General features: G+C 36.3%; 1 long non-coding RNA gene across 1 annotated transcript; it reads right to left on the bottom strand.

The window, feature by feature from the left end:
* Positions 1-32,829: 32,829 nt before the first annotated feature.
* LOC108707902 lies at positions 32,830-68,333 on the bottom strand. The gene is made up of 3 exons (XR_001934347.2): positions 67,993-68,333; positions 59,641-59,710; positions 32,830-41,793 (listed from the first exon to the last, which is right to left on the bottom strand). It is a non-coding gene; the product is annotated as an uncharacterized LOC108707902 (long non-coding RNA).
* Positions 68,334-72,089: the final 3,756 nt, after the last annotated feature.

Here is a 72,089-nt window from a genome sequence, read left to right as displayed (position 1 = left end):
GCTTAAGTAATTAGTTTACCATAAAACGTTTACCTTAAAATAAAACTTTAATATGAAGATCAAATTTACAGTATTAGTAATGTATTTGACTTTGGAACTCTAATTACTGGCTTTAAGTGCAGTTAGCAATGCCAGCCAATTACCGTATATATTCGAGTATAAGCCATCCCGAGTATGAGCCGAGGTACCTAATTTTACCTCCAAAAACTGGGAAAGCTTATTGACTCGAGTATAAGCCTAGGGTGAGAAATGCAGCAGCTTCTGGTAAATTTCAATCAAAAAATTGAGGGTTTCTGCTCCCATTGGAGGTGCCGACGTCTCGTTTTTGGATGCCGGCGACCATTCTTGGACGCCAGTGAATATTCTTGGAGACTATTCTTGGGCGCCGGCGACCGTTTTTGCGATTGACCCGAGTATAAGCCGAGGTAGAGTTTTTCAGCATATGTTGGGGGCTGAAAAACTCGGCTTATACTCGAGTATATACGGTAGCATTTCGTTTTGATCAGCCTACTTCCATAAAATTTAAAATAAAGGTCTGCAATATAGCAATTTAGCACCTATGTTAGTAATCTAGCCCCTTATTCTCAACAGATGCGTGTCTCTTAAGAGTGCTTATATCATACAATAATGAGTGTAAGAACTAGATAACTAAACGGAGATATACCCCATGGGTGGACTAGAGTTCCATGGGTAAAGTCTAAATGGTATAAGTATGTCTCCCCTCAGGGAGAATGGTAGATGTATGTGCAGAGCTTGAGTTAGCGAGAAGAAACCAGTAAAGTGAACACTAAGGTACAGAAGGCCACAAAGTTTGTTGGGGAAGACTGAAGGTCTTGAAAGAGGATTAGCTACAGATGGCAAGATACTATGATAGTCACTCTAGGTCCTTTAGTCTAGGAGCAAGAAAATTAGGACTATTTAGACTGTAGGTCCTAGAATCAAGGAACAATAAAATGAGAACTATTTAGTATGCAGTCTAGAAGTCCACAAGGGGATGTTGGGGATTATTTCCTGTGGTGTGTGTTCACCAGGATAAGAGTATCTTTAGAGTGCATCCCTAATGCTATACTAAAAAGCTTTTTGAAAAACTGTTGAAACTGAAGTGTACGTATACTTAATAAAATTGTGTCCAAAACAATTTCTGGAATTCCCCTTTTTTGGAACCGACCCACAGGTGAAGCTCGTTCTCCTCGAGCGTAGTATTCAAGCGAAAAGTAAGTTGATGAGGGTCAGCGCTAAAAATAGCTAGGAGAAAAAAGAATATGGCAAATAGAGACCTTATAGTGTAGTAATTCGTTTTGAGTGTTGTAGTTCAACACCTCCACCTCAGAGACACTAATCTTCAATGTGCACCTATTTTACTTTTTACACACCATGTGTTCAATAATAGGTGGGTACTCACAAACGTTTAGAAATATAGTCAGCATATAGCTCAAAAATCACGAGGTGTAGCTTCCAAATAAAATTATTTGCTGTAAAAAGATGTGGGGCAGCAATAGTGTAAAATCGTTTTATTACTGATAAAAATACTTAAAATTGTGCACTCACAGATTAGTAGATAAATACAGGCATATCGGGTCATCAAAATTTCCTTGCCATATTGTAACAAGTACCCCAATGTTCGTGGTTAAACTCCGACCAGCGTTGTTGCCACGTACGTGTATGGGTTCCCTGGCGCTTAGAGATGACGTCCACAGCCTTCACCTGATGCGTTTCGTCGAAATACGACTTCCTCAGAGGCGTAGCAGTAATAAAAAGATTTTACACTATTGCTGCCCCACATCTTTTTACAGCAAAGAATTTTATTTGGAAGCTACACCTCGTGTGTAAAAAGTAAAATAGCTACACATCGAAGATGAGTGTCTCTGAGGTGGAGGTGTTGAACTACAACACTCACAACGAATTACTACACTATAAGGTCTCTATTTGCCATATTCTTTTTTCTCCTAGCTATTTTTAGCGCTGACCCTCATCAACTTACTTTTCGCTTGAAGTGTACGTATATACTGTAGTAACTGAACAACGAGAAGATGTTAAAATATGTTCATATAAAATGAATATATTAATTCTACTCTGAAACTAATGGGGTTATTTATTAAAGTCTGAATGCCAAAAACTCGAAAAATTCTAGGTTTTTTTTACATTAAAATCTAAATTTTTAGTGAAAAAAAAACTAGACTTTTTCGGGATGTATTATACCCCAAGCATGCAAAAAGTCTGAATCCAAAAATCTGGCATCTCAGACCTGCCGAGGTTGTATATGTCAATGGGACAAGTCCCGAAGATATCCTGAGCAGATTTTTTCATTTGGCTAAGAACATATGTCTCTCATTATTGTGGACATGAAGCAATATACTAATTAGACTTGGAGTGTAATCAGCACCTAACCCATGTTACACTAAAATGAGGCATGTGGGCCTAACAATAGCACTAAACTGGCAATACATAGACCAATATCAAATTCCAACTTGACAGCTAAAGCTAGAGACAACAGTTTATTCAACTATTTATTGGGTCAATCAATCACCTCTCTTACTAAATAATTGCAATATTGCTAAAAATATTTTCTCTAAAGCTAACCTCCACTTCAATATATAGCGCTGGGGTCCTTGAATTGTGGCTCTGCCTCCAGAATTATAAATCCACTGCCAACCGCTCAAGTACCAAACCTGTTACCTAATTAGCCGATGCTCCTGGATGAAGTGAACATAACAGTTCTCATTTTAGTTCTCCTCTGTTTAATCCTCACTTAGGGGGTTCCCCACCCCAGATTAGAATTTTCCAAGGGCAATTGTGTTGACGCACATTAGCCCTCCAAGAAACTGCTGTATAAATTATATTCATATTACTAGGGGTAGGAGCTTACATGTTACATGAGACAGATTTTTTTTACCAACAATATCTTATGTTTCATATATTTCTTATATTCTTAAATTTATTTTATTTCTGTTGCATGATCCATATGTTGAAAGTGATATTCATGATGATCACACTCTGCAATATGAAGAAGGAATACGGGGTTGCCTTTTCCTCAGAACTGTGTTCTGCAGATTATCAAGTCATGTTGTGCTTGTTCTCTGTCCTCCTTGTGCTCGTGCTTGCTTATAACTTTGTTGCTTTATAGCTTGCTTGACCTTCAACTGTCCTTGACTCTGTTCATGCTACTTATTTGTTCATGCATCTCTTGATGCAGATATTTGCTTCCAGCAAACACTTCTTAGCATCAGCTATGGACCTAGAATTCCATCTGCTATGCCCTCTGTGTATACAAGGGCACAGTTACATCCCTATATAAGCAGGCAGAAAAACACCTTTATTATTTCACAGTGTATTTATAAATGTATTGACATTAAGGAAAGTTTCCTTCAGAAAATCCATTTGGTATTTAGGAAACTATTCAATGAAATGGATCAAAGTAGGTCAATTGGAAATGAATCATCAAGCTAATATTATTAAATAGTATTTTCAGATTTGTATCCAAATCGATGAAATCAACAGGAACAAATGAAAACAATTTAGATGGTGGATCTCTACTACAGGACTCAGTATCTCAGAATTCATACCATATTCTGAAAAATGAAGTAATGATTTTGAGTAATAATTAATTGAAATGGCTTACTGATTAGATTATATTCTGTATTTAGACAAATGTGATCAATTTAATCAGAATTCCAAGATAGGTTGTTTTGAATCCTGAAGGAAACATGGAAAATTCTCCATCCAATCCTAACCCCCTAACAACAAATAATTCTGATAACTGAATTATAAAACAGTGTAGAAATGTTTTCCAATACCCAATGGCCAGCCCCACATGTATAGTAAAGTTGCCCAACAGATGAAGTGCAATTCAAAGAGTAGGATATTAGAAATAAACAACATAAACGTATATGTCACTTAACATGTCGATTAAACAACAAATTTAGATTTTAGGTTCTAATAAGCAGGGTCCTCCTTACCTCTTGTGGGGCTCATTTATAAACTTTGCATAGAACAGAATGATTTGCACAATAACATAATTGCCCTGCATATGTTTACATTTATAAAGCTGGGTAAGATTGATGTATTTAATGTGCAAGAATAATTGCAACTTGTTATTTGCACTACGATTGAAGAGCTTTTGTGGAAAAATTATATTTTTTAATAAATATTTTTATATATATATATATATATATATATATATATATATATATATATATATATATATATATATATATATATATATATTCCTCCAGGAAGCCAGCACTCTCGATAAATAGTTACAAATGCCTGGGTGCAGTATCAATAGTTTCGATCAATAGTTTCTGTATAAAACATTCTAATAACCGTCATATAATCCATCTCTCTACCGCTCAGTGTCGTTATAGCCCAGGTGCTCGCCCACCATCAGTAATGTATTGCCAGGACATGGAAGAATGTGCTTATCATAAATATACTCATTATTAATTAGTATGCACTAATGGGTCAGTACCTTACCAAATACGAGGACATGTATTTATTCAAACCTGACCTGTGTCTATATAACCTGATATTCAGGCATGTACTAACAATGTATGTGTATCCGACTATATCCATCTTTAACACCGACGATGCCCCGTGTTAATGAAGATTGATTAATTTATCATGATCGGGAGTATGGATTTTGGACACTATGGGCATATTAAATGCATTTTTTACTTTTATTTTTTAATGTTTACTCTTTACTTGTATTTATTTTTTCATTTTTTCTTTTTTATATGTTTAGTTATACACTGAGGAGTATTATTGACTATATCATTATATTAGGGGTATTCACATTTATGAAAATATGTTTTACTGCACAATAACACTTTATCTATTTTTCTATCCCAGTAGGGGTTTACACGGGGCATCGTCGGTGTTAAAGATGGATATAGTCGGATACACATACATTGTTAGTACATGCCTGAATATCAGGTTATATAGACACAGGTCAGGTTTGAATAAATACATGTCCTCGTATTTGGTAAAGTACTGACCCATTAGTGCATACTAATTAATAATGAGTATATTTATGATAAGCACAGTCTTCCATGTCCTGGCAATACATTACTGATGGTGGGCGAGCACCTGGGCTATAACGACACTGAGCGGTAGAGAGATGGATTATATGACGGTTATTAGAATGTTTTATACAGAACCATTGTGTTGTTATCTGGTTTAAGATACTAGTATAGTGACATCAAATTGCAAATGTAGAGGGAACCCCTGAACAGTCCTTCCACTCTTTTGAAGCTTATATATTTCTCGTAACAAGTGACAACATTGTAACCATTATGGCAACAAATTGGGAAGTGATATTTAATGTTACTGAATATTTGGTTTTAATTGTTTTTAACATCTTATTAGTGGGTGGGTTTAACTATACTGTAATTTACTTTTGTGTAATGATTTTATAATTATTATGTTGTCTGGGATATGTATATTTGTCGTGCTTTAATGATGAGGTGGACACGTCATCTTTAATTGGCCAAGAACCTGTTTTTCCCGCCAATCTAGGTATTTAAAGCATTTGTGTGTTAATATTTGTTACTTTGAAAAAGACCTCGGATGAGGTCGAAGCGTTAGACTCTTGCAATAAATTTTCTATAATTTTCATAAGTCCTGTGAGTGCGGATCTTATTTGTTCATGTATATATATATATAAATATTCTCTAAACAGATTTCACAAATTTATATTTACAAAATTAACTCCAATATTTGCATGCTCAATGGCTGTGCTCACACAAACACCAATATTATTTGTGAATAATTCTGTGCAATGCAAATTTAACTGCTATTTGCAAAAATAGGAAAGATGGGCACAGCAGTGCAAAATGGGAAACCATGCGCAAAATAACTATGGGACTCATTTATAAACTGTGCAGCACAGAATGATTCTCACAGTGAACATATTTGCCTTGCGCGTGTTTATATGTATAATGTTGGATCTGATTGGTCTATTTAATGTGCAAGCATTGCACATTTTTATTTGTGATGTGATTGTCCTTAAGAGTTTTTTAAAGAGGTCATAATCACAAATTGCAAAAATGTATGCGCACACTCAGGGGGTTATTTATTAAGGCACAATTTTTTGTGGCATCCATTTTGATAAAAAGTTGCAGTGAAAAAAGACGAGATTTTGGAATTTATTATGCCCCAAAACTGCTCCAAGTCCTAATGTGAAAATCTAAAAACTCAATCTAAAACCTGCAAATTCAAGTAAAAGTCAATGGTAGATGTCCCCTTAAACATTTGAAGATGTTATAACACTCACAAAATGTTTTCGGGGGGTTTTCTAGTTTTCAAGATTTTTAATTGATAAATAAGGGCAAATCGTGGATTTTAGTTTGGTCTGACTTTTTTTACTTAAAAAATCAAAAAAAAAATGTGATTTTAATAAATAATCCCCTGCGTGTTCAAGTTACACTACAACTTTGGTGGCAGAAAAAATATTCTATAAAAAGATATTTAGATTTTATATTGCAAAATATAATAATGATTATGTATAGTGGTCTAACTCATGCTGCACCCATTCCAGTTTTAAATATATTCTGTGCAATCTGAATTTCACGGCAGTTCACAAAAAAGTAAAGATGATGCAGTGCAAAATTTAGGCATTTAGGGGAAACCATGCGCAAAACAACTATATACAAATAAAAAAAAAAATTCACTGGAGAAGAATCTGTGTGTCAAAAAAATTTGTGTGCACGTCAGAATAGTCGCGCACATAAAAATTTGGAGAGTCAAAATTTTTCGAACGCTCATTGACTTTAATGAATTTGGACAAAATACACGTGCATATAAAATTTGTAGACGTGCATATAAAAATTGTCGCAGGCGTTGAAGTTGACGCGCGTCAAAATCATTTTGACGCCCATTGACAAATGCATTTCGCCAGTTTTTCACTTTTTTTTTCACCGCCAAACGAGCGGATCTCTCCCCAATATGCCCACCTTGAGGCATTTTTTTGACTTTTTTTACTTAAAAAATCAAAAAAAAAATGTGATTTTAATAAATAATCCCCTGCGTGTTCAAGTTACACTACAACTTTGGTGGCAGAAAAAATATTCTATAAAAAGATATTTAGATTTTATATTGCAAAATATAATAATGATTATGTATAGTGGTCTAACTCATGCTGCACCCATTCCAGTTTTAAATATATTTTAAAACTGGTTTGCATGACCGCATCAACGAATAGATGCGGCCGCGATCCGACGGGATTTTTCGTCCCATCCAATCGAGATATGGCCTACACAGGCCAATAAACACGGTCTGTCGGCAGCTATTATAAGCCCGTGTATGGCCACCTTAAGGCTTAAACCCTACTGGTAGTGGCGGAACCAACATTTTGTACCAGTCAGTGAACAGCATACATCCAGAAGTAGGTTGCACCAACTATTTAAGGGAGGAAGAATGAAGACAATGATGTCCCTTGTGCCATTTTCACTACAAACAAAAGAGCAGGAGCCCTGTATGTTGTAATAATAACTGCTCAAAGCAAGCGTTGTGTACATCGAGGGGCAGATTTACATATGGTCGAATATCGAGGGTTAATTATCCCTCGATATTCGACTGCCAAATGTAAATCCTTTGACTTTGAATATCGAAGTCGAAGGATTTATCGCAAATAGTTCGAAAAACGAAAAATGATTTTAATCCATCGACCGAACGATTTTTCTTCAACCAAAAAATTGTTACAAAGCCTATGGGGACCTTCCCCATAGGCTAACATTGCACCTCGGTAGGTTTTAGGTGGCAAAGTAGGGGGTCAAAGTTTTTTTTATAGAGACAGTACTTCGACTATCGAGTGGTCGAATATTCGAACGATTTTTAGTTCAAATCGTTCGATTCGAAGTCAAAGTCATAGTCAAAGGTCGAAGTAGCCAATTCGATGGTCTAAGTAGCCAAAAAAAAACATTAGAAATTCGAAGTTTTTTTTATTCTATTCCTTCACTCGAGCTAAGTAAATGGGCCTCCTAATGTATCAAGGTTTGGTCTCTGCTGAACCTTCTACTTACAAATGAACAGTTTTATCTTTCCATTAGTACAAATTTAGAAAATATCCACTTGTACCCTTCTGAAAGAACAGAAAAGGTACTAGATAGATAGATAAATGGATAGAGAGATATTCATCAAAAGATAAATGACAGATCTTGCCATATGTAAAATGATATTTAAATGGCTAATGTAGAAAAATGACTTTCTGCAAAATTAAGTCAGATTTTAATTAAAGAATGATCTGTCCCTTGCACATTAACAGAAGGTGAATATGTAATTCACAGACATTGCACATAATTTCAGAACATAATTTATCTGAACATAAGAGACCAACAGAACCAACCACTTGTTTGCAATTATCTGCCACTGATAGTTTAATTGATATGAAACAATTTATAGATCTGCATTGTTAGAAGATTATGCCGAAATGAATTTTGACTAAAAAGAAGATTAGGTTTGAGGGTAATAGCTCTGTTTTGTTCCATGTTTATTAATCCAAGGACACGCTGAAACATAATCGCTAGACAAGATTACATTGCTGGTGATATGAAATGCCAATGTTGTGGTGCTAGTCACAAAGAAAATTTTAATGAATCCTTGTCACTATCGTGAACATATTCTGTTTATTCCCTTATAAAGCATCTCTGTGACATAAAATAACAGAATGTAGAATAATTAACAATCTATTTTACAGTAAAATAAGTTTCAGTTTCAGAGGAATGTTTTTGTTTCACTTCTTCCATATTCTTTACTTTGTATAGATCAAAAACCTAATGCTATTTTTAAAAATGTATACAGTATATATGACAAAAGTGTCAATACCTTTTCCAAAGGAAGAGACAGAGACACCCAATGTCATTTTCCAGCAGGTTTTCAAATGTCAACGGGGAAAATAAGAAAAGTTAATTCTTCAGCCACAAAAAAAGCCTGGTCCACAAGCAACCTGTATACCTCAGAAACCAACTCCTTAGCTATTACTAGTACAACCACAGGTGCTCCTGCCATGTGGCTAGGTGAGATCCATGCCTTAACGGCAGCAAAAAGTCATTCCTGGTAACTTTAGAAGCAATAAGTAGAGTAGAAGAATGACTATGCCCTGGTGAACAGGAAACCACAAATCTGGCGTTGTCCTCACATTCTGTCCCCTTCAGTCCTGCTCTAACATCATCTGGGAAACAAGATGACTCTCTGTTGCATCCAGTGGTGCTTTAGTATCTCCTGCCTGATTGTGAGCCAGGCAGAGCTATAAGAGCAACCAATGATGGCCAAAAGAAACATTGCCCTCTGCATCTACTCCCCCGCACACTCTTGTTTTAACTCACCCACCACAGGACAGGACTGAATACCCACCACTGCTCCTGCCACTCCCCCTACAATGCTGCAGAGTGCTTTTTGCAAAGAGTAGGAAGCAGTAGACTTTGCACATTTCTTCCCCCAAATTGTGCCCCACTCGAGTTGCACCCTAGGCATCTGCCTACCACTAGTATCCCTGGTACCTAGGTACTGTATATCTCGCACACTCGTTTTACAATGATTTGCTGTTACCTTTACACAGAAACATTTGGGGATGGGGTGGTTCTTGCAAACATAGCACACACAGACACAACACACAATTTAAAAGGAGTATATATATATATACACACAAAAACATATATACACACTTTGTTTTACTTTGTTATGAGTCTCATCAGACATTACAGAAGCATAAAATCATCCCCCACAATTCAGTGCACAGTGGGCCATTTACCTACAGAAAGGGCATCCAGTTACAGGTTAAACAAGTCATATAAACTCAAGCTGGTTCTGATACAACTATTTTAAGTCTGATATCCTGATCTTTTGGTCACACAGGTTAATACATTCTAAGACATGATGGATTTTACTGACATGAACAAAATGGAAACCAGCAGCACTACCAGATGCCAACTGTGATACACCATGCCAGGGCACAAATCAATTATAGGGAGTCTTCTATCTAATCTTATAGACATTGAAAGCATCCTGTTTTTTTCGTTTTCTAGTTTTAATGAAAAATAGCCATATACGCTTTGCTGTTACTTACACAGGAACTTTATTCGGTTATGTTCATGTTTTTCTTTTTTAAATTTGTTTGTTTATTTTCATGTACACTGTGTGGTTCATTTCAGCTTTAATGAGGCTCTTTATAATAGTTTGTGGAGCCAAGTGTCCTTTGTAATCATTTGATTGGGACTTAAAGTTTAAGGAATGTTGCCAAAGAAGAAGAAGCACAGCACTTCATAGAGCACTTGAAAGCCATGTTAATCACATTGATCCAACTAATTCTCTGAAGTCCGTGTTCCTGTATAAAACATTTGCTTTCAAACTCACAGTTGACATCAGTGACCCTCCCTGTTGTGGAGGCATATTTATCAAAAGTCGGATTTTAGTGGGTTTAGAGGTTTTTGAAACTACAATTAAACTCGCAAACTCTAAAACTATGAATGTCATGACATGTAGTAAAAGATCCAAATAAAAAATGTACAAACAGAAAATAATGCACTAAAAAATCTGAATACCTCTAAAAGTCTGAAATGATTTAAAACGGTCCAATAGGATTCATTGAGGTCTGGCATAGTGCACAGAGACTGACGAATTGCTAATGTGGTGCTACTATTCAAAAAGGGATCCCGTTCTCAGCCTCAAAACTATAGGCCAGTTAGTCTGACGACAGTGGTAGGAAAGCTTTTCGAAGGCTTAATAAAGGATAATATACTGGACTTCATAGCAAATCATAATACAGGTATGGAATCTGTTATCCGATATCCAGAAAGCTCCGAATTAGGCCGTCTACCATAGACTCCATTTTATCCAAATTATCCACATTTTTAAAAATGATTTCCTTTTCCTTTGTAATAATAAAACAGTAGCTTGTACTTGACCCAAACTAAGATATAATTAATCCTTATTAGAAGCAGAACCAGTCTATTGGGGTTATTTAATGTTTACATGATGGATGAAGATCCAAATTACAGAAAGATCCAGTATCTGGAAAACCCTAGGTCCTGAGCATTCTGGATAACAGGTCCCATACCTGTACTATGAGTTTGTGCCAGCATGGTTTTATGTGTAATAGATCTTGCCAGACTAACTTAATTTATTTTTATGAGAAGGTAAGCAGGGAACTCGATTCTGGGATGGCAGTGGAATGGATGTGATCTACTTAGACTTTGCTAAAGCATTTGATACAGTGCCACACAGAAGGTTACTGGTTAAGGGGCAGATTAATCAAAGGTAGAGGTTAATTTTCAAATTCCAAAAAATCTAATTTCAAGCTATTTTTTGTGTACTTTGACTAGGGAATAGTCCAAATTTGATTTGAATTTGAAAAAAATTTGAAAATTTGAAAATCAAAATTTATCATCTACTGTCTCTTTAAAAATTCGACTTTGACCATTCACCCTCTAAAACCTGCCGAATTGCTGTTTTAGCCCATGGGGGACTACCTAGAACCTGTTTGAAGTCAATTGGTAGTCTTTGAAAAATCAAAGTTTTTATTTTGCGGAAAAAACGTTGATTCAGATTCGTTCAAATGCGTTATTACTTTGATTCGTATGATTCGAATACGGTTGAATACGGACCTATTCAAACTAAAACGGACCTATTCGGCCAAAAAAAACTTCAACTTAATTTCGGTTGGTCTTTTTAATTTCCAATTTCGACGTTTTTCAAATTCGACCATTGATAAACATGCCCCTAAATGGCAGTGTGTTGGGAGTTTCATTAAATGAAAAGGATCTTGTTTTTTTTTTATTTAGATAACAAGTTATCTTATTCTGGGAAGTGTGATTCTGTGGCTACTAAAGCAAATAAAGTTCTGTCTTGCATAAAAAAGGACATTAACTCAAGGGATGAAAACATAATTATGCCTCTTTATAGGTCCCTGGTAAGGCCTCATCTGGAGTATGCAGTGCAGTTTTGGACTCCAGTCCTTAAGAGGGATATAAATGAGCTGGAGAGAGTGCAGAGACATGCAACTAAACTGGTTAGAGGCATGGAAGTTGTTTTATCTGGAAAAAAGGGGCTTGCGAGGGAACATGATTACACTTTACAAGTACATTAGAGGACATTATAGACAAATATCTTCTTACCCATAAAGAGGAAAGTATGGAAAGTTCAGTATGTGTGTATGGATATTGGGTTTTCATTTGGAGGGGTTGAACTTGATGGACTTTGTCTTTTTTCAACCAGATTTAACTATGTAAATAGGATCAGTGCAGCTCCCATTGACTTCTTTTTTTACACCTAATACTGTAAATGTTTTTTAAATTATTTTTTAGAGTTTTCGTTTTTTTGTTAAAAAAAGGGAAAAAAAATCACAAATTTTTTGATATTCGTTGAAGATGGGCCCCTTAAGATTGTGGTTAGCATCTGCACACGAGGAGTTGTAGTAGTAGTAGGCAGAGAAGCTCATTTGAATTAGGGGAACTAGCTACTAATATAAATTCCAATGAACTCTATGCCACAAAACTTAAGGTTAAGTGGCAGCCAAGCAGATTATAGCAGGAGCAAGAGTTTTTAATGTAAATTTTTTGGTTGGTCTGGCATTTGCTTTTCATAAGAAGTCCAATAAATCCAACAATCATTTAATCATGGTTTCAAATAGCTTTAATACCACTACAATTCAGACTTTAATGAATGGGCCTCCACATCAGGCAAACGCTAAGAACATAAACAGGCTGGTGATAGAACGGTAACTGAATAGAAACAATTCTAGATCACTGGACCCAGGTATAACCATGGAAAGAGAAACATCCCTATTTTATTTATTGTTTTCATTTTCACCCTAGATATTTGTAGGGATCCATGAATAACTTTTGAACTCTGTTTATCTGAACTTAAGTACTGCAACCATTGTATTTGAAATAGATAACCTGTCATCTATATTGCTATTGCCCAACTAATATTTTAATGGCAGCCCCCACTGCTATATAGTGGCTTATTTATATACACATTGTTTTGCCAATGAAGAAAATCTGCACCTTTCATTTTAATGTATGGGAAACCTCTTCAGGTTTCAGTGTTATTGGTCTTTTAATTATGTAACCATTTGTTTATGGTACTAATTTTGTATCCAGATATTCTATGGACATAAATCATAAAATGTTTTGTTGATTAAATTACTCTACATATATTAAACCATCATTCCTACTCCCCTGACAGATTTTCTTTGATTGAAGTTTTATTTATATTAGTAATGATAGAATAATGTGACAGAATAGGGATTTTTATGATGTTTATAGTATTGATGATGGTGGCTCAGCAAAGGGAAGTTCATAACATAAGTCATACTTTTTTTTATAGTCATAGCAGTTCTGACACTGCCCTCAATAGCACCCAGATGAATCATTTATATGAAAATGAGAGAACAAATATAAGGAAGGATAAGACTATGATAATTTTCTGTGCATATTCTCTTGTCAGCCATGCTCCTTAGTCAATATTTTGCACTCTTGGGAAGAATTGTCATCAATTGTTATGCTCCTTTGGAAAATTGTATTGCACCGTAGAAATGAATCTATTTGCATTGATTTGAAACATTATTTAATTTTAGGGATACCGTGGGCCCAACAAGATGCAGATAAAAGAGATGTGTGAAATATAATACGGAATGTGAAGAAATAAAAATATCGTAGCTAGGATATTGCATGTTGTAGCTAAATAAAAGTTCCTTGAAATAAACCTATTCTGCACAAAAAGAAAATAATGGTCATTTATACAGGTATGGGACCTGTTATCAATGAATTCTTGGAACTTGGGGTCTTCCGGATAATGGATCTTTCTATAATTTGGATCTTCATAAGTCTACTAAAAAATCACTTAAACCCAATAGGCTGGTTTTGCTTCCAATAAGGAATAATTTGATCTTAGTTTGAATCAATTTCATGCTACTGTTTTATTATTACAGAGTAAAAGGAAATCATTTTTAAAAATGTGGATTATTTAGATAAAATGGAGTCTATGCGAAACAGACAATTCTGTAATTCGTAGCTCTCTGGATAACGAGTTTATGAATGACGGATCCCATACCTGTTTATGCAGATTTCCAAATATTTCAATTTCTGATGGAATCAATCTGAGTGGTTCATCAATTAAATTATATTTAGCATTGACCATATACTGTATGTAGGAATAATTACAGAAGACAACCCAGACGAATGACCCAGATAAGGTAATCAGCAGTGATTGCTTTTTTTTACTAATATTGATTGAATTCACTTTCCTGCAAGTGCCAAAGCAATTTCCAGGGTGACTAAAGTAATTCTATACACCATCTGTAGGTCAATAGACATTGTCCATAGTGGCTTGGTAGAGTTGTGCCTGTGGCAGAGATCATGTTAAACTAAGCCTCTGTGGATTAGACATATTACTCATGTTTCTATTTTTTTATAGTCCCTTTTTTACTTGATGCCCACTATCATATGGAGGACAAAAATACACCCCTACCTATCTTTTGTCAAATACAGATTTTCTAATATGTTCTTATATGTTATCTAAAATGCTCTGGACCTGGGTAAGGGATCTACTTGTAATGTGGATCACCTTAAGACTACTAAGGAATCATTTAAGCATTCATTAAAACCATTAGGATTGTTTTGTATCCAATAAGGACTCATTATTTATTAGTTGGGCTCCAGTATTAGGTACTGTTCTAATATTACATAGAAAAAGCTTATCAGTTTAAAAATTATTTGATTAAAAAATGAGTCTATGGGAGATGGCCTTCTTTGAATTCAGAGCTTTCTGGAAAATGGGTTTCAGCATAACAGATCCCATACCTGTACCTTAAAAGTAACTTAACCAGTACAGGTAAATAATCCATTATCTGGAAACCCATTATCCAGAAAGTTTCAAATTATGGAAAGGTTGTCATAGACATAGATATTTTATCTAAATAATCCAAATTTTTAAAAATTATTTCTCTGTTATAATAAAATAGTACCTTGTACTTGATTCTTATTGGAAGCAAAACAAGACTTTTGTGTTTATTGGGGGGGTTATTTATTAAAATCCAAATGTCAAAAACTAGAACAATTCAAGTTTTTTTAACTATAAAATCTGACTTTTTAGTGGAAAAAAAACCTTACATTTTTGAGATTTATTATACCCAGAGGATGGATAAAAATCTGGCATCTCAGACCTACTGAGGTTGCATATAAGTCAATGGGAGAGGTCAATATCCTATATGGAATTTGTGGTTTTGTGAGGACTTTTAGAGCAAAAATCCGAAAAATACAGGATTTTGGGGAAATAGCCCAAAAAATTATGTGATTCAGGAAAAAACTCAGAAACAATAGCAAGATTCGGATTTTCACTTGATTTTCTCAGGTTTGTCCCCGATCCTATTAAATCAGGCTCTTTTAATTAGAAATAAGCTCCAATCGCGAATGCTAGTTTGGTCCAACTTATTTCATTAAAAAAGTCAGATAAATTCGGAGTTTGATAAATAAGGCCCTTAATGTTGAAATGATTTTCAAGTACACATAGGGGCAGATTTATCAAGGGTCGAAGTGAATTAGAGGGAATTTTCGAAGTAAAAAAATTAGAAGTCATTTTTTGGATACTTCGACCATCGAATACGATACTACGACTTTGAATTTACTTCGACTTCGATTCGAAGTAAAAATCGTTCAAATATTCAACCATTCGATAATCGAAGTACTGTCTCTTCAAAAAAACTTCGACTTTAATACTTTGCCAAATTATAACTGCAGAAGTGCTATGTTAGCCTATGGGGACCTTCTACAACCATTTTCTAAGTCTTCACACATCGAAGTAAAATCGTTCGATTGAATGATTTTACTTTGATCGTTCAATGGCCATATTCGGTGAAAAATGTGAATTCAAAGTATTTCAATTCGATGGTCGAATTTGAAGTATTTTTTACTTTGAAATTTGACCCTTGATAAATCTGCGCCTTAAGGTATGAAAATCCAAATTATCGAAAGATATCCAGAAAACCCCAGGTATGAAAATCCAAATTATAGAAAGATATCCGGAAAACCCCAGGTCCTCCCATTAGGAGGAATCCCCATTGCTGCTAGAATTCTGGTAAAAGATAATTGTGATTTGAGATAAAAAAAACATGGTATAGTGGACCAGCCTTGGGTTCATCTAAAGTTGAGAAGATTATGTTTTAATTAAGTTGTCTAATATTATTTAAACTTGCCAGTAAATGGTTTTGCTGCCTTTTCACCCAAAATTTGGGTGTCAGTTTTAGTTATTGAGGTTAAGGGAAAGTGGTAGCCTGAACCATGACTCTAGTCAATTCATACAGGTAGCTTTTGTGAATTTTATATACATAACATACATAGTAATACACTCTTTAAATGGGATTGCTGGGAACACTTTTCATATTTTTAATCAGTGATGTAGTCTTGCAAGTCAGCAAATCAATATGGTTTTGAGTATTGCAATTCCAGAGAACAAAAAGTCTGGCCAAATAAATTAAAATAATCCACTCTTATGCTGTTTTTACAGACTTCTGATCCAAACTGCTACTAAATCTATTTCATGAACAATCGGGCTGAGCTGTGGAGAAGAAAAAGAAAGGAAAATAACAGCTCATACAAAAAACAAAAGGAGCAATAATTTTAGTTCTGCGACAGTTTAAATGAAATTAGAAGACTTTAAGACTTTTCAAGTTCTTCATAACATGAAAATGGCAATAATGTAATTTTTATGAATATGTGCCATGCTTAACTGAACAAAAATAATCATCTTTGCTGTACTTCATATAAAATAGATGGGGAGAAAACCTCCATAAAGTTAGCAGTATAAAATAAAATTGTATTCCATTGTCTTGTGTTTTATAGCTTTGCAAGAAGCAATTTTACATTTCTCTTGAGACGAATTTTAAAACAAAAGTAAGTGCGCAGAACTGGAGAAGGCACTGTAGTTAAGGCTTGCTTCTTTACAACAATAATAAAAGGATTACAGGTGAAATATATGTCACAATAAAAAATGGATGCTGTTTTAGTGGAAACAGGAAAATAATGAAAGTTATTAGCTCCTATGTCAAACAAAAGCTTTAGCTTGCTCTTCTGTAAGATATCAGTGCAGAGAGGATTTCAATTCTAAGCACTTCTTTGAACAAAATAAATTTTATAACTAAATTATGTGCTTACCGCTCTTGTTGGCCACACACTGTTGGAATCATTTTCTGTCTCAGAACCTGCAGGTTGTTCAAGCAGAATTGCTCCCTATTGATGTAAGAGTCCTCCGAGAGATGCAGACCTTGCTGGAGAGTAAGGAAAGGTCTTAACACATTCTTGGTAGTTTATTTCAGTTGTTTATATATGAATCCTGAATCTGTGTATTTTACATAGGTGGACACCCTTGGGTATTTTGAAAAAATGGGAAATCATCCAAAAAGTGACTTCAGGAGTAAAATATGTCAGGAAAAATTACTGTAAACAGTTCTACAGCTCCGGGCCAGACCAGCAAGGCACCTTAGGCAACCTGGCCAGTTGCGCCGCCACTTAGGCTAATAGGCACATGCGCACGTGAGCGAATAGGTGTTAGCACCCGACCAGTCCCACACAGCTGGCAGAGTGAGAGAGGGGGCCAGACTATGGGTAGGAGGCAGAGAAAGTAAGTGCCTGCCCCCCCCAGCTTTGCGCCCGAGGCACGAGTGTACTCTGTTTAACTCTAGTTTCGGCCCTGTAATTCTGGTTGTTTCTGGATTTAACATATGCCCCTTAGATATCAGAGCTGTCAAACTTTTTAATGGGTTGTTCTAATAGACAAAATGCCTTTTCTGTGCACTATTTATACATGATGATGTCTTACAAAGAAGTAAATGAAACATACTGGCAGACTGATAGCCATTAAAATAGTGTTGGGTGCTGCTTTGCGATGAGCAAACTGCCCCATTGCGTTTTGCTGAAAATGCTGAAATTTCACCAGATGCATTGGAATCAATGGATATTTTTTTGCATTCTTTCTGATGCCAAATGCATTTGAGACAATGAGCATCTGTCGTGACTTTTTCGGGATTTATTATGTGACAAAACTGTGACAATCCTGAACACAAAAATACTCCAGCTAAAACCTGTTGAAACCATGTTAAAGTCAATGGCAGATGTCCCTTCTCAACTAGATCTTTCTTTGATTCCTGGTTTTATAGTTTTTGGGTACTTTTAACTCTGGCTTTTGTTCAACAATACAATAAATTCACAGTTTTTTGCGACTTTTCCCATTCATACTTTTTCAGTTTTAAATACATATCATGACATTCATGGTTTTAGAGAAAGTGAGTAATTAATATTCCTCAACAGGTATGGAGATCTAAATGACAGAAAAATCTCCAGGTCCCAAGTACTCAGCAGAACTGAGACTGTCCATTTACCAATTCAGCCAATGGAGGCTCTCACAGCTGCTCCTGACCAGTCCTCCTACGTATGTATTTATTGTGTTCTCTGTCTGCTCTCTTGTCTCCACCCACCTCATTAGTCCTATGTGTTCTTCATCCTGTAATCTGGACCCTTTATAAACCTGTCCCTGGGCATTGCTCCTTGCTTGGTCATTGTGCTTCATAAGCAGATCTTGCTATTCTGATTTGTGTTCCTGATTGGAACATGGGTTTATTAAGTAGTCAAGAGTGTCTTCATCCCAGTTAGAATAGGGTCTTTCTCTATTGTCTTCCCAACTTAACATGGAGTAGGGGGTAGAGCCTCAAAGTCATGACAATCAACTTGATTGTGGCTAGGTTATGGCAGGATTAAGTACTTTTTATTTCTAGTTAGTTGTTTTGAAGAAAAAGATCAATATTTATAATCCAATGTGCTTAATTATTTTAGGTAAAAACAATAACGTAAAATATATTACAAATACACCTTACCATCTTACTGTAAGTTTGGTGTGGTCAAAGTTTTGTATCTCTTAAAGATAATTGTCGGAATATAATATAGGTCACTAACAGAAACATTTTTGCAATGCAAATAAATATTCACATTTGAACAAACATTTTTTGAACCCTTTGCCCTCACATGACAGTAGGATAGATTTTATAGTTTGCATGCAATAAAAGTCTAATAAAGATTATTATATTGCTATACACTCATTTTTATTCTTATTTGTGTGCAAATTTGTTCTCTGTGCAAAATGTGATATATTTTCCCCCATGTATCTAATAAATGATGCAAATAGTTCATAGAAAATGTATTAAATTCTTTATATGAAGATATTTTTTTTATTCTATAGGTTTTAGATCAAATTTTGCACAATTTTATATTATTTCTATTATAATTCCATTTTAGCCCTTTGTGCTCTAAGTATTGAATATAATTTGAAGCTGAAATGAACAGTAAAATGATGAGACCATTTGTAAAGACCCCAAGGACTTCTTTTTCATTTTGGACAATGACATGGTTGAGAAAACAATCTGTATGGAAAGATCAAAGAGGCAATTATATTTAAAGCTCTTTCTTTTATTGGTTATAGTGGACGATGCACCCTCTATCATATATCTATAGAATTGTGAGGGTTTATGGGTGCCTGAATGTCACGTCTGAGATGTCTTCACTTCTTCTTTATAGAGACTAAATTTGAAAAGAAGGGATCTGAGCAAAAGTAATTGGCCCATTTAAAAAACTTTGATTTTTGATGGTTGAGGATTTTAGGGGGGAAACCAAAATTTTTTGTGAAAAAATAAATACTCTAATTTTTACAGAATTATTATACCCCAAAGCTGCTAAAAATCCAAATCCGAAAATACACCATCTTAAACCTGTTGAGGTCATGTAGAAGTCAATGGCAGATGTCCCTGAAGTTATTTCTTGACATCGTGATCTGTGCTGTATAATCTGATCAGTTGGGGTTTTGGGGCAGCAACCTGTTCAATTCAGGCGACAATTGGTAAGAAAATATTAATGCTGAAATTTTTTGTGACATTTTGTCGCTAGGATTTTTATGAGAAAAATTATTGATAAATCAGTTCAAATCATGGAAGGGAGTTTGGTCGGATTTGTCTCCATTAAAAAATGAGATTCATTTGAGTTTTAGTAAATCTGCTCCTAAGAGTCGGTACTAGATTACTGATGGTCATTTTTTTACAGGCATGCATTTTAAGGAACTCTCTTTTTTAATGAACTTTCTCATTGTTTGATATTTTTAAATAAATTTAAATAAAAATTATTTTATTTTTAAAGAAACATGACTAACTAACTGCTAAAAAGATAATGTTTAATTATGCGATAAAGGAAGTAATAATAAAAAATAATTGAATTATTTGCTTAAAATATACCTTATGGCAGGTGTTCTTCAAGTAATTTGGAGCTTTCTGGATATTATCAACAAATATGTGTCCATCTGTGTTCGCATGTCTATCTGTGGACTGTGGAAGTGACTATGAAGATTTTCATTCATCCAGGTCATAGTATATCTAGTATAGGTCAATCTAAAAACAACTATACTTGATAAAACAAAAATTATGTTGATCTCAATTTGTCATGTTGTTGCAGGAATATACATCCTAATCCTCCAGTTAGACTGAAATACCTTGGCTATGCTTGTGAACTGAAACATAAATAATTCCTGACTACATTTTTTTAAATGTCTTCTGTTTTCTTGAAAGGGATAATTGTGAAAAAAACACAATTTTTATTTAGATATAAAGTTTCAACATTCTGAGGGCAGGCCGTAATCAACAGATTGTGTTGTTATTATAGTATATAGCAATTAGAGATTTGGCATGCCACATTCCTATAGGAAACAAGCTCAGGATTTCGCATATAAGAACTACTTTTACTTATTAAATCCCCAAAATAGAATTTTACTTAGTAGCTAAATGAGCACTTATAAAACCTGAAATAAATATCTAATGGGTTTTAGATTTTTTTTTTATGGAATTACCGATAAGTGTATCCAATATTCAGAAAATTAATACTTTTTTAATTAGTGCCAGTAACAGTATTTTTAATTTTAAAGAAGCTATATTATAGCTACAATATGTACTGGCACTAACATGGCAGGTGTAGTCTAAATCCATGTAGCCAATAGTGATGGGCGAATTTGCGCTGTTCCGCTTCGCCGGAAAATTTGCGAATTTTGTGTGAAATTCGTTAAATGGTGAAAAATTCGCGAACGGTTTTTGACGGCGAATTTCACAAATTTATTCGCTGGCGGCGAAATTCTCAAATTTATTCGCTGGCGACGAATCGCGCAAATTCGCAGCGAATTCGCGCCTGGCGAATAAATTCGCCCATCACTAGTAGCCACTCTCTAAAGAGGTCAAACTTGCAGGGAATGCAGAAAACACATATATTAACTGGAGCGTGCCTGTGTTTTGGTCATATACCACAGTCCTTCTTAAGGCTTAAGGCTTTTAACTTAACTGACTGCACCACGGTCTCTTACAGCATATACTATATTGTTCAAGACAAGGGATTAAATAACATTTGTTTTGTTTTGCTTTCATACATATGTCTCATAAATTATTTTCTCCACTGGAAAAAGGGATGAAGGTGGATGATGAGCAATTTTCATAAAGGGATGCATGATATGTTTGCTCTACATATAGAAAAATAATCGCACCCACAGTGGTAAGTTATACCATAACCAAACCAGATACATTTAAATTACATGGAAATGCTTCTTTTTGTGTGACACAAGTTGCTCTGATCTTGTGTATATCTAAAGTTCCTGTCATAGTTGACAAGAAGTAAACATATTCATGAGTATCAGGAAGCAGACCTTCCCATGCAAGAAAATATTTTCAACAACAAAATAGCATGGGGCAAAAAAAGCTAAATCTAAATTTGTTTTTACATTTTTTTCCCCACAACAACCCAATTGAGTTTTCATGTTGTTTTCATAAATATGCTTATCATAACTATGAATAAATTATCTTATATATTTATCATATAATAACTAATGCCATACTGTAGTGTGTGGCTGTGTGTTTATAATAAAGCCATTTTTGCAGACTACATTTCAAGAGTAAAATGTTGTAATAAATGTCACTGTTCTAAACATTAATGATTTACCATGTGACAATATTTATTAATCTGTGATTGAAACATGTTTCATTTGTGTCATATGAAATGTTCTTTAAGATGCTTTAAAAAATGACCGAAAACCAATAAGAATTTAGGGATAATCAAACGCCCAGATTTTATCGGACACTCTTCCCAAATAGATCCAATATAAGCAGAGTAATGGATTCAATTCATTCCTCTTGTCTTTTTCATTTGTGTATAATATCATCTCAGCATATTTTCTCTTTTCTCTGTGTGCTTCTCTGTGCCATTAACTTTATTAAATATATGACATACTAAAAATTATTTTCCAATTTTCTTTTGAATCTATTATATCTTGACAGTTGGAATGGTAATTGTAAAGGTTCAACTTGTGGAGAAAGCAAAAAAGGCATTTCAAAGGGTTATTGGGAGTAAACTGTGTAACAATAGTTTTCCATCAGTGGAAGCTTCAAATTATACAACATTTTTTTATTGGTTAGTCAAACACATTTTTAAGTTAAATGGAATGCAGGTTATTATTCATCTTTTCCTATATCGAATAACAATGTTCTACTTGACTGTAGGTTTAATTACAGCAACCAGTGCCATCAGGAACCCCAAATTGCCCAATTTTCCCTGTTTTGTTTAGTTAGCTGACCCTTAGGGGCAGATTTACTAAGGGTCGAAGTGAATTTGTGAAGAAAAAAACTTCGAATTTCGAAGTAATTTTTTGGATACTTCGACCATCGAATAGGATACAACAACTTCGACTCGAAGTAAAATTGTTTGAATATTATTCGACCGTTCGATAATCGAAGTACTGTCTCTTTAAAAAAAACTTTGACTTACTTTTTTTTTTCAATGTTGTGTCCCATCCCCACTACTGACATCACTTCTAGGGGCCGATTCACTAAGCTCGAGTGAAGGATTCGAATGAAAAAAATTCGAATTTCGAAGTATTTTTTGGGTACTTCGACCATCAAATTGGTTAAATTCGTTCGAATTCGAACAAAATCGAACGAATCGAACGAAAAATCGTTCGACTATTCGACCATTCGATAGTCGAAGTACTTCCCCTTTAAAAAAAACTTTGACCCCCTACTTCGGCAGATAAAAGCTACCGAAGTCAATGTTAGCCTATGGGGAAGGTCCCCATAGGCTTGCTAACCTTTTTTTGATCGAAGGATTTTCCTTCGATCGTTGGATTAAAATCGTTCAAATCGTTCGATTCGAAGGATTTAATCGTTCGATCGAACGAAAAATCCTTCGATCGATCGATCGCAGGATTAGCGCTAAATCCTTCGACTTCGATATTCAAAGTCGAAGGATTTCAATTTGAGGGTCGAATTTCGAAGTATTTTTAACTTCGAAATTCGACCCTTAGTGAATCTGCCCCCTAGTGTTTAGAGACTTTTGGCAAGGGTCAAACCTGGTGGTCAGATACTTGTGGAAAATAGTGGGTTTTTGTTCTCAGATCAGACCTGTTAAAACAGTCAAATACAGGACTGTAACTGATAATGAAATATGTTTTTATAGTTGCCTTCTTAATTGGAAAGGGAGATCCAACCAAATGTTAGACCTCAAAGTGAAGCTTGAACAAAAAAAGTCCAAAAAAGTGAATTACTTGAGAGGCTCCCCAGGCTTTGATATTTAATATCTCCCTTTAGAAATACATTTAAGCAACATTACCTACCAAAACAAAACCTTCAGCATGTTATACATGTAAAGATATGAATTACAAAAGGCTAAAACACACAGAGAGAGAGAGAGAGAGAGAGAGAGAGAGAGAGAGAGAGAGAGAGAGAGAGAGAATATGTCACATTTAATAGTGTGGCTGAATTTAGTGAAAACAAGATTCAGTAGATTGCCAAAGCAAATATCTTATTGTTCTCATCAACTAGAAGCAATATTTGAAAAGTACTTCATTGTAAAATAAATTGAATGATCAGCGCTTTCAACATGTCCTCATACATTTCTTGTGATGGATCAATTCATCTTTGTAACAGTTTCAATGTCTGCAAGCCACCTGTATTTGATTTTACTCTTGCTGCTAAATGTTTCATGAATTTCATAAATGAGATGCTGCTGAGTCAGCTGACACGTAAAAACATATCCCTTCCCAGGGAACGGTAGTTTGCTACAAAATTCAATTCAAGTCATTTTGATCCCTTTATCAGCCCATTATATTTGCTGGCCTAGTTGTTTCCAGTGCTGGTGTCCACTAATTCTTCCATTCTAGTGTGCACTGAAAATCGAATTCTTTGTACACAATATGAAATATGTGAGTGCAGAAAATGATGTTTTATATCTTCTAAACGTGGATCTTAAATATTTGTTTTAACAAAGGACCTCAGCTGTTACCATTATAGGAATACTGGAACTAGTAGGCAAGTGGCTAAACTAGTGGTAAATATAAGGCTACATCTTATACACACCTGTCTATCAACGTTGCACTGGGAGGTCTGGAGCCCTCAGGGGCTACTGCTGCAGGCCCCCCCCCCAGGTCTTCTGCCCCAGCTGGAACCCCCCTCCCCCACCACCAGTAGCATAACTAGAGGGGGACGTATCCTGGTGCATGACCCGCAGCCGGGCCCCACCCCCCTCCGTATTGCCCGCATTATCAGTGGCGCGCGGGCTGCGGGCCCTGGCCCGCTCGCACCCCCTGCTCCCCAGGTAGTTCCGCCACTGCCCACCGCATGTACCTTTCTTTTCTCATGGCTGCAAACGGGGCCAGCCAGAAGGTCAGGGGGCTGCACGAAACACTGAAGTGTGGTGTGGGTCTGGGTCGGCAGGCCGACTGTTTTTTTCCAATGTCCCACTGGCCCAGTCGGACCCTGGAGTTGAACAGTAGAATCACCTTTTAACAGTTAGGAAGTAGGGACCCGTGAATGAGGCCAGCTAGAGATAGGATACTACTTTTTATAGTTCTCTCTAGGAGAGTAAGATAGGTTATAGTTAAGTAGAGCAGCTTGGCTCCAACTCGGAGGAGGTAGCTCTCCCCTCAGAATAGGGACACAGCCTAATAGGGAATTAGGGCTAGTGAGTTCCCTGATCCCCTGTGTGAGGATCCACGTCACGGTGCTGAGATACTGAGGGTGTATCTATCCAGGCATTACACTTTTGTCTCAGGGAGTTCCACTGTGTTGTCTCTGAGGGACATTTTGTAGTCATGTCGTGATATTCTACTGGGGTCTCTGGGGAAGTACAAAACCTATGGAGCATTTGCTTTGGATAAATAAACTGTTCTATTTTTGTTGCAAGAACCTCCTGGAGCCCTTGTATTTTGTTTTCATACACAATAGCATATGGGAGCTGTAGTTTCACTACATCCATTCTTCACTACTTCCACATAGTGAAGGCCCATCTAACCCCTTTGTGCTGAAATAGCCAAAAAAAACAGTTACAGGTGTTTTGGGAGTGTTTGACGTTGGTTTTTGCTTGAAAACTCAAGTTTTTAATCCTATTGTAAATGTCCCTTTTACAATTTGAAAATGTGTCTTGACATTGTGATCTGCGCTGGTTCTCATACGATAATCCAAAAATATCTAGGTTGTTGGGGTACAACTTGAAAAAGTAGAGCAATTCGAGGCATCAAATTAGAAAAAGTCATGCGATCCAAATTGTCATATTATTTTGTTCAGACTTTTCCAGCACTGACTTTTTCAACCTGATTTTTTTGATAAATTAGGTACATTTTTGGATGGGAGTTAGTTTGGAAAATTTTGAGTTTTAGTAAATACCGCCCTAGGAATGCAGATATAATAGAGATATTTTAATTAAAAACGGTCTTCCACTGTCCTTTTTGTTATATATGTATACAGGTACGGAATCCAGGATGCTTGGAACCTTGCGCTTTCCAGATAAGTTTTCTTTTCTGTTATTTGGCTCATCGTTAGTGATGGCTGAAGCTGGCCTGTTTTACTCCACTGAAATTCACAATACTGTAGAAACATTTGCACATTGGTGGAATTTAACCAAATGCAATGGAGCTAATTTTTCTGCATTTTTTTATCCAGCCTCCCCAAAAATGGTTTTCTTTTTTGGCAAAACACAACATAGGTAGAAATGTTAATAAAGCCATTGGTGTTTTTTCCTGCATTTTTACCCATGCAAAAAAAAAAAAAATTCTAACAAAACACTGGCAGAAACACTAATGACATTGGTATTTTTCAGTGCAAACAAAACACATTTTGTTCCCAGAGAAACAAAATGCACAGAGGAATGCTAATAATGCCATTGTCATTTTTTACCGCACAAAAAAAAATTAAATAATAAATAAATAATGTAAATAATTTTATAAAAAATGTAATTATTTGCTTAAAATTTACTTTGTGGAAGATGGTCTTTCCATAACTTTCTAGATATTGGGTTTCCAGGTATGACGTTCCATTTTTGTACATGTACAAGAGGTATTAATATACTCCCAAGATCTATTACTATAATATTATTATACAGGTATGGGTTTCCGTATCTAAAAACAAATTATCCAGAAAGCTACAAATTACAAGGAAGCCATTTCCCATAAACTCCATTTAAAGCAAATAATTCAAATCTTTTAAATGTTTATTTTCTCTGTAACACTAAAACAGTCACTTTTACTCAATGGTATATGGGTTTATGTAATATTCAAATGATCTTTAGCAGATTTAAGGTATGATGATCAAAATTCAGGAAAAATCTCTTTTCTGGAAAACCCCATGTCCCAAGCATTCTGGATAATAAATCCTGGACCTGCATTTTATAACAGGCAGAAGGCAATGTCGTGCCTATATTTGTACCACAATTATGATGACTGTACCTTCAGCTTTTCAGCTTCATTCACTCAATAAATATGCAGCTCACAATTCACAATCTTTTTATTATTACTATTTATTTTAATCCTGCAATTCAAACCATAAAGCAGTACCATTATAATAATAATTTTTAATAGGAAAATTCAATTCTTCTCTAGCTCCTGGAACCTTCCCTTTTCCTTTCAAACAGGCCTGTGTAAAGCCTATTCTTAAAAAGGCCACACTTGACCCATCCTGTCTATAAAATTACCGTCCTGTCTCCCTTCTACCACTTGCTTCTAAACTCCTAGAGCGTATTATGTTCTCCCGTATTAATAACTTTCTACACACCCATGATCTGTTGGACCCTCTGCAATCTGGTTTCCGGCCTGGTCACTCTACTGAGACTGCTTTGTGCAGAGTTACAAATGATCTTCAGGTTGCCAAAGCCAAAGGTCACTTCTCCATCCTTCTCCTTCTTGACCTATCATCTGCATTTGATACAGTTAATCACTCTCTCCTGATGCAGATTCTCTATTCGCTTGGCATCCGTAACCAGGCTGCATCTTGGCTCTCTTCTTAACTTTCCAACCGATAATTCACTGTCTCCTATGATAACAACCATCTCCAGTTCCACTTAATGTGGGGGTGCCGCAAGGCTCTATACTTGGTCCACTGTTGTTCTCCCTGTACACTCTGTCTTTGGGAGATCTCATCCATTCATTTGGCTTTAATTATCATCTGTATGCTGACGATAACCAAATATATTTATCCACCCCTTCATTAACAGCTGAAACAGAGGCTCAAATCTCTAACTGCCTCCTGGCTATCTCAAATTGGATGAACCAGCGCCACCTCAAACTCAACCTAACAAAAACTGAATTTATCATCTTTCCACCTAGGCCTGGTCCTACTCCCCTATTTACTATCTCTATTGATGGCCCGCTCATTAATCCTGTCAACTCAGCTCGCTGTCTGGGGGTAATCTTTGACTCCTCTCTCTCCTTCTCTGATGATATTAACACCATTGTCAAAACCTGTCACTTTTTCTTACACAATATTGCCAAAATCTGTCCCTTCCTTTCACCCGATACATCCAAGACGCTCATGCATGCTCTCATCTTATCCAGACTAAATTACTGTAACCTTCTACTAACTGGCCTCCCTAACTCCCATCTCTCCCCTCTACAGTCTGTATTAAACACTGCTGCCAGAATTATCCTCATCCAAAAGGGTACAGACCCCTCCCCTGCTGAAGTCCTTATCATGGCTTCCTATAAAACAAAGAATAACTCCTCCTCATAACCTTCAAAGCCCTTCATTCCTCTGCACCTAACTACATCTCATCTCTTGTTTTTCTATATGGTCCTGCCCGAAACCTCTGCTCCTCTCAGAGCAACCGCTTGGTTGTACCCCCCACTACTACTGCTGTTTCCCGTATCAAACCCTTCTCTCTCTTGTCACTCCTTATATTTGGAATGCCATTCCTGAATCTCTCAGTAGAGAATCCTCCTTCAGTGTTTTTAAAACAAAACTCAAAGACTACCTCTGGGAGCACCTGGATAACACCTGAACTGGCACTTATATAACAGTGTAACAAACTGTAACCCACAGCACCTTAATACCCCTCTGAATTGTGTCTGTATGTTACCCTCCCATTTAGACTGTAAGTCCTACAGGGTAGGGTCCTCTAGCCTTTTGTTTCCTTGACACTGAGCACTTAATCTGTATTGTAATTTTTTTTTTTTATATTTATGTGAATTGTATTTCTAATAATGCACTTATTGTTACTTTTTATTCCAATGACCCCTTGTGTGTTACTACTTATTTATTATTTTGCTGTACAGTGCTTTGCCCTCGAGTTGCGCTTTACAAATAAAAATATACATATATACATACATACAAAATGCTATTTGTAATAAATATCTCTGCATATTCTGGAAGCCTATAATTCTACTATTGTAAGAAGTCACACAGGCTCATAGTTCTGCCTTTACTTACTCTATATTTTCTTATGTTTTATAGATGAACGTTGAAGTGAATGGGACCAAATAATGTTACAAGAAACATCAATTATTTAAACTGTGAGATCATAGTTTTCTAAGAGTAAAAAATAGCTGACGGAAAGCCATGGAAAATTGAAGTCACAAATGTACTTTACCCTTCTTAGTCAGTGCCATATGGTTACCCAAGGCTATATTTAACATTTAAAGATTTGTGGCCAAACAGAAATCAGCTTGCTTGCAATCCCTGTCTCTCCAGCATTATCTGGATCTGTAAACTTTACAATGTTTTTAAATGAATGTTTTCTTAATACTAGGCAGTACTGTACAGTGTGAGAAGTGCATTACAATTATATGTATTATTGATAATATTATACTGTTAATATTTGTTCTCATTAATTTCTTTTCACTTCAATTGTTATACCTAAAATCATGTAAATGGTATTGTCATTATTAAAGTATAGGTATAGGATCAATTATTTGGGAATGCTCGGGACCTGGAGTTTTACAGATAAGGGATCTTTTTGTAACTTGGTTCACCATACCTTAAGTCTTCTAAAAATCATTTAAATATTAAATAAACTCAATAGGATTGTTTTGCCACCAATATGGATTTCTGCGGCTTAATTACCATCAAGTACAAGGTACATGTATGGGATTCGTTATCTGAAAACCTGCTATCCAGAAAGCTCTAAATTACAGGAAGGCTTTCTCACATAAATGCCATTTTAATAAAATAATTTACATTTTTATTTTTTTTGTAATAATAAAACAGTACTTTGTACTTGATTCCAACTAAGATAAATAATCCTTATTAGAAATTAATGTTTGAATGTTTTTTTAGTACACTAAAAGCATGGGGATCCAAATTACTGAAAGATCCATTATCAGGAAAACCCCAGGTCCTTATCATTCTGGACAACAGGTCCCACTACTGTAAAGTTTCATTAATAAAGAGAAAAACTAAAAAAAAAAAAAAATGTGATTTGTTTGCTTAAAATAGACCCTAGGGGAGATGTTCTTCACATAATTCAGCACTTTCTGTATAATGGTTTCTGTATAATGGATCCTATACCTCTATACGGTTTCTAGAACATAGTTTGCGTGTTGCAGCCATCTGAAATGGGAAATTCATGTAAGAGTTACTTAACATCTAGCATACCGAGAGAATTTGTATAACAGTATCCTTTATTTATATTAATATAAAAAATCATGGGGATCCAAATTACTGAAAGATCCATTATCAGGAAAACCCCAGGTCCTTATCATTCTGGACAACAGGTCCCACTACTGTAAAGTTTCATTAATAAAGAGAAAAACTAAAAAAAAAAAAAAAATGTGATTTGTTTGCTTAAAATAGACCCTAGGGGAGATGTTCTTCACATAATTCAGCACTTTCTGTATAATGGTTTCTGTATAATGGATCCTATACCTGTATACGGTTTCTAGAACATAGTTTGCGTGTTGCAGCCATCTGAAATGGGAAATTCATGTAAGAGTTACTTAACATCTAGCATACCTAGAGAATTTGTATAACAGTATCCTTTATTTATATTAATACAAAATAACAGTAGTGGTAGGTAGGGGCACTTATAATTCCTGGAATGATACTTGCACTATTGTAGGGAGGTGTCTTTAGATTTAGATTGACATCTACCCTGCAGCTTTTTCCAAGCTGGGTTCCATATGTGTTTTCAACCACTCTGTTTTGCCTAAAAAAGGGGATTAACTCAAGGGATGAAAACATAATTATGCCTCTTTATAGGTCCCTGGTGAGGCCTCATCTGGAGTATGCAGTGCAGTTTTGGACTCCAGTCCTTAAGAGGGATAAAAATGAGCTGGAGAAAGTGCAGAAACGTGCAACTACTGTAAATTGGTTAGAGGAATGGAAGACTTAAATTATGAGGGTAGACTGTCAAGGTTGTTTTTTTTCTGGAAAAAAGGCACTTGCGAGGGGACATGATTACACTTTACAAGTACATTAGAGGACATTATAGACAAATAGCAGGGGACCTTTTTACCCATAAACAGTATCAATGCACCAGAGGCCACCCCTTTAGACTAGAAGAAAATAACTTTAATTTGAAGCAACGTAGGGGATTCTTCACAGTCAGGACAGTGAGGTTGTGGAATGCACTGCCAGATGATGTTGTGATGGTTGATTCAGTTAATGCCTTTAAGAATGGCTTGGATGACTTTTTGGACAGACATACAATCAAAACTCTATAGTTAGTATAGATATGAGTATATACAATTTATGAGAACATATGGATGGGTGTGTGAATGGATGCTGGGTTTTCATTTGGAGGGGTTGAACTTGATGGACTTTGTCTTTTTTCAACCCAATTTAACTATGTAACTACGTAACTTCAGAATCCAATCACTTAGCTAGCAGTAACTTTATTCCTATCGGACAGAAAGTAAACTGGGATCCATGAGTGTCTGATAGGGATGTCGCGGACTGTTCGCCGGCGAACTTGTTCGCGCGAACATCAGCTGTTCGCGTCCGCTGCAAGTTCGCGAATGTCGCGCGACGTTCGCCAATAGGCGTTCGCGTCAAAATCGTTCGACCATTCGACCATTCGATCGCTAAAATCGAAGGATTTTCGTTCGAATCGAACGATCGAAGCCATTGGATTGAATGAAATCATTCGATCGAATGGCTTCGATCGTTCGATTCGAACGAAAATCCTTTGATCGAACGATTAAAATCCTTCGATCGTTCGAATCGAACGATTTTCGGATGTTCGAAGTTCGCGAACTGTTCGCGAACTGTCCGCATTTTTTGCCGGTGTTCGCGAACGGCGTTCGCGAACACATTATCGGCGGTTCGTTACATCCCTAGTGTCTGAGATGGAAAGCTGGAATTCCTACAGGCACACAGGGATATATATCTTACTAAGAAAAAGACCAAACTTAATCCCAAATAGAGGAAAGTCACCTAGATGACAGTCACCTGGATGCTTTTTACAGAGAATGTGGCCACAAGGAACCACAAAGGGATTTTTGCATTTTATTATTGTGCCCATTATGTCAAAATGTGTCACTTCATTATGCTGTGATTGCAACATTTCCAGAGCTAGACATCAAAATTAGATCTATGATTGTTTCTTTATGTGCAAGTCTGTTGACCCTAATGATGTAGCCTGCAGAGGTAATGCTACAGGCCTGGATTGGCAATCTGTGTAAGATTCTTTGACCAGTGCTGCCAAACTGGCGGCCTCCAGGTCTTCCTTGAGTGTCCCCCTATTAAAGTACTTATCCTATGTGAGCTTTGAAAAGCATCAGTACTGAGATTAATTGGTCCCTGTATTGTTCACACTTTAAACTCGAACCTTAAGTCTACTGCCTGTGGTAAGTATATGTCCTGGTGGGGGTATAGTTTGGGGGGTTGTTATCATTTGTAAATAGCTGTAAATTGTCCATAAGGTGTTTAATTATGTTCTAAAGGTGGCCATAGACGTAGAGATCCACTCGTTTGTCTATGTCGCCAAACTAGCAGATCTCTCCCCAATATGCCCACAATGAAGTGGGCGATATTGGGCTGATCCAATCGTGGGCACTAGGGCCCAATGATCTGATCATAATGGATCCGATACGAGCAGTCGGATCGCGAGACCACATAGACACACAGATGCGGCCGCAATCCAATGGGATTTTCTAACCTGCAAGATCGAGATCTCTCCGACTGTCGGGCAGATATCGATCGGGGAAGCCCGTCGGATGGCCTCACACACGGGCAAATAAGCCGCCGACACGGTCTTTTTAGTACAATGTAGAGCGTGATATTCTGAAACAATTTGCAAATGTTTTTCATTTTTTATTATTTGTATTTTTTCAGTTATTTGGCTTTTTATTCTGCAGTGATACACTGATTTGAATGAGAGACTGGAATATGAATAGGAGAGGCCTGAATAGAAAGATGATTAATAAAAAGTAACAATAACAATACATTTGCAGCCTTGCAGAGCATTTGTTTTTAGATGGGGTCAGTAACCCCCATTTGAAAGCTGGAATAATAATAAAAAAAAACTATTAAAAACATAAATAATGAAGGCCAATTGAAAAGTTGTTCAGAATTGGCCATTCTATAACATACAGCATGTTGTAATCTTAATGGTGACCCACCCTATAAAATTACAAACTTTTTTCACATATGAGTCATGGGTGATATCCATGCAGTGAACAATGACCATTTGGTTTTTGGTGTGATACCAACTGAAAAGTTCTTGAGATAACATGGATGTGGGTTAAAGTGGTGGGATTTCAAACCATGGAGTCATCAACACCAGCTTCCATTATTGGCCCTCCACCATGAAGGCCAACAAAATTCCAGCCCTCGGTATTGCAGAAGTTGGATAGCACTACCTTAGAAGTCATTATTTAATGGGCTGGTGGGGGACTATTTGATCCTCTGTGTACCTGAAATGTCAGGGCCTACAGTATTTGGAATCCCAGTCTGGACCTAGAACAATGCACCTTTTATTTTTTTTAGAATTCAAGAGAGTCCACTGTTGTTTTGCATGATTTTTTAATAGGCATGCTATTGCACGTGCATGTGTTTTGTAAGTAACCCACAATTGCAACTTGCAGGGTTCCCCAGTGTTCAGTAGGTGCACTAGTGCACAATTCATCAGAAGAGGCAAGACACTTGGGGGGGTCATTTACTAAACTCCAAATGTAAAAATCAAAAAAAATTGGAGTTTTAAAAAATCACGAACTTTTTCAGTTTTTGGCTGAAATTCCGAAAAAATCGTGAAATTCGTGAAAATCTGATGAAAAAAATCCAAATTCGTGAAAAGACATTTTCCGCAAAGCAACTTTTCAGGAAAATGTAATAATAAATAAGCGTAAAACACCAGAGCGGATTTGATTGGAGTTTGTAGCAGAAAATATTGAGATAAATTCAGACTTTGATAAATAACCCCCTTGGTGTAGCAGTCATCAATATAAGGCTTTTTGTCTTTCACTTTTACCCAATATGATTCCATTAAAGTTGACATTTCTCTATTCAGCAGTATTTTAATGCCAAACCAAATTGATATCTTTCTTGTTCCCCCTATTCTTTCCCTACACACATTCTTCAGTTTGTCTCAATAATGATTATAATTATTATAATTTACTATTTTGAGTTTTTGTAATGAATAAGCAGGAAGTCCACTTATATTTTTTTTTAAATAAATTCCTGTCCATGAATAACATCTTTTAACATTGTATGACTATCCCTAGATTAAAAGATGAATAATGAGATGTCATCTCAAAAGGAATTTTCTCACTGTGTATTTACGTGTAATGCATTCTTCGGTCACGGTATGAGAAAAAATAGCTACTCTCTAACTCAGAGCTGCTAATTAATTTTTGTATATAAACTGCAATTATATTATTCACTTAGGGGGAAGAAAAGACAAAGTGAACAGAGTGACAGTTGTTCTCAGCTCTTAAAACACCTACCCACTCCTAGGAGAGTTTATTTTGTTGCTGTTCCAGAAGCAGCACAAAATGTGCTCAGAACAGATTTTCCTATAGTTTATGTTATTTACTTTATAAACCATTCTGTAATCCTTTACTGTACTTGCATTGTTAGTTAGAAAGGCTCATGCATTCCATTATAGGAAGTAATAAACTGTTTTTGTAATGAACAGTTTTCCTTCCAAATAACTCCTATTGTTCATTGAAGCAATTCATACCGAGCTAAATTTCTTCCGCTTGGCTGCGTCCATAAAATGTGTTTAGATGTTATCACAGGGAGTGAATGAATAATGAACAATTGAATATCCAGTGCTGCATATATACATATTTTATAATCAAATATTTAAAATGTTATGTATAGAATGTCCTTGCATTCCTTCATGTGCATTAGAATCATGTAGGGTTTATTTACAATTGCAAGCATTTTTGACAGTAACTTCAGATCTGAATAATAATTATTTGCTAACTTCAACCACTTCTCAAACCTCAATAGTTTATGAACAGTTTATGGAGCTCCAGAGTTCACCTGTGTAGAGAAGCACAAGACATAGAATTTGCAGGAGGAGGCGAAACAAGCAGCACCGCTATCTGGAGTGACTTAAGATGCAAGTACTTTAATAAATGCAAAAGTTGCAAGACCACAACTGCATTTGTGGGTTGTAAATGACCCCTATGTAATTTTACTAGGTAAACTAAAAGTCAGTCCACATCCCCAGCCCTATGGAGATAGCCCTAAAGAGAAAAAAGCAAATGGTCAAAAATTATCTTGGACTAACTGCAAATGAAGAGCAAACCTCAACAGGCACTGAAAGGGTTGCATTGGGATTTCCATCACCTCTTATATAAAGGTTTATTCTCTGACCTGTTTTTGGCTCTTCTGCCTTAGTTTAGCTTTCATATAGAGATTTCATATAGTGATAGAATACTGTTACTAGATATAGAATATCAATGAGTCGGACTGATTGACTGGAAGAAATACAGGCAAATGTATTCTTTGGTTCTGTATCTTTTGTTTATATTTTAAATTCCATTTTGGACAAGAAAATGTCTTCTAAAGCACCAAAACCTGCTCTCATATGAATCATTATTATTATCTATATCACTTATACCATCTGTCTGCAGTCAGAGTACAATGGATTCATGCCCGTCTAATGAACTTATTTGCCATAGGCAGTTTGGTTTCTCATAATTGTCCTTTAACCCCAGAAGGTCATTGGAGGAAACATCTCTTACATTTTACTAAAGTATTTAATTTCTCTCCATCTGTGCCAATTTTACATTCACTTAAAATTCTCTACTAGTCAACCCATCTCCCTTTAGTTCCTTGTATAATGTTTTTGCATACAAGTATATTTTCTTATTTGCATTTCTTTCCAGCTTTAAATGATATTACAGTTAAGCTCAAAAGGATTACATTGCCTTAGGTAGGATTGACTAGCTAACCTTGCATACATCTGTCTGCTCTAGTTCACTAGGCTTGCTTTCTTCTTCTTTTGGGGTCCCTGCTGACTGGCACACAGCTCCTCTCCTGAAGAACGTGCAGCAGACCACTAACTTAATGTAATACTGTATCCAAACCTTTTGTTTCAGATACTTAAGCCACAGAATCCAAAACAATAAAAAACAAGGACTGTCCATCATAATTGCATAGTATAATGGGATGTTAAACCTAAAGACAGTAAATACAGTCTAAAATGGTTTATTCAAAAATACCAAGTCAAACAGGCTTTATCTTTTATTTACTGTAATTTTCTTCATTTTTTTTGTTTAGCTTTCAATATCCAAACAGATGTTTCAATGAATCAAAACATGCTTAAATTTTTAATACTAATCAGACTTCATCTTACATTAAAATACTTTGGAACGTAGATAAACCCTGGGTCAGGAGAGGAACAAGCAGAAAACTCTTCAGCCAACCACATTACAAAGTCCATTCACTGACAAGAGAAAGCAGTTAAGCATGTAGCCATAAGCATGTTAATACCATCAAAGTTTTAGTGCTTGAGTAATTTTTAATGCTAAATTTGAAAACAAAGGAAAACATTTCTGAGATTGGGCTTTAACCTCAGTAAACAATGTCAGTACTGAACATTTCAGAGTCAGCAGAAAGCCAAACACAAGATGGGAGGCAAGCCAAAGGGACAGGTGCATTCTTCCAGTCCAGTTCTTTTATGACACCTGGAAGGGGATGCTTTACCAGCATATTTCCCCTACAGACTAGAAAGTGAAAAGATGGTTTTCTTATAAAAACAGATTAGAATGACAAAACAAAGTATGCATGGGGCAAAGACAACAGTTTATCTGTTTTATCTAGCATCTGCCTCTTTTTTATATAAATAAATTCATGAGCGGTACTAAGTTTTAGGAGGTGGAAAAACTGAGATAATTTGTGAATAAAATCCAGCAAAGTAAGGCTAGTCTTCATAAATGAGTGGATAACAAATAATTGCATTCTTTAATGTTGCTTACAGAAGAGCAATGCCTTTCCATCTGAACACCTGCCTGTCCATTTTATTCCCAAACCAAGTATTTTTATATAAGGCAGGTCCTCCCTTATAACAGCATCTACTGGGGGCTTTACAATAGATTCTGAACATTGTTGGTTTCAAGCTGTTTTAAATGGAATTGGGCGCTGGCCCAAAAACATGGCAAACAGTGCCAGACTATTATTCTTCTATCTCTAAACCAATCTGCATTATGCATTCAGGCAGGTAGTGTACACCTGGTATGTGTCAAACCCAGCCTTTTCCATCAGACTGCCAGAAAGTGAAATGCCATTTGTTACTCCTGAAGATGTGCTTCCATTATTTCAGAGTCCATTGGTGGGTGGTTACAACTCAGCAGTAAGTATTCTTAGGATGTTATTTTAGACTTTATGTCTACATAATTCCCTCATATGTAACACACTTTTATTACATAACCTACATCACTAAGGAGAAGAAGCGTTTGAGTATGCATTCAAAATCTGGAATATAAGAAAATATAATGTATACATTATAATTATAACTAAGATTAAGGGTAAGGCAATATTAAAAACATGAAAGTTGGAGAAAAGTCTAATAAAGGTCAAATGGGAATTGCGGAAAAATGCCAAGATTAACACAGTACAGTGAGATGGTCAGGACATAACTGTCCATGCTTTAGTGTGTTGGTGTGACACAATGGGTACAAGCCCACATTTGAGCCCCCATACACCTACTTCCAAATAATAACATGCTGCCAAAATTTGAGATGTTCCAAAGTACATGCATGGGGGTGTGAATGGGCTCAAAGATGCAGGCACAGGTGTGTATCCCTAAAAGTCATCCAAAAGAGATGTATACACATCGTGGTATGGTATGGTATCTGTTTTAGGAATAACTGGAACCTCCTGCTTACTGTAAAATGACACCCGTCTTCTATTTTGGATTTGTAATTTGATGAAACTCAATGAGAAAGATTTGTTTGTTTGTACTATAAAATAATATGCAGGTGCAGAAGCCTAAATATATTATCGCAATGTCCCAAACAGTGGAAATCATGTACAGAGGGTATAAAGTATTTATGGGATGGAATTTGGTGAGATTACTCCCATACAATAGAAAGCATGGCTATTACTCATTATTAGTTTGAAAAGTGTAAATCCATATTAAACACTTAAATACTAAGAGTATCAATATCCTAACCAAGATATTTCAATATGTTGAAATGTGTTACATTTTTCCTTGCATGTCTTATATAGAATAGCTTGGATGAAAATTAGGTCATATTGGCTAAATGTAAAATAAAAGATGAGAAATGGATAATTCTTTTTCCTGCTTCCTTTAAACCCTTAGCTTAAAATATTATGCAGCTAATAAAAGCAAGATAAAACTCAGTTATTAAACACAAATCTTAAACCTCTGCAGTGTTCATATTCTCAAACTAAAGCTGCTTCGGAGACTGCTGTAAAAATGTCTTCTTTTATTACAAAAGTTTTAAACAAATTTGTGAAACTTATTTTGCCGTGACTAATATCTATTTTTCTGTGACTGCAGAATGTGCAAGATATTCTGCATCGGTAATGTATGACCTACTTAGCTTTTGAGCTATTTTCAAGTGGCATGAAAAATCCTAAATATTTATGCCTTGGGCTTATAGACTCCTACCAAGCTATAGGTCATGCTTAGCACTGTGCAGTCTGGTAAGGGTATTAAATCTTAAAGAGCCAGTTAGACTAGTATTTTTAAATTACTGTATACATTTAATGATTATACATGTCTGCCCAGAATCTGCAAATATTTTAAAGCATTATTGATTTAATTTAAACATACTTCATGTTTTAAGTATCAAGCTACTATCACAGATTGTTTAGCAATTCTCCTGAGCCGGGCAACCAGAGAGTAAAAGTAGCCATACATGACTAGACCCATTTGTTTGGTGCGGGTGGCAAACAAGTAAATCAAGATTCAATTTGGTCACATGCTGACCAAATTGATAAGATAGTTGGTCTTCATTGGCACTACCCAGATCCATATTGTTAAAGAAGGGAGGAGAAGGGTGGGAGGCATGAAAATTAAGACCGCGGTCATCGTAAAATAGGAATGGAGAAGGAGTAGTTTGGATTGACAGGATAGAGCAGCAGGAAACAAGTCAGTGCAAATTGTCAGCATGGAGATTAGCAGCCCACCGCCCTGAAATGGTTCGGTGAGGTGGAAAGGAATTTGTTTGTATTTGGAAATATTGACTCCACTTGGTGGATTTTTCGGTTAGTCACAGTTTGGAGGTTGGCAGAGGAATGCTTGCCAGAATGGGATGGGGCTAGTACTTTGTAGAATAATGGTGTTTAGTTCAACCTCCTTGAGTAATGGTCCCGGTAGGTAGGAGCTTAGCGTGAGGTCTACTTATGTCTTCACTTGTCCACCTAGGCTCAGTTCACTCCAGTGGACTAGTAAAGCATTTCTGGGGAGTATTGATCATCTAGATAATTGTTTATTCAATAGTTTGTAATTTGACTACAGTGCCTTTCACATCCATCCTGGACTGTCATGTGTACTTTCTTGCTGTGAACAGGGAAATGGTAAGAGATATGATGAGCATGTGCCTTGATGCTGCTCAGGTTAAGGCCCAGTGGATGAGGACTTCATCCACATGCTTATTCATTCCTCACGCAACAGTATTTTTAAACCAGCTCAACTGATATCTGCCTAATTTTCAGCCAGATATCAGTGAGGCAGTATCATCAGTGGTCCCCATACCTGGGCAGATATGCTTTTGACTAAGTCTGAAGAGGCTGAATCAGCATTTGCAGTTAATATAGAACTCAACTCACACTCAAACACTCTCATTAAATACCTTCTCCTCCTACCCCCACTTTCAAATACTATCATTAAATATCTTCTTCTCCTACTCCAAGTATCAAAAAGATAGTATTAAGTGATCCTGAACACATTATTAGGTACTCTTTAATTAACTTGATAATATTTTCCATTTTTTTTATTTTCTCAGGTTGAACAAAGGTGCATATGTCTTCACATCTGTAATCAATCAGGGAGTAAACACATGGCCACAGAAGTTTAGAACTACACCGATTTTGCATCAGGTAACATTATGCTTTGTTAAATAGACAGTTCTAACTTTGTTAATGAGTCCTGCTATGTAATACTGCTGTGCTGTAAGTATGTTAAGTTTAACTGCGGCACCATGAGACAAAACAACAGCTGTGGCTTTAGTTTTTACACAATCTGCTTTGTTACATGCTAATACAATTGGAATCAATTTTTAATCAGTGTTCTGCAATTTCCCATGTGTTGTCAACAAGGTACAAGTTCAACCTACGACTATAATATTTTATGGGCCTCAATACTTCTCAACAAGGAGAAACATTCATAATTTGCACCAGCAAAAGCATGTTTCCAAGAATAGCATTATTTGTATTACACTAAAAGCTGCACATTACTACTCTGCTGAATGCCACCGTAAATCAGTTTATATGTATAGCAGCGGTAAGGCAGATAACAATTACAGTAACAAATCTCTGCTGCGCATTAAAGGAAACTATAAATGCAACAGACGCTAGTCCTATATCAAAGAGTCAAAGGGAGAATTCAACCTATTACATTTCAGAAGGTTCCATATAGTTGTTTATATCTTTGTTGTTTTGTTACATTACGGATCACAGCATTCACTAGTAAACAAAGGCAGATTATTTACTGGATGGCACGTTGAGTAAAAATCAAAAGGTAAATAAATCAGTAAACCCCAGTTGACTGTCATCAGATTTGAAGTGCAATGTGTAAAGTACAATTTCAGATGTAATTGACCATGTTTTTACCCATATTGTTGATTTTTCGCATAATTCCAGTACAATTGTGGACAGGCAGCTGCTACAATTGCACCAGATGCATCAGAATCGACACAATGGCAATTGAATTGTGCCACTAATTGAAAGCAAGTAAAGTTTAGACTTTCAGAGGGCACATTCAAAATGATGCACCTATCACAATAACATAAGTAGTGTTTTACAATCGATTTTCTTTTGAAGACCTCCATGTATGGATAAAAGTTCATCCATCCATGTACAGATAAAAGCTGGCTGATTCAGTGTAATTGTGTAACCTGTAATTGGCTGAATATTTAACAATCCCCTTCACCAAGAATAAGATTTTATGCCATAATAAATTACATAGTACAGGGCTATAATGAATACATCACTAATATAATATATGCCATATCTTTATTAAAAAATACCTGTACTTGAACTTGTTTTTAGATCTGGTTATTAAAAGTTGGTTCATTAAAGAATTTGTTGTTATTTGCTTATTTAAGGAGACCTGTCACCCAGACATGACAAACTATATAGTAAAAGTCCTTTTCAAAGTAATCGTGAAACCCAAATAGTTTTTTTTATTAACACTTATTTACCCATTGTAAAGGTATTTAAATATCTCAGCTGTCAATCATATATCACCTGCCCCTCATCTATTCCCTAGCCATAGAGGTGGGGCAGACAATTAATCTATATTTCGATTCAGCACTTCTTAGATGTCTTGCACTCAGTGCATGAGCATGTGCATCAAGTCATAAAAACTATTTTGGCATGTCACAAAGCTTGTCTTAATAACAGTGTCCACAAAATGGTGCCTGCCTGCTTACTGTGATTGTGTAATTCCAACATTGAAAAATACAAGTTTTAAATAATTTATATAGTGTAAGTGAAGTTTATTTATCTTAACAAACACAATAGAAAATAATTTGGAATTACTTCTTAGGCTGGCATGTTCCCTTTAAATAAAGTCATTTATCTAGGCAGTTATCTGAGAGGTTGCGGGTTCCCATCATGCAAATAAATTTGCTCTTCTTCTGGCACAACCAAGGGGGGGGGGATTTATAAAATAATTGAAGTGGCTTCGTTGTTACACAAAGTTAAAAACAATACACTTACTATTAAACTAACATTGTGCATAAATAATTTGTTACTAAATATATAAATATACTATATACCACTTACAGTGAATGTATTAGGATATATTTTCACAATTCTTTAAACGCTATTTTAAATTTCAGATCAGGTTCCATCTTTGTGGATTAAATATGAAATGCTCTCTGTGGCATCTGAAAAAAATATAATTGTATTATAATGATTACTTGTATAGCAATAACATTAGTCAAAATAATGTACTGCATTAAGACAGGATTACTTAGATAACCTCCTATGGGGCAGTTTGCGCTGTAGTGAAATGTTATCTGTGAAATTTTGATAATTGATGGCATACAGGTCACTTCTGTAAAATACATTCAAATATTCATAAACAGTATATCACAAGGAAAACAGTGAAGCTCAAGCTGAGTAATTTTGTTATAAATGTAATATTCTTCCGAGAGCTAGTTTTATAGATATGTAACAGATAAGCAATATTTGCATTTTTTTGCATATTTTAATTCTTAAAAAAAAAAGACACTGGAGTATGTGTTGTCCATTGATGATCTTCTCAACCAACAGTAGACTCCACAGTGCAAGACAAAGATGAGATATAATTGGCAAAATCAGTAAGGGAAAAAGAAAAGTCAACAGTAACTTAACTGGCCCATTTCATAGAATGGCTTTCTCAATTCAGAATGTCCTGTACAAAAATATTTCTGGTTATATACCCTAGAATTTTACTCCAATCAGCAATATTTCTGGTTGTATACCCTGGACTCTTACTCCAACTAGCATAATTGGAGTGAGATTCCAGGGTATATAACCAGAAATATTTTTGTACAGGACATTCTGAATTGAGAAAGCTATTCCTCTCCAAGGAAAAGGAAAACATTCAGCAAGTCCAGTTGATTTGACTTACTACTATAGATATACTTGTGAGAGAAGTTTATATGATAAAAATAAGGATATAGGCCGGGAATGACAGACAGGCAAATAAAGAGAGCAGTTTCCATACCCAGAGAAAACCACCTCAAATACAATGAGACAGACAACAATAACCATGTCCCCCTTGTTGTTACCTATAACCCCCATCTGGAGTCCCTACACAAAACCATAATGGAACTGCAACCAATACAAGAGGTGGCACAATATATTTCCAGAACCTCTACTCCTAGCATACAGACAGCCCCCCAATTTAAAGGGAATGATTGTGCGTAGCTCTCTACAAGGCCCTGCAGAAAATAATATACAGTAATGGATGAAGTCTGCGCTGTTGTATATGAAGTTTCTACGGGGAAAGCAGCACCAGAGGTAGTGGATCCACACTTCCACTGTAGATACTAGATACAGGTACTAGTAATAAGCAGAGAAGGTGCGCTAATATTCCTTTTCAATATATACACAAACACCTAAAAAGAAAGTCTATAGGACCCGCAGGGCCTACACCTGAGTCCTGACGATTCTTCACTATCTGTAGTATTTGCCTTTCCAGAACTACCGCATAGCCTCACAGCGTGTGCATACATTCTGCTACAGGGAACCAATCTACGCGCCTGTGTTTGATGATCTGCATTGTGAGTAGTTCTAATATTGTAAAACATTCAAGAAGTGCTAAACGTACTACTCTATATACTGCTCTTTCTTTTTAGGTGTTTGTGTATATATTGAAAAGGAATATTAGCGCACCATCTCTGCTTATTACTAGTACCTGCAGAAAATGTCACATCTTCCTGCCTGCAAAAAATGTGTGAAACCTGTGCACACATATATGAAGTAGACCGGGTACCAATACCGCACCATCCACAGGAACACCAGATAAAAGGTTAATTTACCTGTAAATCAGACAACATGGTATACCTAATAATGTGTTTGAAATGCCCCACTACATGGCTCTATGTGGGAAAAACAGGACAAACACTGCGCCAACGGATGAACTCCCACAGGTTTAACATGAAGTATGGCAACACAGATGGCCAGTGGCAGTACACTTCTGCAGCAATAACCATAGCATCAAAGATCTTCGGGTCACAGTTTTAAAGGGTAACTTCAAGACACAACAGGAGCGGAAGGAGTGGGAATTCAAACTCATGAGAAAGTTTAACACCCTAGAATGTGGCCTGAACAGAGACAGGAGTTTTATGTCCAGATATGACTTTGACTAAGGGATATGACACCTAGAAAAAAAAAAACAGCTAAGGAAAATCTGCAACTTAAAAGACACTTTCCTTAGGCTGACTTCACCTCACAACAAGGTGCTGACTGTACTAGTGCCTGCTTCCTTGACTAAAGGGAAAGTGCTTACCCTAGGGGGCTTATCAATATCTGGGCTGAAATATTGTATTATGTTTACAGGTCACAATTCCTATTTGTAGACCTATTTATATTTACCTGTATCTTGTCAAATACCTAATTTGCACTGTTGTGTTAACCGTACCATATTCTGTCTAGGTCAAGTTCAGGCTATATGACCTGACTGAATCTCGACCATCGAATAGGGTAGTTCGACATTCAAAGTCGAAGGATTTTTAAAATCGTACGATCGTACGATGAAATCCTTCGAGTCGAACGATTCAAATGATTTAATCGTACGATTTTACCAAAAATCCTTAGATTTCTCAAAATTTGCCCAAACTCTCAAGATAGGTTATAGGAGGTCCCCCATAGGCTAAACAGCAATTCGGCAGGTTTAAGATGACTAAGTTTTTGAAGTCGAACTTTTTTAAAGAGACAGTACTTCGATTTTCGAAGTCGAAGTTTTTCACTTTGAATCAAAGTCGAAGTCGAATTTGGCCTATTCGATGGTCAAAGTATCCAAAAATTACTTCAAAATTCAATGTTTTTGAAATTTAAAAATTCACTTTGACCCTTAGTAAATGTGCCCCTAAGGGTTGAAGTGGTTTGGTAGTTCTTATTCAAAAAAATAGGAGGAGCAAGGAGCATTCATGTGATTAGAGGAGAGAATGGTAAGGGCTAAAAGAAAGCAAAAGGAAAAGTTAATTGTAATAAAACAGTGGTGGAATATGATGGCACAGAACGGTTCAAGAAGTGTAAGATAAGGAAAAAAAGCAGAAAATTATAGAGCACGAAATAACAATGAAAAATATGGAGAGAATACTAAGTAACAGATAACACAAAAAGAAAAAAGAAAAATAATAGTAATACTACACATCATTGACTGGGAAGGAATGAACTGTAAGTAAAACACCGTAGAATGGTCTCCAAAGATAGCAATATAGAGTAACATGTTCTAAATGAACTTCACTCTTTTGCCAAGCAGAATGTACAGAGGTGATCTAGAACTGTATTGTAGCTTTTCAACTTATTAAATTGGAAAAGTTGGTGGCTTTGTTTGCAAAAAAACCCTTATATTGCCAAACATATTCACAAAAAAAGCTGTCAGTCATCACTAAAGCGAGGCACAGTTTAATAAAGTCTAAGTGATTCACAGATTTGTCCTGCCATTAGTAGTGACATTCTCTATTATTGGCTTCTCTTAATCTAATCTATACACAAGCACACAAGCACACTTACATACAAACACACAAACATTTTTACTTGAGTGCCATTGTAGCTATGCATGTATGTGTATTTTAAATAAAGCAGTATAGTAAAGTATAATTAGTATAGCATGGAGTCTTCATAGATGAAAGATTTATATAGCATGCCTTCATGCAACAAATAAGGAAGAACATAAATTACTGCATTGTAAGATATTAAGACTGCATTGCCCAAGTAGATGTGATACCACAGCAAGTCCCATCAACCAGTCAAAGTCATAAATCATCATAGAAATATACCCCTAATGTGGTTACTGTCTCTTTAAATAGCAATTAAGCCTTGGCAATCAAGGGCCCTGAGTCCCTGAGTCAAGTACTGGGTACTGGGATTTACAGCACAGTGGAACACTGAGGAGCACACCTCAGGGGATTTCCACTAGGAAAAAGAAAACACACAGTTTGCAATAAAACAAATATAAACTTTATATGAAACTGTTTTTAGTAACTGTAAATTTCACTTTACTCTGGGGAACACTTTTTGGCTATCAAATCCTGGCACAGTCCCACACTCCACACCGGGTGGATACATGTAGAATAAATCCAGTCAGTTCAATGTCCCTTCCCCAAGAGTTCTTATGTCCCCAGGGAGCACTACCTGCCCCAAGGTACCTTTCAGTTTGAAAGTAGAAGCCGCTCCCACATAGCAGGTACATAAGCAATACCTGTCCTCGCCCAGGGGGAACACACAGTAGCCAAAGTATCCACAGGCAGGAGATAGAAACTGGCTCTCCTTGATACTTAAATACTTTCTCAATCAGAGCAAAATGCAGCAGGGGGCCCTTTATAAGCTCTGTAGGAAACCCTGGACATTTAACTCCAAAGTCAAGCACTCCCCCTCTCCCAAGGATGCACTGGGGCTCCCAGCCAATCTGATGGCTCTCCAGCCTGTAACTGGGCTGCATGATGTCACAGACAGGAAAAACAGGGGAAAGATTTGTCTGATCCCCTACAGAAACATTTAAGATAACTGGATCAGTCCATACACACCCAGACCCTCAAATCTTCCATTTGTATGGCAAATATTGATTTGTTTCTTAGGTGTTTCTTCATTTGAGCAGATAGGCCATCGAGCAGGTGAATAGTATAATAGTCTCAGAGGTAGTTAATTTGGCAAAGAATGTGACATAATGCATGAATAACTATTTTGCCTTAGAGCAAGTTAGATAATATATTGTTATCGGTGCCTATGCTTAAGGGTGTAAATGCCTGAAATGTGTGCCTTGTTCACCTTTTTAAGAGGAGCAAAGAAAAACTATTTATTTGATTGGAAACTAATTAAAGTGTCTATCACTTTTATGATTTAGAAAATATGGTACTTTGTAGCCAGGGGATAGTTACTGTATATGGAAGCTTCCACACCGTATCACTGAAGTGACTGAACGCATGAGGCATGAAGTTAAATAACCCGTTTTTCTACAGGATGCCTCCTGCCTCCCCATGGTCCCTCTTTCTCTCTAGCACCCTTTTTTCGTCCTATACAAGTTTTGGTGCAGAGTGCAGCTGCACTCTGGTGTATTTGAAACACTTCCAATATAAAGGAATATTTTCACCACAATGAATGTAACACACTGTTGGGCAAATGTATATTTTTCCTCCATAGCTACAGAATTGTGTTTTGACATTGACATAAATAATATCTTCAAACATCAAAAGTTTATCATCAGACCAAGTTAAATCACAACAGCACCAAGGGCTTTTACATAATGTTTGATATGCCGTGTGCCTTATGCAAAATTAAAGTCCATTTGAAAAGTATGTCGCTTGCCAATGAAAAATGAATATTCATAGCTATTCCCTGAATCCTCTTATTTCTCAGTTCAAAGATCTTACCAGCAGCACTTTCAGCAATAAAATCTGACATATTAATGTTTAGAGGTACAATACTTTTTCAAATACAAACAAGGGAAATTAATTTTACTTACCTTATTTTTATGTGTTGGCAAAAGATCTTTATATATTCACATGCTCTACCATTACATTTCCCTCAAATGATCTAGTGTGTTACTATTTGTATCATATATATTATATAATTAGCAAATGGTGATTATTATTTCTCTACTTTTGAATTCATTTGTGCATCTGTTCAAGTCTTCTTAATTATTAACCAGTGGCACTTACATTGTCCTGAAAATCAGTACATGTTGCCATATTGATATTTATTCATTATTTTGAAAGAAAAGGGTACACACTTTAAAGAATATTTGCAATATATAATTAACACTCATAGGGGCAGATTTAGCAAAGGTTGTGGTGAATTTTTGAATGAAAAATATTTGAATTTCAAGCTATTTTTATGTACTTTGACTAGGGAATAGTCCAAATTCAATTCGAAATTTATCATGTACTGTGTCAACCATTTGCCGTCTGTAACCTGCCAAATTGCTTGCTGTTTTAGCCTATGGGGGACCTCCTAGAACCTATTTGGAGGCAATTGGTGGACTTTGAAAAAGCAAAGTTTTTTTTGGGAAAAACTTTGATTAGAATTTGATCGAATGCGCTAATACTTAGATTTGTACAATTCGAATTCGGCCAAATATGGACCTATTCGACAAAAAACGGACCTATTCTTTTTTTTTCAAATTTGAAATTCGACCCTTGATAAATATGCCCCATAAAGCCTCATTTATGATCACTGGAAGGGAACTTGACTTCATTCATTAAAGGTTCTTGGCGTCAAACATACTCCTTGCACTTGCCCCACTAGTCTGTTTAAGTGAATTGCATAATTATCTACTTCATAAAATAATCCCTTATCCAGAAAATATCAGAACCAACACTGCATATTATCGATCCTATACCTGTACATCTATCTCTTTAAAAGATATGATTAAAAGATAAAAATAATGTAAGAAGCATATTTTGTTTATTATGCCAAGTATTATACTTTGTTTAAACAATGTAATCTCTTCAAATGCAGAGATGTTAAAATGTCCTATTCTTCTCCTAAATAATTAAAATATTTTAATTCAATACTTTTTTAAATTGAATTTTGAACTGTAGAAAGAATTTAATGGATTCTTATTTGAGTAACTTATAGGTTTTGCACTAAATGTGGGCATCATTTGCCCTGTAATTTTGCAGAATTCTTGGAAAATGATGATCTCACCCAGTGGCATAATATATTTACTGAATTAATATAGTTACTGGAATAATATGTTTCTATAGGACAAATTATCATACAACAATGTACACTGGTTTGGGGCACGGTAATGTGTGAAGATAGCAGTCACTGGCTTTATCATTAAAAAATAATATAGAACAAAATGATTTTTAAGAAACATAGCATGATGATATACCTTAACGTGCAATAGTCTTAATTAAAATAATATTTTTTTCCTAACAAAAGTGTTAGTTGTGCTAAAAACAAGATTTGTTTTTATCAGCTAAAGCTCCCATTGAAGGTTCTACCTTGAGTCAAGAAATTCCTTAGCTCATAAAGGATAAACCTTTAACCCAACTCTTATGTTATGGAAAAAAATGGAGCAATCCTAACAAACAATAATTCAAGGACTTTCCTGTAAAAAGTCCAGAAGTGTGTTGAGATTGAATCAACATTTTTATAAGATGAAAAACCTTCACCGTTTTAAATTATAACACTATTGTGCTCTAAAGTATACCCTTAGATTAAATAGAGAAAAGGACTATCTTAAAATACCAACCAAAAGAGGCAATTTTAGTTTTAATTCTAGGAACAGTAAATGTACAGCACAACTTTTGGTCACTATGCATGTTTATTTTACACTGCACAAAAGAAGGAAAAGGCAAAAGACAATGAACACTGACAAAGGTTCCATATTCTCTTTATGAATGTGAAGTAATCCAATTTAAATGGAATCCACAGGGTAAACATTATTCATAGCATGGCTTACTTGTCAAGGGTTGCTTGAAAAATATTGCATTGTCTATAGCCATGAAAAAAAGATAAAGGAGCTAGAATATTTGCTATGTTATGGTTATTTTGGACAGCTGATGTGCAGTAAAATTTGGAGCCATTACACGCATCAACAACAAAGTATATTGCTGGTTCCATTACCATGGCAACATTGCCATTTTGCTCAAAGGGAATCCAAAAGCAAGCCACAAAGTATATTTTAAATACAAAGAGTAAAATGCACCATCTCATTTCACATTTGCATTTTGATGACAGTTTCTCTTATTTAAATGTACAAAACAGTATAAGTGTCAAACATGAAATGTTCAGGTGATTATAATATATATATGTTCCTAAGAAAATGGGTTGATAGTTCTGTATTATCAGTCAGTAACAATAATGTAAGATGAGAAAAATGAAGACTAGCAGATATAATTTGAAACTCTGATTTTAAACTCTACTGGTATGCATATCAATAACACACATCATTATATTCTCCATACAGCAACAATTTGTTGATAAACCCAGCTGTCCTGCTCACAAACCTTCTGGTATCAAGTATAAACTAGGTATCAAGCATAATGAACAGCCCAGAGAGAACATTTACTTTGCCATATATGTCTCTCTACACTGCTAAGAATGTCTTGGACAATTTGACCATTATCCGGAAACCCGTTATCCAGAAAGCTCCAAATTACGGAATGACCGTCTCCCATAGATTCCATTTTATCTAAATTTTTAAAAACAATTTCCCTTTTCTCTCTACACTACATTATAATAAAAATATTTTTCAAAGAAATATATGATGTTTATTTGAAGTGATGGGCTGGTTAAATATGTGTCCAATAGACTCCATATTGTCCAAACAATCCACATTTCCTTTTTCTCTGTAATAATAAAACAGTAGCTTATACTTGATCCAAACTAAGATATAATTAATCCTTATTGGAAGCAAAGCCAGCCTTTTGGGTTTATTTAGGGGCTGATTCACTAAATTCGAGTGAAGGATTCGAAGTAAAAAAACTTCGAATTTCGAAGGTTTTTTTGGGCTACTTCGACCATCGAATGGGCTACTTCGACCTTCGACTACGACTTCGAATCGAAGGATTTGAACTAAAAATCCTTCGACTATTCGACCATTCGATAGTTGAAGTACTGTCTCTTTAAAAAAAACTTCGACCCCCTAGTTCGGCAGATAAAACCGAAGTCAATGTCAATGTTAGCCTATGGGGAAGGTCCCCATAGGCTTGCCTAAGTTTTTTTGATCGAAGGATATTCCTTCGATCATTGGATTAAAATCCTTCGAATTGTTCGATTCGAAGGATTTAATCGTTCGATCAAAGTAATAATCGAATTTTCTGCGCTAAATCCTTCGACTTCGATATTCGAAGTCGAAGGATTTCAATTCCTAGTCAAATATCGAGGGTTAATTAACCCTCGATATTCGACCCATAGTGAATCAGCCCCCTAATGTTTACACGATTTTCTAGTAGACATATGGTATGAAGATCCAAATTACAGAAAGATCCATTATCCGGAAAAACCCAGGGCCCGAGCATTCAGGATAACAGATCCCAAACCTGTACTTTCTAAATTTTAAAATGTTGTTGAAGTTCCACAGAAGCACAATTAACTCACAGATTGGCTCCATATTATGCTGGGGAAGATCCCGGTCTGAAATTAAAATAATTAATGATTCTCCTGTACAACTTCTTGAACCAGCTGCATAGGAAAGCTGTGACTTCTTTTGTATCTTGTCTATTATAATTTGTCATAAAATAACCTCAAAGTTCTGTGACCTTTATTAAAGCACTAAGCCTATGGCATTCAGTCTTTATGGTTCGGGAATTCTTGGTGACTTATAAATTACAGTAGGTGTTACAATATCCTCATATTAAAAAATGTTTGAGCTGTGTAATTTATGTTATAGTCATAAGAATCTGGTTGCAGTGGCTCTGCTATTAGGGCATAAAAGGTTGCTTTGTTTAACAGACCCAAAAGCTTATTATCAAGTAGATAATATTTTATGTAAGAGTGATGGATGCCATTGATAGATCAATGCCCAAGCCACATAGCAAAATCAAGGTAATTTGACCATCCAGGTCTGTCCAAACAGCATACAATCCAAGCAAACCCCAACAGGTCAACATTTCCGATAGCATATAAAGAAACTCATGAATGAGTAGTCTAAGGTTACATTTCTCTGCATCTTGCCCTACCACTCCTCTAAACCAACATGTATGATCTGCACTAACATTGTAATACTGAATTAACCTTATGTAAAAATGAAAATATGAAGATAAAAACATTATATTGCAGACGATACACAAGGTTTATATTCATTCATCTAGTCTTATGTAGGGTGGTGTTTTTTTTCCACACCCCATTAGTTTAGCATCAACAGCATAACTGAAAGAATACCACCATCTCATGAAAGAGGGTCTAGTACTGGCTCAAAAAGCAATTATAGTAAAGGTACATGGAGATTGTGGCATTATCCAATATAGAGACTGATAGCAGTGGTGGCAAAGTTGAGACTATACTTAATGGCACATACTCATGGACATCATGGTGAGATTTACGTTATTGGCAATAATGTATTTTTTTTAAATGTTAAAACAAACAGAACCCTAATTATTACAGTATATAGTTCACTCTTCCTTTGTGCTTTATAATAACCCAATTGTCCTTGTCCTTAAAAATATCATACATTTCCTATGTATTTCAAAAGTATCATTACATTTTGTGTTCATTAATTTTTCAGTCCAACAGTAAAATCACCTACATTAGCATATAGAGAATAAAAAGTATTGAATATTGACAAATGTTCTTTTTTCCATCTGTAGCACACACAACAAATCAAGGCGTGATAAATATTTAACAAATGAGCACACAAAACCTGAAATCAAATGTGATAAAGAGAGATGCAATTTTAATTTGAAGATGATTACCTTCTTAAATAATTAACATGAACCGCAATAAAGGAACCAATAAAACAGAAAATGACAAAATAAGTAGATCTGTTTCATTATTCACTATCCCATTTCTAACAAATGAATACAATTATTTTAGTGTAGCACTAAATTAACTTCTGAGTTCCCAGAAAATTATGTAGGAAAGGCATCAATATGTGCAGTGTTTTGTCCTTTAAATGTCTTTAAGGGGCATATTTTCAAGGGTTGAATTTCGAATTGGAAAAACATCGACCAACAAAATTTAAATCAAAGTTTTTTTTTGGGTCGAATAGGTCCATTTTCGATCGAATAGGTCTGTATTTGGCCGAATTCGAATCAAAGGAATAGCGCATTCAATCAAATTCGATTCAAAGTTTTTCCCAAAAAAAACTTTGATTTTTCAAAGTACACCAATTGACTCAAATGGGGTTCTAGGAGGTCCCCCATAGACTAAAACAGCAATTTTGCAGGTTTTAGATGGCAAATGGTCGAAGTCAAATTTTTAAAGAGACAGTACATGATAAATTTCAATATTCAAATTTTCGATTTTTTTTCGAATTTGGAGTATTCCCTAGCTGAAGTACTCAAAAATAGATCAAAATTCTAATTTTTTTCATTTGAAAATTCACCTCAACCTTTGATAAATCTGCCCCAAAATGTCAGATTATAATCTATGTAAATATTAAAACAAAGAGTTTAGCAATAGTAACTGGGGCAAAATTTTGTACAGGTCTATTAAACTATACAGAGTAACTGTAGTTTGGGGCAGCACAATGGTCAGCACTAGTACTTTGCAGCATTGTGGTCCTTGGTTCAATTCCATTCTGGGCACTATCTGAAGATACTAAGCGGTGAAAATTCACTAGCGACTGCTTCGCAGGCAGCTACACACCTCGGCAGGCAAAAATTCGCTCAGACAATTCACTAACATGCAAAGTTGCGTCCAGGGCGCCGAACGCTGGCGAAGTTGCAATAGCGACAATTCGGCAAGCTGAGCGAAGTTGCACTAGCGTTGGCTAATTTGCATATGGCGGGAAGTTAAAGTTGAATGAACATATATTTTGCAGCAAATACATTACACTACACAAGCCCAGGGAAGCTTAATAAAAGAAAATAGAGTTGTTATATTGCTCTACACATGGGCCCAGTGTATAATTTATGTGCCATTTTCCATGTGTGGAAATGTAGGGGGGAGCTCGTTACTCCAAAAGAATTTTACTCTCTTTTGCAGCCTATCACCCTGAAAAAATTACAGACGCCAGCATTTTGCCTGGTCTGAGGTGGTGAAAGCAAGTCTTGCGCAAGAGGTAGAGTTCAGTAAAATCTGCGCATTTACAGCCCTTCACCAGAGCCGCAACTGCGCATGGCGATGGAGTGCAAATGAGCGGTAGCGTCAGTCTCATTCACTAGCGTAGTTATGCCTGTGCCTGTTAGTAAATTGGCGAAGTACCGAAATGACGTCACACTGGCAAATGTCCTTTAGTAAATTTGCCCCATAGGCAGGTAATTGGTTTCTGTATTAGTGACTGTATGCTCTTCTGGGGCAGGAAATGATGTATAATTTCTGTAATGTACCACAGAATATGTTAGCACTATCTAAACAATAATAATAAATGGTTTTAATGCTGGTACAAAAAAAACATGATTTTAAGGCATTCAAGTTAGATGGGGCAGTTATTATATTTTATTAGTTACAAAGAGACCAATAAAACATGCAAAATAGCTATCAGACAAGCTAAAATAGAGAGGAAAAGGGTATCGAAGCAAATAGTAAAATGAATCCAAAATTATTTTTTCAATATGTAAATATAAATAAATAAAAAAATAAGCAAGAAAGAACCCTTAGGGGGTTATTTACTAAAGTATATTGAGAAAAATCTGGGGGTTTTTAACGTTAGCGATAAATTCGGAATTTATTAAAGCATTACGATATGTTCGGACGGGTTTCATGAAAAATTCGGACTTTACAGGCCGTAAATGTGGAAAAATCGGACAATAATTACGATTTAATCGGGAATATTAATAAATAACCTACAATTTGGGGAAAAAAAACAAAAAGTTAAAATCGGGTTCATTCAGGATAAAACATGAGATACGTTTGGATCTTAATAAATAACCCCCTTATTGTCAGAAGGATGTCAGTTGGTTGATGAGAACAGGGAAAAAGCAAAGATTCTGAAATATTTTTTTCATCTTTCTACACAACTGAGGAACCAGCTAATGAAGGCTTCCTTTTTAATAAACCCAATTTTAGTATTATAACTACTGATGCAGGAGGAATTTCAAAAGAGATTTGAACATGTACATGTAAACAAACCTAACAAAACATGTACAGGTAAACAAAAAAAAACATACAGGATGAGATGGTATTCAACCCAGGGAACTAAACATGCTTAGCTCTTAGCTTACTTACATTTTCAGAATTCTCTGAGGTCTGGCATGGTGCTGATAGACTAGAAATTAAGACTAGAATGTGGAATTCTGTTCTAAGTCCGAAAACTATATGCCTGTTTGTCTGACATCAGCAGTAGGAATGCTTTTTGAAAGGATAATAAGGGATAAGATACTTGACTACATTGCAAATAACAATGCTATGAGTTTGTGCCGACATGTTTTATGCAGATCTTTCCAAATTAATTGAATTGCCTTTTATGCTAAACGATTTGCATTTGATACTCTATCACCCAAAAGGTTAATGGAGTATTGGCCTTGATCACAATATTTTTGTTTGGATAGAGAACTGGTTTACAGAGTAATGATAAATGGAACATTTTGAATTGGACCAGTGTTTTCGTGGAGTAATGCAGGGGTCTCTCCTTTGTCCTTTGCTTTTTAACTTGTTTATTAATGACCTGGAGGTTGGCATTGAAACTACGATATGGGACCTGTTATGCAGAATGCTCAGAACCTGGGGTTTTTCCAATAACAGATCATTCCATAAGTCTACTAGAAAATAATGTAAAGAAAACCCAATATGCTAGTTTTGCTTCCAATAAGGATTAATTATATCTTAGGTTGGATCAAGTACAAGGCACTGTGTGATTAACACAGAGAAAAAGGAAATGTGAATTGTTTGGATGAAATGGAGTCTATTGAACACATATTTAACCAGACCATCACTTCAAATAAACATCATATATTTCTTTGACAAATATTTTCAATAAAATGTAGTGCATGGAATACATAATGTGGCCATGCATAGAGAAGTTTGCTGGCATTATATGTGCAGTCAGCAAATTAGCAATGAATTTGTCCAGGTGTGGCAAAAGAAGCTTCCCTCTTTGAACTAATTGCAGTGGGGCTTGGACTGTAATTTCCTGGGCAAGGTTTAACAGAATGAAATCTCATCAGATTCCCTGCTGAGAACCCATCAGCAAGCATTTATTTGCTGTCTGTGCTACACCTGCCTACACATAATAATAATACACAAGTGAGTTAAACTACCATGCCAAGACAAATTAGCTTTATTTTGTTTCAAAGAAAGGATTCTAGCACACATGACAACTAGAAAAGAAACGTTTCTTGCAAGTGTATTAACCGCTGAGGAAATTTCCCTGCACATTTATATAATAGTGCTATTTGTGCTTAGTACCTCAAGTGTGGAAAAGTCGAAACAATTATTCTTAGGTTGGCAAAAAAATGTTGGAGAGTTGTCTGTATTCCTCTCTCCGTGGACAACAGAGTAAATGAAAAAATAAGCACTGTACAAGATGCCTCAAAAAAGGAAAAAGATCATTTTAATGGAAATGTTTATTTTTGCCAGCAGTCATCATGCCATCTGGAACACTTGAGATTTTACAGTAATTCTGATGTATTCATAGTTATTAGGGAAATGGCAACACATAGGAAAGTCTTTAGATTGAAAGCTTATAAGAACACTTGTCTGCTCTATTCCTAGATATAGCTACATTTGATTCAGCAAAATCAACATAATCTGTTGGATAGTATACATTAGAAGAGTGTTCATAAAAGGATAAGATTTTGCCCAAAGCATGCTCTTATCAGAAATGGCAAAGGCAACATGAAAGCAATAAATCCGCTCAGCGCCTGCATGATAAGGCAGGTGCAATGGTTATTAACTTAAAAGCTAGGGCTTTGCTCAAAAGAGAGTTGCAGGTCATCATTTCTCTAAGCATACAATTCCCGAATGAAGATTGCACCCAACATAAAATGTAGATTTGAAGGACATCCTAAACATTGCTTTGACAGCCTTATAAGGTGACCCCAGAGTAAGGATCAATCTAAATGATATTTCAGTGTAAAACAAATTCTACTTCTAATTCCTATGCCCATCTTGATCAATGAATAATTCCATCTATGCAGGACTTGCACTGAAGCATAAAATCATACAAACTAAGGCTAAATGTAGACCCCCTGGTCCATATAATTGACCCATTTTTTCATTCTTTTAAGAAAAATCTTTCCAAGTGTGTGATGAGTATCCGCACTCTAAGTCAAAGCTATTCTTTCATATGCAGCCGGGGTGCACGGTTATAAATTATGTATATCCATGACTATCAAAAACCAGCAATGACGTACTAAAATAAAGAGGTGAAGATTTTTTACATGGGTATAGATATACATGGAGATATACCCAGATAAGCTTCAATGGGATTCTTCAAAACGTATCAGTTACTGAATCTACTGTGTATCCTGTGTGAATGGTCGCATCCATGGCTACACAGAAGCTTGTTTATAAATTATAGTAGAGTTTCTGAAGCAAACACAAAAGTTGTACCAGAGCAGCACAGTAGTACATTATATTTTCATTACTTTAAAACCTTTTAATTTTTTGATGTTATTGTTCCTTTAAGTATAGCAAGATCCATGACCACTGTGGCCTATTTCTGGTAATAAAATGACTGTGGGTTTTTCATTGATATACACTCTAGCTATTGTTGATCAACAACTATCAGCATTTCTCACACACAAAGCAACTCTATCCAATCCCACAGGCTAGAATGCTTTTGGAGAAAAATCAACTCCAACACTGACTTCCACCTAAACAAAACAACACTACACAACTTACTTATAGTCTTACTTTTCCACTCTCATAGCAATACATTTTTGCAATACCAAACAACTATTCAACACAACTATCTGCTTTCTATTACATTCACCCACCCACAATGAACGCTCACACTATCTCACTTCTAATACAATCTGGCTTCCACCCCTCCACTGCACAGAAACTTACTAAAGTAGCAAACAATTTGCTCACAGCTAAATGAAAGGGCCACTATTCTCTCTTAATCCTGCTTGACCTACAGCTTTTGACACTGTTGATCATTTTCCCTTGCTCCATATTCTATACTTACTGGGGATTCAAGAAACCACACTATCTTTGATCTCTTCCTATCGAACGATCATTGTCTCCAATACCGGCTCCATTTCCTCACCCTCCTCCACCACTCCTATCCAGACTTTCCATCACTCTTAGCTCATGCCGCAGACTGTCTAACAGCAACTTCTGCATTTATTTGCTCTTGTTGCCTAAAAATCAACATGAGCAAAACTGAACTGGTCATTTTCCCACCTTTCCACTTATGTTTCCCTGCCTGATATCAGTGTAGGATACAACAATATATTTCAGTTCCACAAGTTTGCTGTCTAGGAGTCACATTGACTCTGCACTCTCATTAATTCCCAATTCAAACACTCACTAAATTATGCTGTTTTCATCTAAGGAACATATCTCATTTGACCCTTCCTCACATAAGAGACTACCAAAATTCTCATTCATGCCTTCCATAGATTACTGTAACTCACTTCTCTGTGGACTCCTCATTTAAACTAACTTTATGCCAATCCATCATTGGCATAAATGCCAGACTTATATGCCTCTCCTCACATTTCACAATTGCTGCCCCCCTCTGCCAGTCCCTACACTGGCTACCTATAATATACAGGATTCAAATTCAATATCCTTTTTCTCATGTAGAAAGCTCTTACCAGTGCCACACAAGTATATATAACCACCCTAATTAACTAAAACACTTTCACACATAGTCTTCAGTCTGCACATGAAAAAAAGAGTGTCCTAACTGTAATAGAATTCAGCAACATAATTCAAATTCCTCTCACTGGGGCAGAGTGATTGATGCTGGCAATGATTCACCAGCGTTACCACTTTCAGGCACTTTACTGATTTACTAACGGGCGCAGGCGTGACTTCGCTAGCGAAAGAGACAGACGCTATTGGTCATTCACATTCTATGGACGTTACTCCACAAATTCACTAAGATGCGGATTTTACTGAACATCACCTCTTTCGCCAGCCCAGACCAGGCAAAGTACACCAGAGTGTATAGATCTTCCTCAATCTTCTGTTACTTATATCATATTTTTAGTGGAAAAAGTTTCAAAAGTCCCAAATAACGCTGGCGTCTTTTCCTTTTTTCGGAGTGATAGCCTGCAAAAGTCCTACATTTTTTTGGGGGTTACCGGGTTCCCCCCACATTTTCTAACATATGTCATGTGTAGGGCATTATAACAACTTTATTTTATTTATTAAGGTTCCCTGGACTTGTGTAATGTAATGTATTTGCTGCAACATATACGTCCATTAAACTTTATAATTTCCCACTGTATGCAAATTAGGCTGAGCTCTAACAAAGTTGCACTAGGCATAATTGAACGTTAGCAAATCTTCACTTTGATTGGCTATGTAACTCTAGCGAAAATTCGCCAGCGCTCGGTGTCCTGGACGCAACTTCGCATTTTAGTAAATTAGCGTTGTCTGAGTGAATTTTTGCCTGGCAAATTTTCACCGTTTGGTTAATTTACCCCATTATATGAGAGTGATGATACAGTGCCCATATGTATTTGTATTACCCTCTGCCAATAAGGTAGTGGGAGTCACTGTATCACAATGTGATGGGCTAATATGAGCCTTTGACAAAAAAAAAATGCAAATAAAAAACTATACCAAATAAAATAAATTAAAGGCAAATTGAAGGTATGTAGTGATAGTTTCTGTCGAGGAATTATTTTTATCAAATATTTGATTTAGAGTCTTTGACATTTAGATTATATTTTATTCCACAATACAAAAAAGAAGAAAATCTTTGTTGACTAAAGTATTAATCTTTTCTCTGCCAGAGGGCAGGCCGCACTTTCCTGGGCTTTTTTATGCAGTTAAGGGGTGAAAAATCTAATAATATTAGCCACACTTCCATCCAATATATATTGCAGATAGGGGGAACTGTCAGAAACATATCATTTCTGCTAATCACGCTGTTTTCTGCCATATTTTCATTCCTTTATTGTCTTTTCTTCATGAGTATAATTCATTATTTATAGATGGGAGAAATGTTTGGATATGTCTAGAGCTTTCTCAGTTGACGACTGAGAGCTGGTTTGGAAAATGACAAGCATGCAAATCTAATGGAAACCGATATCCTTTGTTCAAAATATAAAATATGCTGCCTATATATAGTGTTTTTTATTTGGAATATTTTCTGAGAGCTAACTAGTTTGCTGGTTTAGAGCATATATTTTAAAGTGGCAGATTGTGTGATATTTTAAACTTGCAATAGCTGTTTTTTATTTTGTTTGTATATATTTCTCTTTTCTTTGTGTTTCTTGAATGAATATTTTCAGAAATATAAATATAATGGCTTTTGTGATAAAAGAAGGTAGTATCATTTTACCTACCACTGAAAGAGAACTATCGTTCCTCTCTTTGTCCCATTATTCTTCTTATCTCTTCTTAATGCCTCCTCTCCTGTAAGCCAAATTCATCTCTGATTAAACTGTCACAATAAAACAATTTCATGATGTTGGTTACTGGTGTGGCATCATTAACCTGGCAGCCAGGACATAACATACTAAAAGTGTCATAGTGTAGGTATTAGGAACAATAGACAACATACCTTACACTTCATTGTAGTCCATTGCCAACAATATTAATCTCTTTATACTATACAATATCAGAGTACCAGTAGTTTTGAAATTTAATGTATAATGCAATAAAGCACTTTGCAATAAACAGTACAATACATGCAAAATATGCCACTTTTTCCTTCCAATATTGTTCATTTGTCATACATTCAGGCAATAATATGACTCTTCTTACACATAATACACGTCTCAGTAGTGATGGGTGAATTTGTGCCGTCTTGCTTCGCCGAAAAATTTGTGAATTTTGTGCAAAATGGCGAAAAATTTGCGAAACTGCGCCGGCAAATTTTTTCGGGCAAATTTTTGCTGGTGTTTCGCGAATTTATCGCTGTTTACGTTTTCTGTAATATACTTGACCTTTGAAAAGGTCCTGAAACTCCTTAGTGATATTCTATATAAATGGGAGTGTGGATCCACTACAGGAGATAATAAGAATATTGCAAGTCACAGAGGAGTTCCATGACCATGTGGCACTTTGCTTTTAAAAAGGTCATGGAACTTACAAGAGCCAAATTGTATCCTGTAGGGGGTATGTAATTTCTTATAATTGGGATTGCCGGGAGTAAGCAGAATTAGGTTCAGTGATCTGCAAAAAAAACCCAAAAAAACACAGCCAACCCATGGGGCAGATTTACTAAAGGGCAAATTGTCTCCAGCGACCGCTTTGCACACTTTGCCAGGTGCAAATTTACGAATTCACTAAAATGTGAACTTGCATCCTGGGCGCCGAACACTGGGGACTTTTCGCTAGTGATACTTCTTCAGTGCGAGCATTTCACTGTGAAGATTCAATAGCGTTTATTCATGCCTATGGAAAAGTCGATAGTGATCTTACGCTAAGGACAATTTGAATAGGGCGGATACAAGTTCTATGGACGTCTTTATTAGAGATGTTGGTGCAAATGCTTGAAGTGGCCACTTTTTATTACAATGGAAGCAAAATAAAGGCAAAAGAGATCATATAATGCCGTAGACATGAGCCCACTGTAAAATGAATCTTCCATGGCCCTCAAATGTCTGGGGAAAATCTTAATCCAAAGAAGTTTAATTCAGGACTTTTGCTGGCAATCCCGCTTAAAAAAAGGAAAAGTCGCCAGCGTGTTTTCAACTTTAATTAATTTTCGGCAGACAGGATATGATGTAACTGACATAAGATTGAGGAAGATCTAGCTTCATTTTAGCAGTTTGCCTGGTCTGAGGTGCTGGAGCCAACTTTGGTGAAAGAGGTAAAGTTCAGTAAAATCCCCCAATTTGCGGAGCAATGATCATTTGCCTGAGCAAAAAGTCTCCTGGCAATAGAGTACGAATGAACGCTAGTGACGGTCTCTTTCGCTAGCGAATTGTCACCTGTTAGTGATTTCTGGCGAAAAGTCGCTAGCCTTAGCCACTTCGCCCTTTAGTAAATCTGCCCCATGAGTCTTCTTGAAGGAAAGAGAAGATGACATCTTTTATTGACACAAAAAACGCAAAATATATAAATTATTTATACACTAAAAAGTGTAAATTTATAGCATATTGTTGCAATCTGCTTTGTGTGTGAGTAGTAGCACAAATAATATGCATTTAAGTAGTGATGGGCGAATTTGTCCCATTTCGCTATGCCACAATTTTGACGACTGCGACAATTTGTGGGTGTCAAAATGAGCGCCAGCGTCAATGTTGACGCTGGTGTCCATCAAAGTCAATGGGCCGTCTGTTTATCGTCACTGGGGTCTAAATTGGCGCCGGCATCGAAACCGCCAACGGCATCGAAAAGATTTTGATGCCGGCGTCGAAATATTTTGATGTTGGCGAATTTTCATGACAGTCCAGCGAAATTCACCTCAAATTCATGCCTGACGAATTTATTTGCCCATCACTAATATATAACATTGAATGACTTAGTGAAGTTAGAAATATTAGAGTAAATATATGATCTGTTTATAGGTACAACGTTTTACCTGTTTTAAGGAGGTCCCTGTATCTAACAGCAATGTGTCAAAGTGCATCTCCACCCAAAAACTATTTTTTTTTGCATAAGGAAATAAAATCTAAGCAGCTTTCCTATAAACATTGATATTTTCTTTCAGTGGTTTTTAATTAATTTTAATTAGAATTTTATTTAATATATTTAGTCAGATTACTGTGGGAATATAGATTCCAAATGCACCGCAAAACTTTTTCTCATCACTGTAGAGATTTGTTCTCACTCTTAATCATTTGCTGTAGATGGTACAGTAGGAATAATAATATACCCATAACTATGATAACAGAAGTCACCACAGAGATCTAATTATTTATAAAGGCACACATCCGGAGGCCCTGACATCTTATAACCACAGATATCCCCTGTTATTTATTATATATATTTATTATCTGCATTTAGATGCAGCTCATATTTCATGCAGTATAATGCAGAGCTGGTTTGATTGATATAAGTAGGTTTCATGTATAATGTAGTAGGAAAGAGACATCATAATCTTTGCTGACTGTGAACTATATTTTCTTTATACAGTATAGGGACACATCCACGTGTACGGACAAATCACACATTATTAAAAATGATGGTCCCTGGGCTGACCACTGGGATGTTTAAGTATAAAAAATTGTGCAGTTCGAGTGTCAAATCAAAAAAAAATTGTACGATTCGAGTTTTCACTAGGTTTTGTGGTGTTTTTTCAAGTTATTTTATTGATAAATAAGATAAAATCATGGATGGGAGCTTGGTTTAATAAAAAAAAAATGAGATAAATTAGATTTTTAGTAAATAACCTAAAAGTACAGTTTTCCCACTGACTTGCGTGATCCTCCTCCAGAGTGATGTCTTTTCCACCCACTAGAGATGTCACTTCTGGTTTGCAGGGGCCCTGGGTTGAGTAAAAGTTTTGGGCAGGTTCGGGTAACAGAGACAGGGCCCTTGATATCGGGTCAGCAGGTTTGGCTCAGGTTGTGCGTTAGTGAGTCTGCCCAAGTGGACCCGTGCAGGACTCTACTGCCTAGTTCCTGGGGTTAATTGCACATGCTAAAATTCTGAACTGGAGAGCTGCTGAACTAAAAGCAAAATAAATAAAAAAAACACAATGAAATAAAAAATAAAGTCCAATTGCATATTGTCTAAGACTATCACTGCCTAAATCATACTAAAAGTAAATATAAAGGTGAACTACCTATAAACGGAAGAGGTCATTATTTTTGCCCCTTGTCACAAGTGCAGGAGCCCTAAGGGAGCAAAGGGCATGTACTCTGCACCTCATGCTGGGTAAAGAATCCAGTGCAAAAGTACAGCATCAGGGGGTGTGAGACAGCATTGTACTGTAAGAAGCAGCCTGCGACTACCAGCTTCAGAGACAGAATTGGGGGTAGGCAGAAGGGGCTCATGACTAGGCGGTGACAAGTGATGTTTTGATATAATGTAGAGAATGATATTCTGAGACAATTTGCAATTGGTTTACCTTTTTAATTATGTTGTGGTTTTGATTATTTAGCTTTTGATTTAGCAGCTCTCCAGTTTGCAATTTCAGCAATATGATTCCTAGGGTCCAAATTACCCTAGCAACCATGCACTGATTTGAAGACACTACAATATGAATAGGAGAGGCCTGAATAGAAAGAAGAGTAATAAAAAACATCAACAACAATACATTTGTAGCCTTACAGAACATTTGTCTTTAAGGTTGGGTCAGAAACCCCTATTTGAAAGCTCAAAAAAGTCATAAGAAAAAGGCAAAAAAAAACTATAAATGAAGGCCAAAGGAAAAGTTGCTTGGAATTAGTCATTCTATAACATACTAAAAGTTAACTTAAAGGTGAACCACCCCTTTAAACATGGGAATGCAGGTGCTTCATTTTAGCGGACAGAGACCTGCAGCTAATTCCAAAGGGCAGGAAAGGGCACAGAGGGCAATACTCATGGCAGGTTATGCCTGTGTGTTGCCCTTTGCATGGTACCCTACACTACATAAGACTTGGTTATGAACTGGTTATGATGAGAAAAGCAAAAGTTAGGTCTGTGCTACACAGTTGCTATGTCATATAGATCTGCATATATGTTTCCTCTTAGTACATTGAAATGTTACGTATAGGAATGACAATCTCCGTCAATCCAACACTTATCTGTGCTGCACATTCCTCAGCCTATTTCCTCTAATTCTGAAAATATGCTAAAATGAGATATTATATATAGTGATGGGCGAATTTCAAGAAAAAATCGTGACATTTGAACGTTTTCACCAAAAAATCGAAAAATGTTAAATTTTTCATGAAAAAATCGAGAAATTCTAATGTTATCACTATAAAATCGAGCAATTCGAACGTTCTCACTATAAAATCAAGCAATTGGAACAGTTTCACTGAAATATCGAGCAAATCAAAAGTTTTCACTAAAATCGATCAATGCGAACGTTTTCACTAAAAAAATCAAGCAATTCAAAATGTTTTCACTACAAAATCTAGCAATTGGAACATTTTCACACAAAAATCGAGCAATTCAAACCTTTTCGCGAAAAATTCAAAAACTGGTGCTGGGGAATTTTCCCCGGCGAATTTTCGTAGGAGATTCGCAAATTTATTCGCCTGTGGCAAAACGAGAAAATTCACAGTGAATTTGTGCCAGGCGAATTTATTCGCCCATGACTAATTATATATACTTCTGGACTACTACTGTAAAATCTATGACACGTGACTTGTATATAAAATCCAAGTAGGGGGAAATTAAGGTTTAAGGCATTTAAGGTTTACTTCTCCATAATAACTGGCATTTATTGTGATGACAGGGAGCTTCAAAATGGTGTCCACAGTTACAATATATATTGACCTACAAAATATTTATTGTGGCAAAATATTCATTGTGAGGGTTATTTATTACATTCCGAATGGTAAAAACTCAAAAAATTTGGAAGATTTATAATACCCCCGAGGTTGCAAAAAGTCAGAATCGGAAAATACTCAATCTTCAACCTGTTGAGGTCCAATGGCAGAGGTCGTATTTGCAATTTTAAGATATTATTGTCTGCACTGGGTTTCATACGATAATCCGAATATTTTAGGCTTTTACACAGATTTCCCGAAAAATTCAGATTTTTCACTGGACAATCAGAAAAAGTTGCGTTTTTTTTTTTTCACCCTTTTTAATGAAAAATAAGGGCAAATGGTGGGTTCTAGTTTGGTCAGAGTTTTTTTTATTTTAAAAAAAATCAGAAAAAATCTGATTTTGTTAAATAACCCCCTGAATACTAGACAATTGTATTGCCGTTTTAGAAATACTGGAATAGTTGGCTCAATAAGATGTAATTTTGAACAGCAGCGGATTCATTCATTTGCATTCAGCCGAAATCTAAGAAAATTGCCTTTTTCAATTTCCGAAAAAAAATCTCATTCCTGTGTTCTCTTTATGCCAAGTATACATGCTACTACAGAAAAATCTTAATAGGTCCCTTAAGTAACCTAAATGAGATGGCTCCAACAGACTGCATTATAGACTCGTCTAGTGTTCTAAAGGAACTGGCAGAAAACTTTGAAAAATGCTGATATATCATCGAGAAACATACTATAATTTTTGCTTCAAATGTCATCTCCAGCCGCAGAGCCATTCAGTTCTCCTGATCTGCAAAATGACATTCGGGTTAAATTTAATTTACCTAAACTTTTTCAGTAATGGGCCATGTCTATGTTAGACATCTGTTACAGCTCTGAAAGCTCTAATTTTAATAGAAAATAACAGAGTTCAACTGCGTGAGATTAGAGGTTGTATGCTGTTTTCTTTCTTTCCCTTTAGTTGGCTTCCTTGCTGCTTCTTTCTGCCAAGGAACTTATAATACATTAAAGTCAAAATGTGCTGATGGTTTGAGAGCGAAGGAAAAAAAGCCAAAAAACCCAAACCTTCTTATCTTGTTACTGTATTTATTCCTTGTTAAGTCTGTGTAACTATCTGTAATAGTGGCTCTGACAATAGCAGCATTCCCTTTGACAAAGAAACTTGCTGACTAAATAAATCACTTATTAATTACAGGCCTAAATGAGTGCCCTGGCAGATTCCAGTGTAGCAGGCAACACTTCTCTGCTGTCGACAAATTGTACATGTTGTTTTCTCTTTACCACATTGGATCAATTGCATGCAAGTGTTTTGTTAACGCAGCAGTTTCTAACCGGCAGTAAAAAAAGGTTTTGGTAAATAGGAGAATGTATTACTTATACTTGTGCTGGACCTGTCAGCACACTGAATGGCACCAATGGAAAACCATATGTAATTATGAATATGTGATATCTTTTGTTAGATATAAGAGGTTGCCTCATTTTGAGCAGTGTGTAGCTGATACATTAAGAACACAGTTAAGGTCCCCATAGACGCAAAGATCTTTCATTGGTGAACAATCGATTTCAGTGCAATCCGACCAATCCATCAAATTATCATGAGGTTAGTGGGAATTGAACGATCGTGCATCTTACGATTTTTTGGCCAACAAATTGATCGGCCAGGTTAAAAAAATGTTATCTGTCCCAGTGCAATCTATCTATGTTTGCAGGGCCAAGCAGGCAGCTACACTCAGTTTTCCTGGCAATATCGCCTGAAATGGTCTCTTTAGTTGATGGACACATCGTATATTTAAACAATCGTTTCGAGATAATCGTAATTTCCAATAACAAAAAGATCTTTTAAAAAATCTTTACATCTATTGCCAGCTTTAGACTAGCTGTAGCTTGTCATCAAGAGAAAGGGTAAAGGGGAGGCCTTCCCTGTGAACCAAACCAACATCGGACTGGCATGTCTGGGGCTCACTGGGGCTGCAGCCTGGATGCTCCCCTTGCAACTCCAAAGGCCCCCTCCCAGCGTCTACCTCACCCCCACCCACGCACCTTATACCTTATGCTGCCTTGCCTTCTTCCTCCTTAATGGCTAGGAATTGGTGGGGGAGCATTTACAGCATCCACGGGGAGTGGGCCTTGGCCAGGTTTTTTCCCAGGGTCCTGCCGGCCCAGTTCCGACCCTGTACCAGGCAGATTTTATTAAACCAGCTCCACACAGGGGATGGCAAAAAATATCACAAAATTACTATAATAAATACTTTCACATTATTCCATCTCTCTTTCTCTCTCAGAAGCCTGAATTGCCCCTGTCCTGTGTAAAGGCATTGTAACCATTTGAAGGCCTTCTCTCTTTATCCCTTCAATCCCCCTTCTCTGTCATGTCCACATACAGTATACAAGCTTCTCCTGGCTGTTTCACTACAGTCGCAGATTCCATACTTACCCACTCCTGACTGCTCAGTCCCTATCTGATGTAAAATCACCTGGAGTACTAACCACAATCACTACCTCCTTGACAGGGCCAAAGACAGCTGCCCTTGCTACCTAAACAGCAATCTGAAACACTGAATTCCTACTTACCCTTGTTCTAGTTAAAGGAACAGTAACACCCAAAAATTGTTGTCCTGCACTGGTAAAAAGTAACATGTTTGCTTTAGAAACACTACTATTGTTTATATAAACTAGCTGCTGTGTAGCCATGGGGGCAGCCATTTAAGCAGAAAAAGGACAAAGGCACAGGTTACTCAACAGATAACTGATAAGCTCTGTAAAAGAGGACACTGGTATTTTACAGAGTGCATTTGTTAGCTGCAATGTAACCTGAGCCTTGAATGGCTGCCCCATGACTACACAGCACCTTGTTTATATAACTATAGTAAGCTTTCTGAAGCAAACATGCCAGTTTTACCAGTGCTTTGGAACACTTTCATGTTTTGGTGTTACTGTTCCTTTAAGTGCAGCCCCTATTTTCTGGGTTAGATTTCCCTCGTATAGACTTATTTGTTGGTGCCATCTGCTGGCCAAATAACAATTTACTGGATTTCTATAGTTTCCTGCACAAGAGCAAACCTTGTTCTTTTTATTACAAACTCCAATAAGGTAATTATAACATTCACAAAACTAGGGTCAATTTCATCATTAGCCTATAGTAGTCAGAGAGGCATCCGATTCACTGGGCACAACTCTGTTGTTCCTATCAACATAACTTAGCGAGGGAACCCTGAAGATACTGCCAGGTCCAGGATGATGGTAGCTCCAGGGTTCCCCAGTGTCATAGATGAACATATCAAAAATTACGGGGAAAACTTGTAAAGTGGAGCTCACCTTTCCCATCTAGTCGAAGATTGTCTCCCCTCCAGCGGCATCCCGTGATAACTCTGTAGGTTCGTAGTTCCCAGTTCAGCACAACACCAATTCAGTTCAGCTCATGGGCGCTTAGATGAACACAATTCATCGGAATAGGTAGGATGGACACATTGACAACTTGTAGAAGTGGAGAACCATGTTTGGTACCTTAATGATATGTGTCACAAAACCGACTCACTCAACCACACTTAACTCTTGGGTTTGGCTACAAGGGGTTACAATCAGTCTCTCAATCACCTTACACACAGGTTAGACTAACATCAGACACCCCAAAAACACACCAACACCCACAAAGTTCATTCGCTGCCACCATCTATCATTAACAGGCGATAGAAACCTAATGTTACTATTCCCCTGCCCTCTATAACAGGTAATAATTCACACTACACAATACATCAAACACTCTCTCCTATGGTAGTTACTCAGGGTAAGATCCTTCTAGTCTAACAAGCACTTCAGCAGCCAAAGGGTTAATCTACATTCAAAAACACTTTCTTGCTAGCCGTACTAGTTATCCAACATACAAATAGGCAACTTTCCCTTTCCACACATACGAAGAGTTAATACACGTAGGCACAAGCATTCATATGGGCAATGAGTTCGTTTAGAGCACAAGGACTAACGTATTAAATGATATTTAATATTTAAAAGAAACAGTGCATATGTATATATATAAAAATGATTTTACAAAGATGACACAGTTGCAAATACAGTAAATAAAATAAAAGGGAGTAAAAACACAAAGAAAACCCTTACTTTACCAAGTTTTGAAGCTGTCAGTGTATTTCCTCTGAGGCACGAGTTGGAAGCTGGACATACAATCCACTGAAAAAATGGAGCCTCCTTGTATGACAATGTGATATTGGGAATGTCACCTTTTTATTTCCTGCTGGGACACTCCCCTCATTACCTTATGCATGAGGTAGGAGTGCCCAGGAACATGTCATTTACGACCCCCTGCAGGGGGTTTGCTACTCTCAGGCAATATTCCCCAATATCCCTTAATATAATATGGGTACTTGCCAGTACCCAATACTATAATAAAAACATGGGCAGGCTGTGATCCATATGTGGGCAAGAAGAACAATACCAAACACTAATAGGTTCCCACTTTCCAGTCCCCCAGGAACCAGCCCTCCTAACAGGTGGGTATAGGCTAGCCCTGTTTGGTATTGTTAGGAAGCATGTGACCTCCTCATAACCAATATGTAAGTTATGAGGTTGTGAATCCTATGACACAGGAGATATGGATACTTTCCTATAATCCATAATTTTCTACTAGCTATCCCCCCCTGCTGCTTTAGGTCCACAGCTCAGCTTCCTTGCCCAAATGGTGTGGCTCCAGACCGTCTCAGATGACAGATATGGATGTCACCTTTCCACAGCCCCCTGGTGAGATATACAATAAAGGGTGTGTGTGAGCCTGAGACTGAGTAATTACAGTATTAACTTTAAAAATGCCAGTGCAAGGTGGCCCTGGCATGACAATATGCATCAATATACTCTCTCCGTAGCCTCTATTTTAAAACAACTGAACATGTGGGTGTCTTTATAAATGACCCCCTTATAATGTATATATATATATATCTGAGTGTGACAGGACACTGGAGTACTTACTTGAAGCTAGTGTCCAGGTTGCAATCAAGCTCTGGATTCCCACTCAGTAAAGTCCATATTCCTTAAAACTCCTTAAGTACTAGAATAAATGTTATTATCTCACCCTCTGCCAGACAGAAATTCTTCCTCTCCCAGGACTGAACAGGTAAATTCAACAATATTTTGTTTAAATGGGGTAATAAAGTAATTTATATTATTCCAAGATAAAATGCTAATATAAGTGTAGATATATGTGCAGCTGTAATTATAAAAGGTTATTTGATCTGGTTGCCTATGTATCATGGCTGTCAGCAAATGAAAAAACAAAATAATAAGTGAACTGCTTATGCCTTTGATTTACTTCCAAACTACCAGCTTCCACCTTTAACAGACCACAATTCAGCAGCTGACATTTGATTTCATAGGAGCTTCCGTAAATAATATGTTTCAGCATATTATGATTTGATTTCCACTGTACCCTGTAAAGTAAGTGAGTGAATCACAGAAAAGTGTCCTTAAATGGACAGAAACCATAAACCAGCACAATAATATACTGACTAATCAATTTTCAAAAAGGAATTATGTGTTTCTTTAGCCGGCACACTGGGAATGGCGGTTGCAAATCAGATTTTAGTAGGTTTCAATTTTAGTGCAAGGCATCAAAGAGAAATTGCTTTTCAAATGGTTATATATATAAATCAGTGTTTCTTTTGTTTAAACATGTAAGGGTCATTTACTTGGAGTGGGGCAAGGTGCAAAGTGCAAAAATGAGCACTTGGATGATTTATGTGCTGTGGGGAATTGTTGGAACTTGTAGTGCAACCAAAGCCAGAGGGACACAGAAATGCTATTGTTGCAGTTCCACTAAGGCACTAAAGCAGTAGGCTAGAAATGTTGTACATTATGTTTTGTGCTTCTGTACCAGCCCAAGGCAACCACAGCCCTTTAGCAGTAACGATCTGTGTCTCCAAAATGCCCCAGTAGCTCCCCATCTTCTTTTCTGCTGATTCACTACACATGCTCTGTGCTGCTGTCACTTACTGAGCTTAGGGACCCACTCACAATATACAGTACTCAGAATATAAATGTCACAATATAAGGCTGGTGACCCCCTGTGACAAGTTTGAAGTCCTGGATCATTTCTGCTATTGAGAAGCTGAAACTTTAGGCTGGTGCAATAAGTTCAGTATATAAAATATGGCATTTTTAACCATATTAATTTTTAGGGCTTAGTTCTCCTTTAAACTAGCATTTAAATAAAAGATATGTTACAGCTAATTTCTTTCTAAATTCTCGAACCTTTTCTTTTAGGATTCAAAAGTACAAAATTAGAATTTCGAGGATTCTGGATTCCATGGTTTTTACAATAAATTGGCATTCATAGTTTTTTGGAAAGTGTGAATTTTGATAAACAAGGCCCTTTGCAATAAAAGTGTGAATAGTTATGCCTTTGCGCGAACAAATTTTGCTTTGCTCGAATTTAATATAGCTTTTGCGAACCCGGAAACTGTTTAGCAACCACTTTCTGACAGCGGAAGACCGTTTGCGAATTTCATAGTTTGTGCTAATGCGCAGTCAATTACATTCCCCCAAAAGTGTTTATTAACATTGGACATTGGACTTGTGGAAGGGGCATTGCTGCACATCATGCCAGCTTAAAAATCTGACCACACACAACACAATCCCAATATAGGTCTTTGTGCTCCATTTTGGAGTGCAAAGACCAGTGGCATATATCTGCCCTGCACTTAGATCTTTTGTGTTGTGTTACCCAAACAGAAACCCTTCAGTTGATGTACAACCCTACTCCTTCCAACAACCAAAGGCCACTAAGAAGTTATAAGAGCTGTAGATTAAATATAACTAAAGGCCTTTGGTTAGACAGGACTCCCTCTTAAAGGAGAAGGAAAGGTTAAAACTAAGTAAGCCTTATCAGAAAGGTCCATCTAAATATACTAGTAAACCCCCAAGGTAATGTTGCTCTGAGTCCCCTGTTAAAAGAAATACTGCATTTCCTTCCTTCTATTGTGTACACATGGGCTTCTGTATCAGATTTCCTGCCTTCAGCTTAAACCTCATTGCCCTGGGCAAGAGCATGCTCAGTTTGCTCCTCTCCCCCCACCCCTCCCTTCTCTACTGTAATCTGAGCCCAGAGCAGGGAGAGACTCAGGCAGGAAGTGATGTCACACCACGTTAATACTGCAGCTCCTATTCTAGACAAACAGAGAGTTTCTAGAGCTTTTTACTCAGGTATGGTAAAACATTCTAGAGAATAAATATAGCATTCTAGCTTGCGATATTGCAGCTAATTTATCGGCAATAAAATGCCTCTGTAGCTTTCCTTCTCCTTTAAATTGGGGCCCAGCAAAAGGGAAGCCCTCCTATACTAAAGACAGCCTTGACTACAATTAAGAATCTTCACTAATATGCTATTTCTGAAAGATCATTAAAAGAAGATA

This window comes from Xenopus laevis, chromosome 2L (assembly GCF_017654675.1).
Source record: "Xenopus laevis strain J_2021 chromosome 2L, Xenopus_laevis_v10.1, whole genome shotgun sequence".
Classification (NCBI taxonomy): Eukaryota; Metazoa; Chordata; class Amphibia; order Anura; family Pipidae; genus Xenopus; species Xenopus laevis.
Note: the sequence above shows the minus strand (reverse complement) of the source record. Positions and strands in the feature narration are given on the sequence as shown.